This window comes from Hyperoodon ampullatus (assembly GCF_949752795.1).
Source record: "Hyperoodon ampullatus genome assembly, chromosome: X".
In the NCBI taxonomy this organism is placed as follows: Eukaryota; Metazoa; Chordata; class Mammalia; order Artiodactyla; family Ziphiidae; genus Hyperoodon; species Hyperoodon ampullatus.
In genome coordinates this window covers 5,346,259-5,418,347 of record NC_136913.1, presented here as the reverse complement: position 1 = coordinate 5,418,347, position 72,089 = coordinate 5,346,259, and the positions used below count along the sequence as shown (strand labels likewise).

The window sequence follows — 72,089 nt, the reverse complement described above, 5'->3', positions numbered from 1 at the left end:
GAGGGGGAAAGCTGTGCCCAAAGACAAGCAAGAGCACAGGAATATTTTTCAAAAACTATCACCTTCGGTGCAAACACAAATGACACCAGGGAGGGTACGGAAGGGCACACGCACCATAAGGCAATAAGGAGACGGGGACAATGGACGGACTGAATGAGACCCTGAGGGCCGGGGAGGATGGTGGGGAGTGCAGACAGGAGGGGAGGGCACAGCCCGAGAAAATAACACAGGCAAAGGCCTCAGAACCTGGGCGCTCGGGCCGTTCCTCCGGGAGCCTGGCAGTATTTGCAGACAAGGAGATACTGGAAACGAGGGAAACAGAGTGACCTCTTTTTTTTTTTTTTTTTTTTTTTTTTTTTTTGCGGTACGCGGGCCTCTCACTGCTGTGGCCTCTCCCATTGCGGAGCACAGGCTCCGGACGCGCAGGCTCAGCAGCCATGGCTCACGGGCCCAGCCGCTCCGCGGAATGTGGGATCTTCCCAGACCGGGGCACGAACCCGCATCCCCTGCATCGGCAGGCGGACTCCCAACCACTGCGCCACCAGGGAAGCCCCCAGAGTGACCTCTTAAAAGGCAAACGCTTACAATCGCTCATGTTCTGAGGCAGATGAACCAACGTTGCAATGACTCCAGATACATATTGTCAGTGTGCGAAAGGGGATGCAATACACCTCGCAGCAGAGATGCTCGGATTTAACTGCCTTCAGGCAGAACGTGGGAGAAACCAAGAGAACATATTCACATGAATTATACCCTATCTCGTGAACACAAAGAGAGACATAAATGAAAAGGACAATGAATACACAGCTCAGGGAGACGGGAATCCGAGCATTTTTTACAGCCTCTTCCTGTCTCACTTTCCCCACGTGCTTCATGGTCTGCTCTTTCCCAGTCAGATGCTCTGTGACCCCTTGTGTCTACCGTCTTGTTTATTTTGGCAGCCCCCTCTCATTCCCGCTTAGTAATATGAGGTATTCGATAAACATCACTGAAATGAACATTCCAAGATATGCAGTTCCCAACAAGAAATCTCAAAGGAATGAAAAACCAGTCCATAAATGGTCAGGACTGTCATGTGACCAAATAAAATAGGATATCATAGTGAGTCTAGTTTATCCTAATTTATAGAGCAGATGTGTTCCTGAGCTATTGAGTGAAAATAAGTTATGTAATGCCATCACAGAATTCCTTTTTTTTTTTTTTAATTTGCGGTGCACGGGCCTCTCACTGTTGTGGCCTCTCCCATTGCGGAGCACAGGCTCTGGACGCGCAGGCTCAGCGGCCATGGCTCACGGCCCGGCCGCTCCGCGGCATGTGGGATCTTCCCGGACCAGGGCACGAACCCGTGTCCCCTGCATCGGCAGGCGGACTCTCAACCACTGCGCCACCAGGGAAGCCCAGAATTCCTTTATAGAACTACATTGCATATTCTTGTAGAATACATTTGAGCACCATGACAGAAAGATGGGATTTAAGTTCAAGAAAATATCAGATGTTTTTCTTATTAAATGATCAAATACAAGATGTTGACTTTTCTCACTAACATGTTTCATGGCCAGGTCCAGTCATATGGGGGAATGGCACTGCACAGACTCAAGGGCACTGGATCGAGAGTACGAAATGGACTTAAATCACGTGATCTGTTTGGATTTCAGCTGATGGAGTTCAGGACACACTACTCCAAAATAGGGTACCTTGGTATAGGGAATATTTCCAGCTGAAGGAATCTGAGGAATGGCCCTCGCAGAAAACCCTCACTGGACGGTCAGCTCCCTATGACCAGAAGAAAGGAGCACCTTTACCTGGGACGACAAAGGCACATATAGAGGAATCCGCAGGCACAGGGCTTGCAAAGGTTCCCCCAGATCACTCCACTCAGCTCACCTCTCTTCTATCATCTCTTCTTCCACCATTTTCCAGTCTTCATCAAACCTGGCATAAAAACACTCAGGTTTAACCGTTTCTTCGGGTCTTCATTTCCTTATGAAGGCTCCCTTGTCAAGGAAACCTTACACTAAATAAATGTGTATGCTTTTCACTTGTTAGTCTCTCTCTTGTTACATGGATCCCAGTCGATAACTCAAAAGGAAAGAGGAAAAAGATGAGTTTCCTCCCCTACATGGCGCTTCGTCTGCCGAACCTGAAGAGGATGCTTGAAGAGGTTGACAGCTAAAATAGCTTCTAGTTTTAGAGCCCATGAGGTTATTCCATCGGATTCTTAAATGTGTAACCCAATTTGCTGAGTGGCCACTACGCAAAGCATCATGCCAAGCATGTGACTGGATTCAAGAAGAAATGGCGGAAAGAAAGGAAGAGTGGTCCCACCCAGCCTCAGGAAGCTTCCAGGCTCTTCGCCCTTGGGCAGCAATCCATGGGACGAGGAACTGCTGTTCAGTTCTCTAAACAATGTCCCTAGATCTGGATTTAAGTGAATTATGCCTTTTAATTGCTTTCTTCAGCTTTTGCCTAGATGACTCCATCCTTTCGAGTTGTAACACCCCTAGTAACTTGTGTTTTAATGAAGAGAGTCACAGAGAGGCATGCGATTTATTTGCAACGTTTTTTGTTTGCTTGTTTGGCTGCGTTGGGTCTTCGTTGCTGTGTGCGGGATTTCTCTAGTTGTGGCGAGCAGGGGCTGCTCTTCATTGTGGTGCGTGGGCTCTAGGCGCACGGGCTTCAGTAGTTGTGGCTCGAGGGCTCTAGAGCGCAGGCTCAGTAATTGTGGCTCACGGGCTTAGTTGCTCCACAGCATGTGGGATCTTCCCAGACCAGGGCTTGAACTCATGTCCCCTTCAGTAGCAGGCGGATTCTTAACCACTGTACCATCAGGGAAGTCCCCTGCAACGTTTTTATTTCCATAAACGTTATGTTTCCACCATCACGTGGCCTGCATTGGTACGGCTCTGTAGTCATCTCCATCAAAGCCACCTCTAGCAGGTGCAGTATCTGTCTCCCGACTGGCCTCCTTCACTTCACTCGGGTCACAAAGCTTCTAACTCAGAAACCATGTGAAGCTACACAGTGCTATGCTAACTGGCCTTCTTGATTTGCAGGCACTATAATTTCACTCTGTGGAACACGTGCCTTCTTGGATTGGCCATGGCCTCTTTCTTGCTTGTCACCGAGCAAAATCTCAAAGTCACATGTTCTTAGACTAGCTTGGCAAGTAATTCCAGTCCCACTTTCCTCTGACTCTAACTCGTACAGGATTTAGCAATGTTTTCTAGCTGGCAGGTTATTTGATGATGGAGTTATTAAATTTATACTTTCACCCCCTCCAGGAAATTCATTACATCCCACTGAACTTTGCTCCTTTTAGCTTTTATGATGCACCCAGGAAAGATAGTTCTAATTTATTACGCATTGCAAAATCAAAAAATTTTGGATCTAGAAATATAGTATACTGGAAGCACAAAATCCTCTATCTTCTTCTTAAAGACCTCCTTGTCTCATTTATCCAATTATCAATTGATAAAAGTTCCAGTGAATACAAGTATGACTAAAATTACATAAATGCATCACACAGGTGCTCTCATCACTATGCATTTATGTCATGCCTTGTATTCCACTTATTTATTTACCTATTTCTTCCTGAATACTAACAGTAAGAGCCGTTTCTACATTCCAAATTGGATCTGGGAAAACCTCCAGTGGGAGGAGATGTAAAGCGCTGGTGGCGTTGGTAGAGCTGAATTCTGAAATGTACCCCCGGGGGTGGTGGAGCTGTGGAGACGTTCAATGCATCTTCTTAGTTTCCACATTTACTCCTCGTGCACTTTGGATGCTCCTAAGATATTTCTTGTTATATTTGAAACAGAAGTTAGTTATCAGCTTTCAACGCAGCATCAGTGTAAGCAGCAAGTAATACTACAATTAGCGCGTATTACATTCTGATCATTAGAATGCTCTCACTATTCCGCATGCCTTAACCCTGGCCACCCAGAAATGTACCATCAGACATTCTAATCTTACCCTCCATCTACCTCATCTACCTTCACATGCACGTATGTGCACCATTTTGGACTGATAACCTTTTCAGAAGCTTATATTAGTTAAGCACCTCTAACAAGTTATTTATCCACTTGCAAAGTAAAGGGAGAGAAGTACAAGAGGAAGGGAAAGGATTGTATTCTGCGTGTCTACTACCCACCTAACCTGTTAGGTATTTTACACACGTTTTCTGTCATTAGCTCACATTTATGGCTGGACATTCAAGCGTTATGAAAAATAAAACACATAAATTCTGCATAATTAAATGAGATTCCTGAGTGAAACATGCTTTATCTTCTGAAACTGGCAGCCCAGCTTTGTTCCAGGGATGGACTCCAGTTGTGATCTGCAGGATATATGCTTTCTGGTTGATCGACAAGCTTGGAGATCAGCCGGGCAGCAAATCTGAAAACAAACCAAGAGTGGGTGTTTGCCAGTGACTTCTTGGAAGGCAAACATCACAGCCCTGAGCTTAATTTGGACACCACAGGCTTAAGTAAAAGCTCTGCCAAAACTAGAGTCAAGCAGAGAATCACAGTGTTGGAAGGAACACCCAAAGGAATCACTTCCAGGAAGAACGAATTCTAAGGTGGTCCAGGATGCCTGGCAATGTTTTTTATGGTTTTTGAGACAACGTCTTTATTTTTAATCTGATGGGTGTAAACTCCTGGCCAGGAGAATCTGTGATGTTAGAGCAATCCAGCCCTCTCACAGGATTTCTAATTCTCCCACCATGTCTCTGAGCACGTACCAGCAATACGACACGCTTTTCTTTCTCCCTCCCTCCCTCCCTCCCTCCCTCCCTCCCTTCCTTCCTTCCTCCCTCCCTCCCTCCTTCCTTCCTTCCTTCTTCTTTTTTGGCCGCATTGCAGCATGCGGGACTTCCCCGACCAGTGATCGAACCCACACCCCCTGCAGTGGGCGCGCGGAGTCTTAACCACTGGACCACCAGGGAAGTCCCACAACATGCTTTTCTTTTCCATCCTTTTTTGAGAAGCCATTGAGAATACTGGTTTAGGAAGAACATTCTCAACCAGATGATATTTCTACTTTATTTTCCCTTTAAGCTTTGTGGTTGAAGACACCAGGTCTACTCCTTGGCGTATGGTTCCCCAGTAACCTACAGCATGACTAGCATGGAGTGGATTCTCTCTGCATGGGCATCATTAATTAACCAAGGTGTGTGTTATGACAAGCTCTCCTCAAGGAATCAAGACTGCATCTAGAAATGGGGATCCAAGACAGCGTGAAGGCAGAGGCTGACCAGAGAGAAGGAAGCAGCAATGCTATCATTCCTCTCTCCTCCTCACCTCAGTCCCTCGTAAGATACAGGCAGCGGTGGAGAGAATACAGGCCAGGTACGTGCACATGATCCCTGTCATTTCTCCCTGGGTCTTCTAATAACCCACATTTTATCCAGGAAAAAAAAAGACATATCATGTGGGACGATTTCAGCTCTAAGTCAGGAAGTCTTAAGTCCAAAGTGCTTTTATAATGAGGGAAGTTATTATTTCATAGAACAGGAAATGGAACTGTGGCAGTTCCAAGACTCCCTTCGCCCCTCAGGGCACAGGGGAAGCTACTGCAGGTCTCCAGGCCCCACGAAGACTGGCTTACATCCAGGAGAAGACGGTGTAGTGCTTTCTAGTAGTCTTCTGCCTTCCCAGAAGTAGCTCTTTTATCACTTACTGAGTTCTGCTTCCGAGCACCCTCACAGGTCATCGGGACGGTGGAGGAACCTGGAACATGCCTGCCCTGCCAGCATTCTCACCGGGGTGCTGAAGGCTTCCTCCCTTTATTACGACCGAGTGTGACCTCAGTGGCCACGCCAGCCACTTTTGGGATCTGGCTCTTAAAGCTGTCTCAGTCCCTCCCTCCCCACCCTATCCCAACCCCACCCCCTGCGCACAGTCCACCAGACACTTATCTGTGTGTAGCAAATGTTGGCCCTGTTTTGAGGTTTCCTGTCCTGTCTCTGGTGTTCCTACCGCCCCAAATAAATCAGCTCATTCAAGTGAAATCGAGGTGGGTGGAGAAGGCAAAGCTTTACCAAGCTTCACCAGAAAGTTCCACTGTTTTCTCATTTTGAGCCCCATCAAAATTCCAGTTATATAATACTTTCTGGATATTCTGCACACTATAGACACTCATTCAATGTTGCTTACCTTGTGTCTTTCTAAAACAGAATCCTTCCCTAAATATCATTTTGTGAGTTTCAAAAGAGCTATTCAATGATTTTTTTAGGAAATAGCTCAGAAAGTTGGGATAAGAAAAGCCAACTGAAGGCTAAATTGACTGCAATGTCTTTTTATTATTCAAGGACAAATTTAATCATTTTTTAAAAGAGTTCTAATCTTCATTATCTATTAAACCCATGAAAGCCTTAAACATTATTGTCTTGCTATCAAATGGCATATGCAGGAAAAGAAATTACACTTAGTTTTACTACTCAAGGAATTAGAATTACTATTCCAGTAACAGAATTGCTAGTACTATTCATATTAATTTCTTATGAATAAAGTTCTAAAAGATAAATGTATACATATATATATATTGCTATTTAAAGCAAGGACAATATACTTTTATGACACCTCTAAATCCGCACTGAACTCTGCAGCTGGCTACATTCTTTTACACACACTAGTTCTCTGTGAGGCTCTTGCAGTAACACAATGGAAGCATTGCTATTAGCGGTACCTCTTTATGGATGATTTAGCTGAAAGTCCTGTGTGACAATGAACTGACTGAGGATGAAGAGTCTGAAGGTCAACCCAGAACCCAAGACGTCTAATTCAAAATCTCATGCCCTTTCACATAGTATTTTTAAATTAATCTTTAAAGAATTTCTCTTGTGCAAAATATGTGAAAGCAAATTATCTCTGTCTTTGGAAATACTGTTTTGTAACTTTCAGGCTCGTGAAAAGTCTATTTGGACGAACGATAAAGCATGATGGCTAGTTCACTTACATGCTAATGTTCAAAGTACAATGATGTAATGTAATCATTTTGCATTTGATTTTATTTCCAATCTACTTTACAACCAGTTACCAGTTTTTCCATCCTTGCTATCTGGGTCTTTAAAGTCTAAGCTGATATCACCATGTTTGCGTAACTAAAGACACACACATGATGCAAGAGAGAGAAAGGTGAGACAGGGAGGTTGTCAGGATAGTACTGTGTGTTCCCTGGGGATAAAACATCCAGCTGACAGAGACCAGCTATTCTGCTATTTCAGGATCCACGAGGTTTTCTGTGTTGCCCCAGGGGGACGGGTGGACATAGCATGCTCCCACATGACCCACGTGAGAAAGCGGATTGCAGATCCTATTTTGAAGTTCTGTCTCAATAGAATGGCCAGGGCCTAAAGGCAAAGGAATGAAACGAAGGAGCTTGTTTGAAATGCCATTCTAGCATCATGCTTGAGGATCTGTCACAATGTCATGGAATCCATAACCAGAGACGTGAAAGTCCCTGTGCACCAACACTGGAGATGACTGCGGAAGGTCCCCTGCAGCGTGCCCTCACTCACGCCATCTGTTACTCCTGAGCGCTGCTTCCGAAGCATCACGCACAGTGGATCTTCCTGTTGCATTTAGGCACGCTGATCTGTTCCTCTTGACGTTTCCTGGCTGGCTCTTGTAGTAGCTTTCAACCAGCCCATCTTTCTTGGACTGGAGTGTATCTGCAATGCCAAGTTCCACTGGTGAGCTGGAATACCCACTTCGGACTTTTGGACACTGCATTAAGAATCTGGACCCCGAGAAAAATGGCAAAGAATCTACAAAAAGTCATGAAAATACAGACTTTGTTCATTTATCAGAGCATGATTTTGACATGTGCCCTGGTCTTCTTTGGTCATAAAAATTATGAAGAAATGAAGCAGTGGTACCTGCATGGACAGGAGGAATTCAGGCTCCACGTTACCCTCCGTGAGGCCATTTCCAAAATGAAGCTAGCTCCTCAGCCTGGCCCAGTTCGTTCCCATCTCTCCGCCTTTGCCCTGAATGCCAGACACTAAGATCCATGACTGCCTTGCAGCTAAACCCATGAATAGTGTCACTGAAAGGGACACGGAACCTCACTTCTCTCAATGTCTGTCCTTCTAGTGTGGCCATCAAATGCCACGTTATGTGCATTCCACATCCTGAGAGCATGCAAATCTTTCTTTTCTTTTCATTTCCACCCAGATCATTCCATGAGCATTTTGAAAAGTGTTTTTCTCAGTGAATACACATTTTTTCTTTTTTTTTTTTTGGGATAAGAAGAAAGTTTAGAAACTGCTGAGCCACAGGCCCACTTATAGCTAAGCCTTCCTGTTGACCTGTGCTTTGATTTCTGCTTTCCAACACAGTTCCCTATTGGTAATAGGCTGTTCACCCAAATTCCAAGCTGGATGGTTTGGACAATGACCCACAGGGACTGTTCCTGCTAAGCGTCTCCCTCCGTCTCACAGGTGGACTCAGTTTCTGCTTTCTCTTGCCTGAATCTTTAGGGATTCCCCTAACCTTCAATGGCAACTACTGAAGCTGTCAAAAAGCCCTTGTTCCCCACAGCCCTACATCCTAGGTTTACACTCTGTCCTGTCCTAGAATCAGCTAGAAATGGGTGTGACGATGGGGACTCCTCTGGCCTTGTGCCCTTCAGCTCTTCCTCACCTCTACACAGATCCCACTGCCAGCTATATTAGTTATGCTGCAGCCTAACTATGCATTACCATTACTCGTGTATGTATGTATACACACACGTAGGTATGACGGATATGTATGTATGTGGGTGTGCACATGTGCAGACATATATAGCTATGTATATATTTGTGTGGGTGTGTATGTGGGTATGTATGTATATGTCCCACCTCCTTGCTGGGGAGCAAATAAATTTTTTAAGTTGTCTACTTTATTAAGTGCCCTTAGAGAAGGATTAGATAAGCAGATATGGTTTGAAATGAGAGAAAAAAATGTCATCAGTGAACTGCTAAACTCTAGAACCACGGCTCTTTCCCGTCAATGATCAATATTTCAAATGCCCCTATTTTTGCAATATCACTTTATTTTCCAAACAAACATCTACAAAGATCTGTTGATTTTATTTTCAAAACAAATGTTATGAAAGACCTAAACACAAGAAACTGACTCACAGGGACACACGTGTCCTGTCAAAAAGACACGAAAACCTTTTTAAGGAGAAAAATACAAATAGATGATGCTATACAGGATTGTTTTTTATGAGTTTTCAGAAACACTTAGGAAAAAAGTGGGAACCAATGCTGAGGTGTCAACCAACCTCACCAGTGTCAGACATTCCACAGAATTCCCATGTGGCTGTGCATGCGTGATGCAAGGGGCAGGTTTGGAATCAAATAACCATGAGATGCATGTGAAAATGTATTACAGCATGCTTGTTGCAGAGAAATTAAACAAAGGGGGGGAAAGCCATTTGCAGGAAAAACAAAGGTGGAAACATATGGCAAAGCAGTGATCTCATCAAAGAAGAGACCAGTAAATAAATTACAAAGCAGCGGCAAGGTGGAGGAACAGAAAAAAGGCCCCACAGAACACAGCCCTTCCTTGGAAAGAATTCATTATCTTGAAGGAAATTAAATAGAGGTCTTTTACTTTTAGACAGAAGAAGATTTCATATGGAAATGTCAGTTCCAACACAGATAGGAAAAAGGAAAGACGGTGAATTAGTGTGCCCGCTGTCAGCAACACTTGTCTCTCTGCAGAATTTTTTGTTATTTATATTAAGTACTAAGCTTGTCAACAGTAACCAGATAAGGAGCCAGAATAAATTACTTGGACCCAACAGTTCAGAACAGAGCCAAGGGCGCAGCTAGGTCATGTGTTGTATGAATCCCACATAAAGATTTGGGGAAGACGCCCACCCATGAAGACTGAGTTTGATTTTTATTTTTTTCCACCAGGGCCCCCGAACTACTCTCCAAATGCTGCTAAATGGTGAAATGCATCAAAGGCACGCATTAAATTCTCCTGCACAGGCTTTGGGTAGCACGCTGGCGATGTTCCTCCCTGCAAACGGAAGGCAGCTCTGTCCACCGGGAGGGCTGAGAGGACCAAGTGCATCACTGAGCAGACAGCAGCAGGAACACTTTCTGGGATGGGGAGGTGGCCTGTAAATGGGAGCTGCCTTTCCTTTTATCTTTCAGCTTTCTTCTGTAAAGGAAAATGTATTTGACTAAAATTCCTGAAGTCCCCTTTTGTAGGGAGCATCTTAGTGAACTATAGAGCAAAAACCTCACGTCCAGGGGAGCAAGAAGAAATAAGAATATAATAATAATAATAATAAGCAGCTGAAGTATATATATTGGAAAATGCAGTGAAGTAAGTTTGAGTAACTAGATATTATTAAACTCTTATGGGGTTTTTTGGGGGGTTTTTTGGGGATTTTTTTTGCGGTACGCAGGCCTCTCACTGCTGTGGCCTCTCCCGTCGTGGAGCACAGGCTGCGGACGCGCAGGCTCAGCGGCCATGGCTCACGGGCCCAGCCGCTCCGCGGCATGTGGGATCTTCCCGGACCGGGGCACGAACCTGTGTCCCCTGCATCGGCAGGTGGACTCTCAACCACTGCACCACCAGGGAAGCCCGATCCTTATGTTTTTATACCACTTCATGTTTATAAATCATCTTGTAAAATTATGAGATGAGATCAGAAATTATGATATATTTTACAAATGAGGGAACTGTTCCTTGGAGGGACACGCCCCGGTCATACACCAGATGGAAGGCAAAACTGAGATGTCCACTGCAGTCTCAGGAAAGCTAACCTAGTGTTTCCACAAAGTCATGTCCCTCAGGAATGGGTGAAAGCAGAACTCTCCACGGCCCTCTAAAATACCTGCTTTTTTAAGGAGCTATGTAACCCCATTCTAATGAAACTACCAACACACACCTAAAGAAAATTACCAGCTCTCTCATTACGGTTTGGGTGAAAGTCACTAATTCACTGACACATAAAAATGGGAAGGTTTTTCTAAAAATAAGTAATTCAATCCTTGAGGCAAAAATTATTGATGTTGATGTTTGTGCTTATTGTTCATGAAAGAAGGTCACTTCTTTTCCATCACAAAGTAGCCCAAGGCTGGAAAAGTAATCAAGTCTTTAAAGTGTATCTGCAGTTGGAAGGACCTTTCAGTAACTGCTTCCTGGCCAGGATGGACTAGGCAGCTCACATGGTATTTGAACACAAAGAGGGACAAGATAAAATCCAAACTCGGTTTGTAAATAAACAGTGATATACATAAATATGGTTCTATACATAAGCAGCGATGAGCCAGTCGGTAAATGTAATAATAGTGGATCAAGAAGACAGGAAGGAGGGAGCATCTCTGTCCGCCTCAACCAGGAAGGACACAATTTGAGATGCCAACCCAAAGGAAGGGAGTCTTAGCGGGTCCAAAGAACCGGTGGGGAGATTCCAAACAATCAAGACAGAGGAGGGAGGAGGACCTGCTCAGTGAAGTCAACAGTTTGTGCAAAGGCAGAAGCACAAAACTCACGATCCTTGAAAACTGAGCATGTAAGCTGATGAGGTACTTGACACGTGGGTGGGTGCCAGTGAAGAAAGACAGTGATACAGAATCATGGAGGGGGGCAAAAAGAGGGACCCTTCTTATACGTGTCCACCAATGGCTATCATGTATTACCGGTAGGTATTAGTTACTATTACCTTTTAATTATTTTTATTTAAATTAAAATTTTTATTTATTTTTAAATTTCTATTTCTAATCTGTAATTTGAAGAGATCAACACTTAAAAAGAGGAAGGAAGAAAGAGGGATGGAAGGGGGGGGAGAGATAGGGGGAGAGATAGAGATAGAGATAGAGATAGAGACAGAGACAGAGAGAGAGAGAGAGAGAGAGAGAGAGAGAGAGAGAGAGAGAAAATGAGAAGAACAGATCTTCTATTAACTCCAGATGCTGAATACACAGTTGCTGGAGCTTATCGATGGACTAACACAAGGCATATCATCATCACTGAAAAAAAAACTATACCAAGGGGCAAAATCAGGTGTTTCAAGGTTCTTCTATCCTGCTGGGAATACAGGAGACCACACACAATAAGGTCTCATGGCCAAGCCAGTAAAATCATGCCACAGGGTAAAAGCATCACCAAGAAGCATTCCCAAGAACGCACAGGGCAAAGACGGGTGCCAAGGCAGACACAGATGGAAAAGTAGGACACGTGGAATTTGATGAAGGGTGAGGTCGGAGGCCAGGGTCTGTACACTAGGAAGATAGTATCAACAAAAGCTCTGAAGGCAAGTCGCCTATAAGATGTGTGCCATCTATACCAGAAGTGATGAGATGCTGAGTTGATCACTTTTAAGGCAGTGGAGGGCTTCCCTGGTGGCGCAATGGCTGAGAGTCCACCTGCCGATGCATGGGACGCGGGTTCGTGTCCCGGTCCAGGAAGATCCCACATGCCGCGGAGCGGCTGGGCCCGTGAGCCATGGCCGCTGAGCCTGCGCGTCCGGAGCCTGTGCTCCGCAACCGGAGAGGCCACAGCAGTGAGAGGCCCACGTACCGCAAAAAAAAAAAAAAAAAAGACAGTGGAGAAGATGCAGTAGAGAGACACTCTTAGATGCCATGACATTTTGATGATGTGACATTAAGAACTAGTGTCAACCAGGGCTGGGGGAGCAAAGTGGCAGGAAATGTTCACATGGATAACTTGAGCGAGTATTTATTACACCAGTAAGTACCAAGGTCTCAGCACTGGGGGTGGTTTTGGAGATACACAGATGAAGGAAACATGATCTGGTCTATAAGGAACTCAGAGCGTCACAGAGCCACACCAGAAAGAAACCACAACTCGACGCATGAAGCCACAGAAGAGAACTCAGAGCGATGAAGCTAGCTTAGCAGGCGACGGCAGAGGAAGCGTTATGTGTGATGGGTGAGGTTGGTAGCAGGCGCCTAGGATGAGGGAACAAGACAGAGGGGGAAGCAGGCGGTACAACCGAGGGAACCATGCGTGCGAATAAGGCCTGAATGGAAGAACATGGATGGTGGAACAGGAGCAAACAGCTCTGAAACTGGGCGCACGCACACAGAAGCACAGGATGTTGCTGTAAACAGGGTCGGGGTCTGAGACGGCTTAGACCCCACTAGACATGGCAGAAAGCCAGTGACGGAGGCAAAGTGCTCAGCTCAGAGGCATCGTGGTGATTAAAAGTGCGGGCTTTGGGATCATACAGCTCTTTGGCTCAGGCTGGTCCAATTCTCAGCCGTATAACCTTGGGAAAGTTACCGAACACTGGTAAACTTTAGGTTCCTGATCTCAAAAGGGATAAAGTAACTGCCCACCTCTTGTCCAGGTTGTTGGGCAGAACACATGATACTGTGATGTCTAGTGTCGAGTGGAATATCCAGCTCGTAGTGGCTCCTTAGTAAACTGTTTCGAAAATTACTAAAACACCACACATTGGCACAGAAAGATGGAAATATGGGTTCCTGTGGATTCTGGAGTAGAAATTCACGTTGAGGTGCCTGGCAGGGTGTAGCATCCAGGGAGACGTGTGCCAGGACACAGAAAGGCACTGACTCAGATGGTTTCAAAGCAACCCCAGGGAAAGGCAAGGCATGCAGCCTGGAAGGTACCGGCAGGAAGCATGTTTCTGGATCTAGGACACACAGGTAGATTCATAAAATAACCCAAACACGGGCCTAGAGCCAGAATGTCCGCAAAGAAACTATGCAGTAAACCAAGAGAGAGGAACACAGGGTATTTTTAATTTTACAACAACCAGAGGATTAAACTGCATTTAAAGATAATCCATTAAGGCTCCAACCTCTTAAAATCACCTGACATTCTACACCAAATTGTGACTACTCTGCTAGTTTTGTTTTTGTTTTTATTGACTATTTTTTTGAGAGTTTTAGGTTTACAGTAAATTTGAGAGGAAGGTACAGGGATTTCATATGTACATTCGGCCCCTGCAGATGTATAGTCTCCTCCATTATCAACCAGAGAGGTGACTGATTTCAATCGATGAACCTACACTGACACGGCATTATCACCCAAATCCGTAGTATGTTAGGGTTCACTCTTGGTGTTGTATATTCTGTGGGTTTGGGCAAGTATCCATCATTATAGTATCATTAAGAGTATTTTCACTGCCCTGAATTTCCTCCGTGCTCTGTTTACTCATCCCTCCCGCTTCATCTCCCCAGCCCCAACCCTTGGCAACCAGTGATCTTTTTACTGTAGCCACAGTTTTTCCTTTTCCAGAATGTCCTCTAGGTGGAATCATACAGCATGTAGCCTTTTCAGAAGGGCTTCTTTCACTGAGTAACATGCATTTAAGGTTCTTCCATGTTTTTTCATAGTTTGATAGCTCATCTCTTTTTGGCATTAAATAACATTCCACGGCCTGGATACACCACAGTCTACGTATCCATTCACCTACTGAAGGACATCTTGGTTGCATCCGAGTTTTGGCAATTATGAATACAGCTGCTACAAAGACCCATGTGCAGGTTTCTGTGTGGATGTCTACCTTAGGATAGACACAAGGAGCACACCTGCTGGATTGTATGATGAGAGTATGTTGTTTTGTAAGAAACCACCAAACTGTCTTCTGAACTGGCTGCACCATTTTACATTCCCACCAGCAGCGGATGAGAGTTCCTGTTGCTCCACTTCCTCATCAACATTTGGTGCTGTCAGTGTTTTGGATTTCCACCATGTTAACGTTGTGTAGTGCGATCTCATTACTGTTTGAATTTGCATTTCCTTGATGACATATGCGTGTCTGCCATCTGTACAAGTTTCAACTGACAAGAGATTCCTTGAAGTGTAACAGAAATACCTGGATAGATATGAAAGAGAAGCTGTGTTTACAGTCACAACATTTTGCTCTCCTTATGACTTTGAGGTTAATGGGATTTGAAAGCAGGTGGATCTTCTGCCAAGAGAAGGACAGCAATAAACTCAGACACCAGGCCAGAGAGGGGCTGCAACACCTGCATGGAGTGTGGGCAGCAGCACCCTGATTTGAAGACGCTATGACTGCTTCTTGACAGTGTGGACAAGGACAAACGAATAGCCCTAGTGAATCACCAAATACCGCAACAACTTTTATTCAGCTCTATCTGAAATCCTGAACTTAGCAGAACACACAGGTCTACGAAACACAAAAGAATATTCACTGTGATTGTGAGGAACAAGTTGCCTAGGAATAGTAAGCCACATCTCTACTAGAATCTTATTAAAAGGCTGAAGAAACAAATTCTTGGGTCTTGCAGTCACTGTAGACTCCCTATCAAGCCACTTAAAAAATGGATTCTAACGAGTTCTCCACTGTAGAAAGGTATGCACTTTTGCTATCGCCAGAGCAGCAGGAAGCTCTAAAAGTAACGCTTCTTGAAATTAATTTAGTATACTTATTTCCTCATTACTTTGAAATCTGAAGTTGATCCTATCAGGGATATTAGAGTGTAAATTTTATTGAAACAAAGTTTTATTCCTGGGAAGTGTAACTCCATTGCTTGTGCAAAAGCCAAAATGTGACTTTTTAGAAAAATCATCTCAGAAATGTCTATTTGGAAAATTAGAACTGGATGTCAGAGCCACCTACTCCTAAAATACATCTTTTTTTTTTAGATGAAAAAATATGAAGAACCACCAAAATATAAAAATAGTGGAACAAACAATATTCAGATGAAATGTATTAGACAATTAAATATTCTTTCACTGTAGCTTATGCATAACATATTCTTTTTTTAATATTTATTTCATTTATTATTATTATTATTTGGGTTGCATCGGGTCTCAGTTGCGGCACGCAGGATCTTCGCCGCGGCATGCAGGATCTTTCATGATGGCGCCCGGGCTCTTCGTTATGGCGCGCAGGCTTCTCTCTAGTTGTGGCGTGCAGGTTTTCTCTCTCTAGTTGTGGCGCGCAGACTCCAGAGCGTGTGGGCTCAGTAGTTGTGATACGTGGGCTCAGCTGCCTTTCGGCATGCTGGATTTTAGTTCCCCGGCCAGGGATCGAACTCATGTCCCCTGCACTGGAAGGCGGATTCTTTACCACTGGACCACCAGGGAAGTCCCACACATAACATATTCTTCTTAAAAAATCACACTGCTTGTCCAAGGTTATCATATTTTAAAGTCTCTCCTGTTTTTCGAGAAACAGAAATATACAATCACCATTATGCAAGTCATATTAAAAATGCACTGCTCGTGGTAAATTGTGAAGTGGGTTATTTGAAAGATTTCCTTTCAAGGGGACAGTGGAGGATGGGAGATAATCAAGCCCCGCCCCTTCAAGCAGAAAGGCAGAGAAAAGACCTCTGAAGAAAGGCCAAGTGCGGTGGTCAACCCTGCCACCAAGCCCAGCGCTAACTTCAGGGAAATATTCCGCTACCATATGGTTTGGGGACAGCAACATAGTTCCAAATCCCTATTAGTTTTCTTAAAATGTTGATGGCTTGGATGTCCGAGAGCTAGCTGTGTGTGGGGTTCCCAGGAGTCGGAAGTTGCCACTTGGTTCTTACATCATATGCTGGTTTGAGATCCAAAGGAAGAACTTCATTAATCTTGTAAACAGGTAGAAGCACAGAGCAAAATACCTCAGTGATGTATAGATAGATAACAAGATTAAAGGCACTGATTTATCCTTGGAGAAAAATAACCAAAGTGGTCTGTAAACACTATGAATTGTAAAAGTGTAGAACCTGGCATGGTTATAAAACTTCCCTAGTCCCACGATAACTGCATAACTTTATCAATCTGTACATTAACCTGGTACATCAACAACATTGCTTTTGATTAGTAAGCAAAGCTGGTGTCTTGGGGCCATCTGATGCTTGATGCATAGGTGCAACTCAACTCAGCCAGGTGGTTTATGCTCCCTTGAATGCACCCAGGAAAATGAGTAGCTGCTTGGTATTATAAAAAGCACCTCTCTGTTAAGGGGTCCAACTCCATATACAGCTTTTTTTTTTTTTTTTTTTTTTTTTGCCATGTAGGTGATGCAATGCTCAGAAACCGATACCTTTAGGTAAGAAAAACACATTGAAAGCCTAATGGACTCAGGAAGGCTCAGAGTTCTCTCATTTTGGGGGTGACAACTGAGCTTTTGCAGATGAGCATTCTAAGCAGGTGACAAGGGACTTAGCAATTAACGTTCATTGTTATGTGTGTAGTGGTTTTCACCCAGGTAATGAGCCAGAATTTTCTAGGACTTCTTAAAATCGTTTCATCAGGTCATCCTTGGTTGGTCTCATAATCCCACTATTCCAGAAAGTGTTATCATGAAGCTTTGGACATTTCCGTGTTGTAAGACATTCCGCACTGATCAGATTAACTCAAAATGGACTCTGATGAGCATGACTGTTTCAGCATCTGTAGTAGAGAGGCGTCAAAACATACTGATTAATTTGAGCAAAACCAGACTTTGATAAGCTCTCCCTACCTCCCTCGTTCTTCCAAGCAGGTACAGTGGGGAGTCGATTCTCTCCAAATACTGAATGAGTTTAAGCTCCTTATTCAGAGGAAGTGTCTGGTTTCCATGATGTTTCATTCTGTATTTCCATTTCAGCATGAATATTGCAGCTTACTATGTGTCCTCTCCAAGGGAAACGGAGCAGGACCCTATGGCCCCTTCCCCACCATGTCCTCCCCCTGCCTTTTGTCTGTGGAAACACTTTAGCCAAAGAATAAGTTTAATCAGAGAAGTAAGAAAATGCAGAAGCGAAGGAAAACAGTCAAAGGAGACCCAATAATAATAGTTTAGTCATTAAGCAAAGTCAAGGACCTTTTAGTTCCTCCTCAAGGGCTATAGATCCTATTCTGAGCCACATCCTGTGAGCTGTCTTATAGATACGGAAAGCCCCAGCAGGTGGAAAAAGTTAACTGCGTGATGACCAGACCGTAGTCATTACATAAGCTGCCACAATTCCGAGAACTGGCCTCAAAGAAATGGAAACAAACCGACCCTGGAACTGGAGATTAACTGTACTTAAAACAATCAAGAGGATGCTGGTCAAACCACCGATGACCAATTTCAAGATGACGGTCAGAGCTTACTGTGCTGTTTCTACAATGCAGTCCCCTCCCTCCGCCTATAAAAGCTCTTGCCCACTGATCGTCCGGGGGGGTGGGGTGGGGGGGGCGGAGTCAGCTTCTGGACAGAAGTCCACCCTCCTCCCCAGTTGCCAGCACCCAAAATAAAGCAAACTTCCCTTTCCGTCAACCCTGCCTCTTTATTGGCTTTTCAGTGGCGAGCAGCCGGACCCCACTTTCGGTTACACAGGGACACAATTCCTGATTGATACTCAAGCTCCTTTTTGTTCTGTAGTCAGTTATTAATTCACTCAAGGTTCTTTGAATGTCCAGTACGTGTTCATTTCTTTGCTAAGTGCTGGGGATGCAAAGACAAGTACGGCATGGTTTCTGCTCTCCAGTCTAGCAAGAGAGAAAGACTTGCAAACAAGTAATTCCAGTACAATGTGCTATGAATCATGATAAAGGAATGTGTGTGGTGCACTAAGAATACAGAGTACGGACAGCCAGCATGTCTTGGGAGAATCTGGAAAGAGAACTGGAAGGCACTAAATGTCTCTTTTAATTGACCCGCTTCCTCAGACAATGTCTGGGGAAATTTGATAACCTTTCTTTTTCAAACTAGGTAATAGTAACAGTATGAACTTCTTGGACTCTAAATCCTAACAATAGGAGTTATACTTTTCTTTTTTGAGTAACAGGGGCCCACTGTTTGCCAAGGAGCCATTTGGGACAGCCAAACGCATTTCCAACATCAGGAGTGAGACCACTGCAATTCTGAAGTCAAGGAAAGTGTCAGTATATTTTGCAAAGAGTTTTTCTGAGACTTGTAAATGAAGGAATCTCTAATACATCAAAATCAATCTCTGGGGCTTCCCTCCTGGTGGCGTGGTGGTTGGGAGTCCGCCTGATGATACTAGGGGACGTGGGTTTGTGCCCCGGTCCGGGAGAATCCCGCATGCCACGGGGCGGCTGGGCCCGTGAGCCATGGCCGCTGAGCCTGCGCGTCTGGAGCCTGTGCTCTGCAACGGGAGAGGCCACAACAGTGAGAGAGAGGCCCGCATACAGAAAAAAAAAAAAAAAAAAAAAAGAAAAATCAATCTCTGACTTTCACCTACAATATACGACAAACAAAACTGAATACTCCAGTCTCCTGGATGACACACTGGATCTTCAGGGTACCGTACAATCCCTGGATTCCTCAAGGAGGTAAAGCCATCAATGCTGGGTAACAAGAACATCTACCACCCTTGGTTTCACTCTGATGGATGTCAATGGAAACATTCCACTTTCCGAGAGCTGCACTTCTGATGGAGGCATCCCAGAATAATAACTCCAATGATGAGGAGACGTGCTTACTATTATCACAGAAACACACCCACATCCATGAATTCATATGTGTACTGAACACAGACTTTCAGTAAAGCCAGACTACTGGCTGAGAAGTACCTTAGTCATTCTGGGGCATGTATATCCTAGGTTATGCGGACCTTAATGCCAAAATCAGATTTGACATTGGCTGAGAAAGTCTCAACCAAGAAGACAGCACCGAGGCCTGTCAGAGCAACTACAGGTCAGATTTCTTGGTCAATGTCAAATTTCCTTTTGGACAGAGGTCTCATAAAGGTCGTCATCAGGCATGTCATATCCAGCAGGGTCCATGTTGCCCTGCATGGTGTTAAGAGAACTAGTACTGAGACAGCTGATAAAGCTGTTGATCTGTTTTCTTTATTTTTTTATAAATTTATTTACTTTTGGCTGTGTTGGGTCTTCATTGCTGCACGCGGGCTTTCTCTAGTTGTGGCGAGCAGGGGCTACTCTTTGTTGTGGTGCACGCGCTTTCATTGCGGTGGCTTTCCTTGTTGCAGAGCACGGGCTCTAGGTGCGTGGGTTTCAGTAGTTGTGGCATGTGGGCTCAGTAGTTGTGGCTCACAGGCTCTAGAGCACAGGGTCAGTAGTTGTGGCGCACAGGCTTAGTTGCTCCACGTCATGTGGGATCTTCCCAGACCAGGGCTCAAACCCATGTCCCCTGCATTGGAAGGCGGATTCTTAACCACTGCGCCACCATGGAAGTCTCTCTGTTTTCTAAATTTAATTTCCTAAATAACAACTGCTAGCATTCACGAGAAGGTGCTTTCAGGAACCGAAACAGTGATGACACGTTGCCTGCATAAATGAATCAGATGAGATGATGAGACCTCGGTATTGCAAAACTTAGGTGGGTCACGGGGAAACACAGCACAGTTCTATTTTAAAGAGTTCTTATTATCATAGCAAAATTAAGAAATTCTCTCGGCTTAAGAATGTTAAGAAGCATCCTGCTTACTTACATGGTGTCCGACACGACTCCAAAGCAACCCCTGAAAGCCCAAGGTGGGCACTGTCCTCAATTCCCTCTAGAAGGAAAACAGCCTCCCAAAGCCTCAGTTCCTTATCAGCAGGAGATGGTATAATTTATCATCCAAACCAGGACACATGAGACGGAAAGCGGGGGGGGGGGGGGGGGTGGGCTTATCAGCTGGGTGAATGGGCAACAGGTGTCAGCTGCAACTGTCCTGGGTAAACAGAAAGTAACCCCAGTTGTCAGAAACAAGCTGGTTGGTTCCATTCAGTCATTTTTGCCCCTAACCACACATCAGAATCATCTTTGGAGAAAACACACATACACAAGCATACACCTATACCTACATATGCATACACGTGTTTACATGCACAAATACATATGCATATACATATACTGAGATGTCTAAGCCCTACTCAGGACCAATTAAACAAGATTTCTAAAAATGGAGTGAATCTTGGGCATCGACAATTTTTAAAAGCTCCCCCAAGTGATACAAATAAGCAGCTGGGCTGAGAACCACTGAACTGGACACTCTCTCTCCAAAGCTTTTCCAGATCTCAAATTCTGGGAGTATAATTCCTGAGAATGAAGTTCCCACCCTTGCTATGGTCAAACTTTTAGTCTCCTTTCTAGAACACAGAATACTGCATACCAGTACGATAATAACTAACACGTATTTATGAAGAGTTTATACTTTACAAGCCACTTTCTCAACATCATCTTTCTTTTTTCCTCACATTAACTCCATGAGAAAGTCAGGTTGGTTATTTTTATAATTGACTTTCTACAGGTGAGGAAATTGAGGTTTCAAAGACCAAATACACAGGTACCAGGCATCTTACACAAGAAGCACAGGGAATAATCACACCCACATCTTGATTAGCAACGGCAGCAGACAGGAGCAGGTGCCTGGGATTCCTGCCACACGGGTCTGAATTCCACTTCTATCATTTACTAGCTCGATAAGCTGGGGCAAGTTACTTAACCTCTGCAAATATCACCTGTAAAATTAAAACACCACCAATGCTCTTGTTCCCTAGCGCTGTGGTAAGTACTGCATAAGAGTTTACATGGCAGACCTTAGCCCCATGTCAAAGAAACAGTAACAACTGTATCATTGTTTTTGTTGTTGTTACTGTTCCTCCTCTTCCTCGTCACCCTCCTTTTACTGCTATAACTATTACTATTACTACTACTGCTGCTAGAACTAATAATCGTCATCCCTGCTATAGGCAGAGTCAATGGCCCTGCAAAGAGACAACCTTAATCACAGTAAAAACCCTTGGAGCTAATCTTTACCCCCTTCCCACATACTCTGCCCCCAAACCAAAAGGAAACATGAATACTCTTCAAATGAGACACTCTGTGAAATCAGACACGCCCAGCCATGTAACACTGTTGAACTCTGCAAGTCTTTGGTCGACACAGCAAACCCTCAGACTCTAGACAGGTGCTCAGCTGGATTTAGAAACCGGGGTGAGAGCAGCCGTGGAGATGTGCTACGCGAATGTGCCTTCGAGGAAGAACCTGTTGGGTTGGCCAAAAAGTTCGTTTGGGTTCTTCTGTAACATCTTACACAAGACACCTAACGAACTTTTTGGCCAACCCGATATTTATCAGCTGCAAGGAGCACACTTAGCTGGCAGCCTTCAGTGGCAGCCCCCAGTGGCAGCCCCCTGGGGTCCGCTCCCAGGTTTCAGTGGAAGCCCCACACTTCTGGGGGAAGCCCCCAGCTTCCCCATTGGTGGAGTGTGGTCATCAGTACGAGGGTCTGGCCATTTCTGCCCAGTGCCTTGCTACTCGAGGGCCATCTTTGCACTGGAGCTGCCGCTGGACCAGGAATGCAATCCGTGGTTCTTTGTCCTCCACCCCCCTTTCACAGTATCCAATTACACTGTGGTGTAGACTTTCTGGTGAAAAATAACACAAAGCACCCCCATACCTGTCAAACAACCCTGTCAAGGACGGTGGGGTGGTACCCTACACAACTGAGAAACACTGAAAACAATACAAAATGTTTTGTTCCAAAACTGTATTATTTCATGACTTTCTAAGAGTTTATTTGGAAAGCTCTATGGAGTTATAAAACATGTCTGACTTGTCTCTCTAACGAAGTGCCTACAACATGAGGCTTAAAAAAAAGTGATTATGGATCATGTTCCATTCATGTCACCTTTGTTTTGCAAATTAAATTTGTTATGCCACATGAGCTCAAAGACATGAATATTTTAATAATGCCAGATCTATAAATTGCAAGAAGAATGAACTAGAATTTTAAAATGCATTCAGTTCCAAGGAATTGGACTTCTTGAGGATATCTTTTTCACCTACAGAGAAAAGGTATTCTAAATTACTGTGTTTCCATTTTAACCATTTAATTTCATTCTCACTTTGGTAATTCATATTTTTCAACATAATGAAAACATTAAAAACAAGCAAAAGCTAAATGGTAAACTATTTTAAAATACTATTTGGACCTAGTAATCTAAATGTTCTTAATATTAATCTGGTTAAGGATAGTAACAATAAAATAGTTACCATGTGACAAAAGGTATTCTATACTCTTTGCATGTATTAATCCATTTGGCTTCAGAAACATTTTACATTTTAAGTATAATCATTATCTTCTTGTACATTTTGACAAACATTTTATAGGTTATTTGATCTGGTAAATTACATATTTTTAATGTTAATATTGTTATGGTTGAAGATAATAATTATGCAATAGTGAAACAGTTCTTACTATGTAACAAACAAAATTCTAGGCTCCTTATATATACTAACTCATTTAGCCTCATACACATTCTATAATTTAGGTGTAATCATTACCCATGATGTATGAATTAAGGAACTGAAAAACAGAGAGGTTAAGTAACCTCCCCAAGGTCACACAGCTATATGTGGTACACCCTGGCTTTGAACCAAACAGTCTGCATGAACCAGGAAAACAAAGGCCGACTTACCTTAAGCCACATCAATTAAACTTTCAGTCCGTGTGTCTGTATGTAAATGCACGTGCAAACTGAGTAATTTTAAATCAAACTGATTTTTCAACAAATGCATCTGAATTTTAAAATCCAAATGAGTATCGTCTCTGTCAAAGTACTCACCCTGAATATCCGAGGCATGTTCAGTATGCTTTGGCAGCCGCCTCTCTTGTTCAAATGAGTCTCACCTCGTGGAAGAGCTCCTGCAAGTGATGAAATCAATCAGCAAGCTCCACATGAAAAGCCAGCTCAGCACTTAGACCTGTCTGGTTCTAGGCCAGAACCAGAAGTTTCCAGTTGTGCATCAATCATTCTGTCAGACCTCTTGCATAGTCAATTATCAGTAAATAGTCATTAAGTACCTACTGTATGCCGTTCCCTCAGCTAAATCCCAGAGATTTTAAAAGGTAAGTATGCCTCTACTGAACTAGCAGTATTCACAGAAAAAGAATCCAACTTATATCAAATATTTATCATTTGCCCCTCTACGGGATAGTCAGTAAAATACCCTAAACTTTTGAAGACGATTCCAAAAAAAAAGAGCTCCCTGCCTTTTCTGCGACTATGCTGCAGTCCTGATAGTGTACTTTTTTCCCGTTTTATTGAGATAGACTTGACATACAGCACTGTGTACGTTTTAAGATGTAAAACATAATGATCTGACGTACACACATCATGAAATGAGGACAATATGTGTAGTGATGTAGTAATGTATCTCATAGAGATACATTAAAGAAACAGAAAAAATATGTATTTTTTTCTTGTGATGAGAACTCAGGATCTATTAACAGTTTCATATAAAATGTGCAGCAGTGTTAATTCTCTTTATTATGTTGTACGTTGCATGCCTATTACTTATTTATCTTAGAACTGCAAGTTTGTGCCTTTCCACTGCCTTCATCTCACTCTCCCTCTTGCCACCCCCCACCTCATAATCACAAATCTGATTTTTTTTTTTTTTTGCAAGTTAAGTTTTATTTGGGGCCAAATGAGGACGGCATCCCAGGAGACACTGTTTCAGAGAGCTCTGAGAAATGGCTCCGAAGAGGCACGGGGGGAGCCAGGCAGTTTTGCAACAGAAGGGCAGGTAGTCTGAATGTCATAAGATGATTGTTAATTAACGAAAACCAGATATCTCAAGTTAAGGAATTTAGCGCTTTTCTATGTATGGGAAGATGCAGGAGTCTGGGCTCACTGAAATCCTTCCTTTGATCTGCACCTCAGCTATCTGGGGCCAGTATCCTGTGTTTTCACATCCTGAGTTTCCTCAGGGCTCACTCTCTCACCTGGCTGCAATCACTGATGACTGTGACATCCTTTGTTTACTGCTATGGCAGGAAATATCCGATTTCTCAAATCATCCTCTTGGTCAGGAATTCGACCAATACTTGGGAGACATTTCATGACCAAATTTAGTCCCATGGCGCTGGGAGGCTCATCCCAGATCAGGAGAAAACTCTTGTTGATAGGCCATTCCGGGGGCTAATTTCCAGATTAGGCCCTGTTGATAATTAAAGATTCTCTGGATCCTCTGTCTGTTATGATCCAGGAAATGTTCTCCCTTATTGCTTCTTCCCATACCTAGAACCACATTATTACAATTATTTTATAAGAGTCATAAATGTGATCTATTTCCTCAAGATGTTTAGTCATCATCAATTTTGTTGGAGACTTGGTTATACACTGGGTACTGTAAGAGACAACAATCTTATAAAATAGACAGGATATAAGTAATGCAGCTAGTAACACTGACAAAGCCACAGTGTAGCAGGGAGACATAAAGCACAATTTGGAAACAAAGGACAAATTAAAACACTGATTAGTATAACTAGTTGTAATACAGTTGCAACAAACCATCAAGTCCACAGGAGAGCCAGCTGGAGAAGCCAAATTCTGGCAGGTCTGAACTCTTTTTCTATGAGTCTGTTTGTTCTTGAAGTATAACTGACCCTCAACACTATGCTAGTTCCTGTTACACAATGCAGTGATTTGATACTTCTATACATTTCAAAATGATCACCTTGATTAGTCTGGTTACCATCTGTCACCACACAAAGATATCATATAATATTGACTCTCTGATGAATGCACTTTTAAACTCTTTACCCATACTCTGAAATTCCATTGGCAGGGTACAGCTCAGGAGTCATGCTGTTTTAACATGTGACCTGACCCCAGGGACTGGGTATGGCAGGATTCCACACCACTGGTGCCACCTTAATTTAACGCTTACACGCCTGTCTTGCAATGGCTGATGTCTTTTCTCCCTCATTAGACTGTAGCCTACCTGCCTCATTCATTATTATATCCACGGGCCTGTGAAAATGCCAACACACAGAGCAATCACAGGTGATACTGTTGAAAAAATACATTCATAGATTAAGGAGACAGTTACTAACCTCTTAACAAGACTGTGTGGAATAAAACACTTACTTCAAAGTATGAGTTCTGATGGGTGTGTTAAAAAATCTATCATATTACTTTACAGACAGCCTTGCTCTTCGTGCATTTAATACTTCTAGCACTGACACCCATGGCATGTCGTAATTTATAAATTTAGTAAGATACAAGTTCAGACAGCATTGTTAAAGCTGTTGGGAAGACATCATTTAGGTGGTGAAAAAGCCTAGCAAATAATCAAACATCGATATCTAATATAATCTTTCTTCTCTTTGTATCATTCACGAGGGGACACTATTATGTGTTAAAATGATGTTCACAAGTCTAGGTTATTGATAAGATGTCTGGAAGCAAGATACGCAAACAGGAGTCTTACATACATTTAATATTAGGTCACTGACTGTATCATTAAGTTATTGGCAGTTACTGGGTTAGATTATCTCATATTGATGGCTTTTCATATAATGTTTCATACTAAGTTTGAGATAGAAATCTCTAGAAAGTAAATTATACATTATATTTACCTATATGTGTTGGGAATATACATCATACATATTAATTTTACATGCGTAGTCATTATTTTGTTTCTCTAAATTTGTATTTGTTTGTATTCTCTAAATTTTCTATGAAGAATATGTTTCTTTAGAAATAAGACAAATATTTTATTTCTTAAAAAACTAAACTTACAGGAGTAGAAATAACTCACACTTCTTTTGTGAGATAATGATTCCCCCTTGAGTGTGTGTGTATATATCCATATACATAGTTCAAAAGCCTATTTTCATGACCTAGAACTTACATTAGCAATAGCTCTAATTATGAGAGCTCATTAATAGAAAATTATACTAGTTAATATAGAAATTATACTTATTTTTAAAATTTAGTTTTCCTCACTAAAAAAATTGAGCTCATAAAGTGGACTCTAAGTAACGGCTATTTAGAACCTCAATGAACATTTTAGATACAAATAAACATAGAAACAGTCTAAACAAGTAACATACTCTATAGCCATATGACTTTTATTCAGGACAGACCTAACTCATCTACCTTTGAAATCAATCAGTACTCTATAAAGGTGAAGGAGGCAAGAGATGAGAGGGACAAAAATGACCATATTAATCTCAGCTTTCTTTTTTTTTTTAACATCTTTATTAGAGTATAATTGCTCTACAATGATGTGTTAGTTTCTGCTTTATAACAAAGTGAATCAGTTATACATATACACATGTCCCCATATCTCTTCCCTCTTGCATCTTCTTCTTTTGAATGTTTACATATTTGATTTTATATCGGGATTTCAGTCATGTCTCAAGGAAGGCACACAGAGCATGTGTGCCCTTTGATGCGTGTGTAGACTCAAGTGGATAATGATAACTGGGTCTGAAAGCTGACTGCCTTCTCTCTGGAGGTGATGTGGGGAACGATAAAGCACAGGCAGGGGAGAGTCCGCTGGTTTCTAACTGGACTAGGGCCGTGTTAAAGTGAGACCTCCCTGGCACTCCCAACCCTGGGAATTGGGGCTTCTCTCTGCCATTTACATGCTTCTGGGATCTGCGGTGTCCCACTCGCATCAGCCAGCAGGGGGCAGCCTGGAGACAGTTATAGAAAACAATGAACACGGACCATGTGAGGAAACCTATTTGCACATATGGGTCAGTTCCATCTGGCATTACGTTTGTGGGATTTTGCACGTCATCTTGCAGGATGCAGGCCCACTCTTGTGAAAGTCACTCAGTAACTAAAGGCAAACATTTCTGAGAATCTGCTGTGCTTAATTGCTACTATCCCTTTAATCGAGTTCCTTGGACAAAAGCAAGGATCAGAAGTTGCCTCAACACTTCGAGAGCAGCCAATGAATAACCAGGGGGGAAGGGAAACGATAAGATAGTGATAATAGTCTCTCAACAGTGTGCACTAAAACAACCCCCGTTTACTGCTTCGCAGTAAAACAGTTAAGGGTACAGCTTTGCCCTCTGACGAACCTGGGGTTTCTTTCCTTTGCTCCCTTCTGCTTGGCCAGGTGATCTGGGAAAAGTGCTTTAGCGTGTGTGAGGCCACTTTCTCTACCTGCTTCAGAGCATTTATTGTGGAGATGGAGACAAGGAACGTAACACAATTAGCAAAGGCTCTGGCACACGGTATGGGCTCAGTAACTATTACCTGATTACTATTAATTATGATTATTTTTCATGCACAGGACATTTAATCCAGTGCCAAGGTGCAGCAGAAAGTGTCAGGAGTATCTGTCCAGCCCACGAGCCTCCAGGCCTTGGCACCCATCCCTCGCCATTCCTCACTGCTTGGACCAGGGGTGGATCCTGATACACACTTGGCCAATCATATATTCTCTCTACTGGACACGCAGCCTAGAGGGAAAGGGAGGCTATTCTTTGTGACATTTGGCTAAACCGAAGGGCTCCCACGTTTGCTCACGTGCACCTTGAGAAGCAAGAGAGCAGATCTCCTGAGAGGAAGGGAAATAAAAGATGCTGCATTAGAATCCACGAGACCCTGGCAATCCACATTGGCAGCAACATGGATGGACCTGGAGATAATCATACTGAGTGAAGTAAGTCAGACAGAGAAAGACAAATATCCTATGATATCACTTATATGTGGAATCTAAAGAAACGGTACAAATGAACCTATTTACAAAACAAAACTTGAGTCACAGAAGTAGAAAACAAACTTATGGTTACCAGCGGGGAAGGGGGCAGCAGGGATAAACTGGAAGATTGTGATTGACATATACACACTGTTTTATATAAAATAGATAACTAATAAGAACTTACTGTATAATGCATGGAACTCTACTCAATACTCTGTAATGACCTAGATGGGAAAAGAACCTAAAAAAGAGTGTATATATGTATATGTATAACTGATTCATTTCGCTGTACACCTGAAACTAACACAACATTGTAAATCAACCAAACGCCAATAAAAATTAATTTTAATTAAAATGTTAAAAAAAACGACCCTGGCAATCCAAAGCAGAAGCATGGTTTCTGCAAGCTTTCCCCTTTTTAGTGCCCATCCCCTCTAGACTTCCACCGTTCCTTGGGTTCTGTATTCTAACAATAATTTTCTTTATCCACATATGATAATTTTTGGTTTTTTCTCTCAGCAACCAAGGGAGTCTTAAGGCAACAAATCTCAAAAACAGAGAATTTTTTTAAAGAGGTCATTATTTTATAAGTAGAACCCAATAATCCAGACAGACTCATTTCAGGCGTAGCAAAGAATTTCTTTTCTCCCCTTTTCCTCCAAGATAATATCTGGGTATACGGGAGAGTATTTCCGAGCAGGGCTAGCTAGATGGGCCCCATGCTCAGAAGGCTCTCACACCTGGTTTACTGCTCTGCTGTCACCATCTTGAAATTCTTAATAATTTTACCTCTGAGCTTGCATTTTACGAGTGAAGTCCGATGGGACAGTAGAGAGCGTACACACGAATGAGCAGAGCGGATGCATGCGATGTGCATTTCTGCTTTCCCTTGCCACCGCTCTCTTGCACAGGGCCTGCGGTGCCCATGAACAGGCGCAGAATCCCAGTGGACCTGCCACGTTGGGGAGACAGCCAGTCTCACAGCCAGCACAAGGTAAGCTTGCCACACCCGGAACTGAGCCGGCAGGGGTGCTGCCAGCCTCAAGAGGACACGTTACTCATTCCCATCAGAACGTCCTACAAATGCAGAAAGAAGGCACACGGGTACTAAGAAACACAAATGACCAAGAGAGAACCCTATTACTCCCTTTCTTCCTGAGGTCACTTCCCTGTATTGGCCAATCTCTTAATCTGGAAGTGATGACATAGAAGAAAAGTGAAGGAGTAACTCTAGTTGCTTTCCTTGCAATCCGTGCATATTGGTCAGGTGGAGAATGACCAATGTGGACTGGTCAACAGGCTGTGCAGAATCTTCTAGACCCCCTGATGACCAGGCTGAGGCTTATTTTAGCACTGGCTTTCTATGTGGGCACCTCCGTCGACCAAACCTGCAACAAGGCTCTGGTGTCATGGTGGCCAAATTGAGAACTTCTCAAGAACAGTGGTCCTCAGCCCTAGCTACACCTTAGATTCACCTGGGGGCTGTGTCTTCCTAATGATAATACTGAGGTCCAGGCTCCATCCTACATGCATCAAAAGGAGCAGAATTAAGACACTGTACTGGTGTACCACAGTTCCCAAGGCTATGTCTGCAGAAACAGGCAGGGCGATCTTTGTCTACAAACCCCATCCCAACACACAAACATGAGAAGTGGGGGATGGGCACACTGATTTTCTACCTCAACACCCCTCCTTCCCTCACTCAGCTGGGCCAGGGGCTGGGATGGGTTTTCCCCCTTTAGGGCAGGGACTTGCCCCAAGTCGTAACCTGAGGCCCCTTCATCCACAGGTAGCCAAACCAAATCAATAGTCCTCGTGCCATCACAGCACCTGACGTGGAGGCCCTAGGCAAAGACGCTGCACCAAAGGTTTGGGCATGAACAGTGCTGCCTCGTGTGAACAAATAGAGAAGGAAAGAGACCCCCAAGCCTAAGACGCGAGAACTTCCATGTTTAACGGTTTGCCGCAGGACGAGCCTCTAAAGATCCTGGGGTGACGGTGCAGCTGGACAGGATCACTGCTGCCTTCACTTATCAATGTCTTTATGACAACGATCGTTGTGAACACCCCGTGAGTGGACATCTGCTTTTGAACATCTGCCACTACGGGGACAGTAGAGCAAAACAGTCAAGGAATGAATCCTGGCTGAGCCAACGATCAAGCGTGCGATCTCGAGAAAGTTACTTTGTCTCTCTGTGCCTCATTCAGCCATCGTCGCCATGTGAGCGCCACTGTCGGTCGCCCCACAGGGTTCTTAGAGACGCTGAATGTGCATTGGCGCGGGCAAGGCCCCTGGAGGAGACAAACAGCAGAGACCACGCAAGTGCGCGTTCAACGAGCAGCAGCGAATGCAAATCTGGCGTTGCTCCACGCCTTTGAGCACAGAAATAGAAACCAAATAAAAAGCATGCCCAGAGAGCCTTTGCGCTGCAGAAAGTATCACAGTCACTTGCCACTCTAACATAGAAAGTACAGAAAAAAAAAAAAAGGCATGAGTCAAATGTCAAGAAAAATGTGTAACTAATAGAAATGCCTCTGATTTCAACAATTACACGTCAACACCTGATGAAAATACACCTCGGGTGGGTGGCCCATACGAGTGGGGTCACTGAAATGAAGTCTACGTGGTTAGGAGATCCTTCTCACACAATATTAAGCAAAAATGTTATTTTAGTTTCTTTGCTAACTGAAGGAAAATAACCTTTACACTCATCTGTGTTCACAGAATGCTGAAATGAAGCTAACTTATATTTTAAATATTATCTTGTGAATGCTTCTGTACCCTACAGAATCCAAATCTTTTCTATAATACAACTGGGAAAACGGGGTCATGTTGGTGATAAGCTGATTTTCTAAAATTTGGAGTATATGAAAAAAGTAAATGAAAAATAAAATTTGGAGTACATGTGCATGAAAAAACAGGAAAATTAAATTTCAGAATTACAGAGACCTTTTGGAGACCGCTGACCTTACAATTTTACTTTTACAGCTGTTTTCTAAGTGTCATGTGGCCATGCAGCTACTCCAAGGACTCTGTTAAGAAAAGTTTACTTTCTGCAAATGGCCCTTCAAAAGCATGCTAAGAGCGCAGTGCTGCTCCCTCAAGGGGAGAGAGTGAATGAAATATGAGAAGGAAAGTTTGGCGCTTAAAATGACAGCTTAAATAGGGCTCTCTGGCTTCCATGTGGGAATTTAGAAATACGAAACTAACGTTAGGCTGGAGGTAGACTTCGCCAAGCAAGGAATGCTGCTGAAATGACTCTGAACTTGCCATCTCTTTTATTCACAGAGAATGAATTCTGTGTGTTCATTATTTTAAATGTATCTGTCTACTGGGAAATAGCACAGTTCATCAGAACTTGGGATTCCTTTTTTCCCCCAGGAAAAACTGAATCAGTCCATATGATTCAACAAGTACGGCTCCATAATACTACCACATTCTAAGTCACTGCTCTGCTGCTAGTTTTCTGAGAATTCAAGCCCTAACAGAAGACTCTGAAATTACAGCTGTCTTTTCCATGTCAGCCTGGGTCCTTTCAAAATTCCACTTTGACCTCCACTTCAGACATCTCACCCATTTTACCCATTCATTTTGTAGCTTTGTGAATAGGGAATGTATCTGTGTATAGTTTGCTATAACACATCACTTTTGTCTTAGAAATTCTGTGAAGATGTTGTAAAGAATGATTTTGAAAGTTTATGTTAGTGGTATATTTCTTATGGCTTTAAAATCAAATATGAAATACATTAGTGGACACCCACTAACTGGTGACTCTAATCTTTTCCCAAACGCTCAGAACTAAGGGATGATGGGAGGACCTTTGAGATCACTTCCCACTCTACAAAATGCTTTTGGTAGAAGGGCACTGTCATTATTGTCACAGCTGTTAAAAACAAACATTGATTTAGCATCTACTTCTCTGACCCTATGTGTAGGGTAAGATCCTTGGTGGCACCTCCAAGAACCACAGCTCCCTACATGGAAACGTATCACAGGGAAACATTCGCATCCATTTACACCGATTTGGTGAGCAACAGTCTTGTACCATCTCTAATATCCAAAATAGCTCGTATAATTCAAAAAAGGCAAACAAAACTATTGATTAATTCAATGGTGAACACTTATGCCGAGCAGCATGTACTGTTCCTCTAAACATACCTAAAATCGCAACCAACTTTTCAACGCCCCAAACATCACAGTCGTGTTCGTATTTGTTTGGGGAAATACTCGCCAGATGAATACGTATCATGAAGTTTTAAATATCGAAAAGACTAAATTTCCCTGTCTTATATGGAGATTCTAGCTGCATGTCTGCTTGTTTAACTCTGTACTGCAGCGGATGTGTTGGCTTAGGCTTGCCCAGCTGACTCCATCTGCACTTGGCAATGCGTCCCTTCACTCTGTCCGTCGTCTGCAGTACTCGCTCCCCCGTTCACGGGCTCACATCACTGTATCCCCATTTGCCGTTCACGCTGACTCTTCCAGGGACACGCATGCGACAAAAATAGAACCAGCAGGAGTCTTTTTCTAAGTTTGAGAGGTGGGTAGTGAAAGAACTTTTCCACTGATATGCTGAGAGTCGGTGAGGCTGCCGGCAGCCTCCTGGGGATGTCCGGACTGCAGAAGGAAACTAAGATGAGAAAAACAGGAAATGGCACCATGGTGGCCTTCCAGCACCCACTGCATGCTTGTCCAGCCATCTCTACAGTCAGTCCTACCTCTACACCTCCCCCCATTTTTTTTTTTTTTGCGGTACGCGGGCCTCTCACTGCTGGGGCCTCTCCGGCCGCGGAGCACAGGCTCCGGACGCACAGGCCCAGCGGCCACGGTTCACGGGCCCAGCCGCTCCGCAGCATGCGGGATCCTCCCGGACCGGGGCATGAACCCGCGTCCCCCGCATCGGCAGGCAGACCCCTAACCACTGCGCAACCAGGGAAGCCCAACCTTCCCATATTTGATATTTATCCATTTTGGCTGTGCTGGGTCTTATCTGCGGCACTCGGGATCTTCGTTGCGGCATGTTTAGCTGCGGTATGTGCAGCATACGAACTCTTAGTTGCGGCATGCACGTGGGATCTAGTTCCCCGACCAGGGATTGAACCCAGTACCCCGGCATTGGAAGCACGGAGTCTTACCCACTGGACCACGAGGGAAGTCCCTAAACCTCCCGATATCTGAACTAGCACATCCTTTTTGCTTAAGCCAGTTAGATATCTGAAACATAAACTAAAGATTCCCAATTCATATAAACATTTAACTACCTTCTAGACGCCCGGCAAAAAACAAGAAGTAGAGACTTCCCTGGTGGCGCAGTGGTTAAGAATCCGCCTGCCAATGAAGGGGACACGGGTTCGAGCCCTGGTCTGGGAAGATCCCACATGCCGTGGAGCAACTAAGCCCGCACGCCACAACTACTGAGCCTGCTCTCTAGAGCCCGTGAGCCACAACTACTGAGCCCAAGTGCCACAACTACTGAAGCCCGCGCGCCTAGAGCCCGTGCTCCGCAACAAGAGAAATCACTCAACGAGAAGCCCGCGCATCACAACGAAGAGTAGTAGCCCCCACTCACCTCAACTAGAGAAAGCCCGTGTGCAGCAACGGAAGACCCAACGCAGCCATAAACAAACAAACAAACAAATAAATAAAATCCAAGAAGCACAAGACGGTCCCTGCTCCAAATCAACTCTGAACACAGAAGGTGGAGGCAACCGCATTTCTAACCAAAATGAAGGTGAAGAATACTACCGCAATGCCTCAAGTGTGGTAACAAAGAGAAGGGTGTGGTTAATATTGACAGAAGGTGTTTGAATTTAATCCAAAAGGACAAACTGAGACAAAAGAGTTTTTTAGGCCCAGAAGAATAAATAGAATTTAAGAGTAGAAAAATGTGAAAGCACATTCCAGTAAGAAAAAACAGTGAACTAAAAATGGACAGTTTATCCACTAAGATTTTTTTTTTTAATTTTCTAATGCCTACTCCAGTCCTTGTCATATATTAGACACTAAAGTATATTTAAAGAGTGAACATGCGCTTCCCTGGTGGCGCAGTGGTTGAGAGTCCGCCTGCCGATGCAGGGGATACAAGTTCGTGCCCCGGTCCGGGAGGATCCCACATGCCGCGGAGCGGCTGGGCCCGTGAGCCATGGCCGCTGAGCCTGCGTGTCCGGAGCCTGTGCTCCGCAACGGGAGAGGCCACAACAGTGAGAGGCTCGCGTACCGCAAAAAAAAAAAAAAAGAGTGAACAAAGGCATGAATACAATTGATTAGATACATGATTTATCTGGAGTTAAGACCCTGGTCAATGACATGACCCCCTTCTACAACACTGTTCCTAATGGAAATTATGTTCTCTTTACAATAACCTACTTTATGACACAGCTTCCAGGAAAAGGAGTAATCAGAGTGACTCAGTGCTGTAATTGATAAATGCAGAAAGGGTAGCCTGAGTTAATTGCTACACTTGCTTTTTTTCTTTTTTCTTTTCCAGATGCAAACAAGTTTCCTAAATGTTACCAATTCATACATCACATTTATGAAACACTTTTACCACTTTTTAGTAAAACTATAAATGCCTAAATGTGAAGACCAATTACAAATTCTGACCAAAGAAAGGACTGAAGGGATAACACGTTTCTGAGACCCATCAAGGGCCAAAGAGCACTATCCTGGGCACATAATAAGAACTTACTAGTAGGGCTTCCCGGGTGGCGCAGTGGTTGAGAGTCCGCCTGCCGATGCAGGGGACACGGGTTCGTGCCCCGGTCTGGGAGGATCCCACGTGCCGCGGAGCGGCTGGGCCCGTGAGCCATGGCCGCTGGGCCTGCGCGTCCGGAGCCTGTGCTCTGCAGCGGGAGAGGCCACAGCGGCGAGAGGCCCGCGTACCGCACAAAAAAAAAAAAAAAAAAAAAAAAAAAAAAAAAAAAAAAGAACTTACTAGCTCGTTAATTCAGTTCTGAACCCCTGTAGGGGAGGAAGGTCTGTCAGCACCGTTGTAAAAGTCATAGGAGATAATGGGTGCAAAGGACTGGCATGGAGTGGGCCCTCAACAGGTGTAATAATTATTAATAATAAGCTTCCAGCAAATAGGAGTAGATACAGAAACAAAATACACCAGAATTCTTATTTTCTCCCTTGGAAATGAGGTGATTAGATAATTGGATGTTTTGGCAGTTAGGCTGTTTCTTTTGACGACAGCATCGGTAATGATGAGATCCTGTACTCCACATTAAAACGGAGGAGTATTTTGATGAATCTGATGAAGCACACGGCACCAAAGCTGACATTCTGTTTGTCACTCAGTGCTATCACCTGTTTGACACTGATAGTATTTCCCCAATAATCCCCTCCACTGGAAGGTAATTATCCGAAGGGGAACGAGAAGGACTATTGCCAACCATCTGTACAAATGGTGGACCACAAGCAGCGAGGTCAAGGGCAGAGCTGTTTAGCAACAAAGAAAACAGGGCAGAGAGAATACAGATTTTCTTTTATTGGGCTTTTAAAACTATTTAGGACTCGGTCAGGCATCTGGTACCTCACTCCCACCATCACTTCAGAACACCAACACCTGGCTACCAAAGACCACAACACCAACCCCTGGCTACCAAAGATCTAAAACCCCCTTTGTATAAAAGATGTCTCTTAAGTATGAAAATTTTGAAAGCTTCTCTGTTCTATTTCACACTTATACAGAATATCAACTGCAAGCACTGTAATTCAGTAATTCTAATACAATAACAGAAACACTCAGAAAATCTATCTACCTTGACCTCTCAGTTCAGTGTACATTATATTTGGAACCTTTCACATATTAAATTAAAACAAAGCTTATACATAAAGGTTACATTTTTTAAATGTTTTTTCTAACAGAAATAGCTTGATATTTAGTTTCTATGCCATGTTAAGGTGATCTATAGTGTACACTTTCAGATGTCTCCAGTCCCAAGTAAATTACACTTCTTAAGGACGCCTAGTTTTGAATTGTTTTCAAATGTCACCAGTCTGGTTACATACAGACATTTGCATATATATGTACATATATAACAGAAAATATATTACATATATAATTCATATACTTTTTGAAAAAAGTATTCTTCCATTTAGAAAACAGTCACTCAAGGGACTTCCCTGGTGGTCCGGTGGTTAAGACTCTATGCTCCCAATCGGGGGGGCACAGGTTTGATCCCTGGTCTGGGAACTAAGATTCCTCATGCTGCACAGTGTGGCCAAAAAATAAAATGGAAAAATAAATAAATAACCATAATCACAAAAGTACCATCACAGCTCTATGCAAGAAAGGAGTCACCCAGTTTTACTTAAGTAGTTGCTTCTTCTAGTGTATTTCTAACAGAGAGAAAACAGGTGCAATGGAAAAGGCCCTTACATTAGTGAGATCTGTTTAGCTTGCAAGATTTAGCAACTCGGTTCTAACTCACTTAAGAAAACAAAGAGCAAAGGGTGGCTGCGGTGTGGGATGAGCCAGGGATGGTCGCGGTTGCATCCCCAGGCTCAGGAAATGCCATCACACCTACTAGGCCAGCTTCTCTCCCTTTCTCAGTCCAGACTCCCTCTAAACTGCCTCTATTCCCGGGCTCGCTGACGACCAACGCCTCCTTAGGGAAAACCACCAGCTGTGGGAAGGGATGGAGCCTTCTCTGTGGGCTCACGTGGGATGCTCTTGTCCAAGACTGCAGAACGGCCTTGCTCAGAATTCTACGGTGGTCTCAAAACAAGGGAATGCTTCAACAAGGCACAGAGGGCGTGGTGACCCGAGGTATCACCTTGAGGCCCCCGTGGCAAAGGGCGCTGCTGTGTGTGCCAACAGTGTGGCCACAATCCTCTGAAATTAAAGGCTGTGCATCTAATCTTTAAAGTGCATCAAGTTCAGTGTGCAGGGCTCTGGGAGGGGGTGACAGGGATGAGGAGTTCGTACACGGAGGGAGGGTACGGGTGTCGCGGGGAACGGTGGCATGTGCCCCACAGAGCTGTTCACCTGTGCTAAGATGCCAAGGTTGGAAAATAAATGCCACCGCGTGGACAGTAGACTGGAACACGAGATTACACTCAGACACTTTGTGATAAGGCTCAGTCCTTGGGGCAGAGGTGTGGCAAGCATCCCTTATCCCTCCCTTACCCCATACCTTTCTCTCTTTAGGAGAATACATGATCAAATCTTGCGGGAGGAAGCGGGGGATGTGGAAAGCCTTGGGCACTTTGTTTCTGTGCCAGCTGCTCTCGTAGGTACCTCCCAGAGCTAAGGGTTTGCGCCCCCCAGCTCACTGTGGACATGCACAGCACCTGTGTGTGGCTTTGTACGAGCACACGATCACGCCTCTGCAATTACACCTCGACTGTCTCCCTATCCTCTAGGCTCTAGATGAGGAAGAACTGAATTCCTGTCAACTTTGTGTGCCCTGAACCAGCACTGTATTTGTTAAACAATGGATACGTAAATGTTCGACAAATGGCTAGAAAATAAACCAGTTCAAAACTAAATTACGCGTTTTCCCTGGTGGCGCAGTGGTTAAGAATCCACCTGCCAGTGCAGGGCACAAGGGTTCGAGCCCTGGTCCGGGAAGATCCCACGTGCCGCGGGGCAACTAAGCCCGTGAGCCACAACTACCGAGCCCGCGAGCCACAACTACTGAAGCCCGCATGCCTAGAGCCCATGCTCCACAAGAGAAGCCACCGCAATGAGAAGCCCGTGCACTGCAACGAAGACCCAATGCGGCCAAAGATAAATACAAATAAATAAATTTATAAAAGAAAAAACAAAACTAAATTACTAAGGAAAATAGGCAAAACCAGGCAAAAGATTTACTGAAAAATGTTCTGAAAAGGCAATTAAATGACTATATATTCACATCACAAGAGTAATTTACTTAAATCCAACAATCACAACAAATATTTATTAATCACACACTATGTGCCAAGTGCCATGCAGGGCGCTGAGATTATAAAGACAAACGTGAATGAATCTGATATTCTTCCTTACCTTAGGAAATGGAACCTTTTAATTAGTTGCATGTGGGTATGACATGGGGTAGAAGGGAGAAAGAAGGAGAGAGTTTTTTTAAAAAAAGAGTTTAAATTGTTAAGAATTACATTATGGAGCTTTGTGGACATTTTTCCTGTGACCCTTAAATTTGGCGGCAGGGCTGGTAATAACCGCTGATCTCATCTTTCCTTGAAGCAAAGGATCCCAAAGCCGTGGTGTGCGTCCTGGCTGCCCCAGCGACAAATTTCTCACCTGTCTTCTGTGCCCCAAAGCAGGAAATAGGTGGCCCTGCCACCACTGGAAATTCTGGCTCTGTGGACCTTGTCTCTCCTTAAATTTTCCATGTCACCGCCTCACTTTAAACCAGACCACCCCAGGAGTTAGACCGGGGCTTTGCAAACTTTCGTGTGCAGAGTAATGCCTGGGGATCCTGTTAAAATGCAGACTCCGCTTCAGGAGATCTGAGGCCTGGGATTCTTCCTTTCTAGTAAGTTTCCTGGAGGATGTTCTCTTGGGAAGACCACACCCTACCAGAGACTTAGAAGGCAAAGGAAGGCTGCAAGAATGAACAGCTTGTCCTTCTGTATTTCCTGGATATACACACACTTGCCCTTCCTGTCACTCAATTCGAATGGTAGTAAAGAATTCAGAGTAATGCAGGTGTGCTATGCATAGGCATTAGGGTGCCTGCAGGATCAGCTGTCTCAGAAGTCTACTTACAAGAATAAACACGAGATCTCTTCCTTAGTCACGACATCCAAGGTTCTTGCTTACAGAAAGTGTTGTGGGCCAGAGCCCAGGTCACTAGCATCCCAAATGAGGGAGAAAAGGGAAAAAGTCCAAGGTAAAGGCCATCTGGGGAGCTCCCACCCACTCCCTCTCCTGCTTAAGGTAGAGACATTTGCGTTTTTCGGATTCTCTTCTGTACTTCAGTGAGAGTAAATCTGTCCTTAAACAAGGGGGCCTGGAGAACCTACAACCAGAAACTCTGCAATTCCTTAAGGCCTGCTTGTTAGGATTAGATAGGGAAGACACTGTTGAGGGAGAGAAGGAATCGTCAGTCCTTTGAATCCGGGCGGGAATGCAAGCCGAGTGGGCTGCCTTAGAAAGCTGCTTCTCAGATCTACCCAGAGCCAGTGGTGCTACCAGACGACACAGGCTGACCTGCTGAAGGCCTGCTATGCAGCATGAACATTACGACTTACCACCAGCTCGGATTTTACCATCCCATTTTGCAGAGAAGTCACCTGGGAAGCTCAGAGAGGTCATATAACCCACCCAAGGCCACACAGCTTAAGGCGGGCTAAGGATGTAAACGCTGCCCAAAGCCATAGTGAGGCCTTTCTAACAATGCTTAAGTAAACATATGAGGTAGACTTCCAAAAGCTGCGGGGCATTCAGTCCCAACGTAGCCCCTAGACCCCGCCCTTACAGGGACAGCTGGACCGCCCCGAGGCGGAGGGGGAGGGAAACCACTGCCGGGGAACAGCCGCCAAGAAGGCCAAGCACTTCCGGTACACAGCAAACGAGGGTCGTTCAGGGTCAGCAGACTTGCGAGTGAGGGCCGGCCCGCAGGTGGCGCATAGGGACTAAAATGCATCCCGAGGTATCCGAAGACAGTATGACTCGAGTCGAGAAAGTCTTATCCCTTACCCGCCCTAGCGGACACCAAGGTCAAGCGGCCGAACGCGCGCCGCCATGTCGAGTCCACAGGTTTAAGTGGAGCAGGCGGAGCCTAGCGGACGCCCGCGTCGGCGCGATGACGTCACAGACCCGCGCGGGTAGTCCGGCCTCAATCCCTTCCGCGGAAGCTTCCTGGGCGGGCGTGGTCCGGCCCTGATAGGCGGGGCCAGGTTGAGTGACGGCCCGGCCCCGCCTTCCGGATGAGGGACGCGGGGCTGGCGGCGGGAGGACGAAGTTCTACACGGAAGTGCCTCAGGCCTGCGTTGGTAGGGCGGAGCGCGGGGCGGGCGGGGTGCAGGTTCCGGCCCCCCGGAGGTGGCTCCCGGGCGAGTGGGTCCGCGTAGGCATCCCTGGGGGGTGTTGCAGCAGCGACCCTCGTCCCGCCATCCCCAGACCACAGGGTGGGGGGACACTGGGCCTGCGTACGCTGGGTCGGCCCCCCTGGAGACCCATCCCCTTCTCTCCTCTCCAATCTGAAGAAATTAAACCCAAACCGGGGCTCGGCTGCAGCCATTGAGCCTCCTTTCGCACAGGGCCTGGCTCTGCGCATCAGAACGAGGGTTTTCGGTTCCTAAATTCCAGGCCGGGGCCAAGTGCCTAATCTGAAAGTCCCGGGACCCCCGAGAAACCCCTGAGGGCATCCAGGGGGAGCAGTTTGGGGGGGGCACTGTTTTATACACGTGATGAAATCGTTTCCCCTGAAGTTTCATGAAATATAGTTTCATTGTTAGATTTGTTGCAAGTATCAGGTGATGCAGATGTCATTTCTTTGAGCCTCCAGTTGCCCTCACCAGTCATGACCTCAGTTTGTCTTGAGAAACTTGGCTATGAAATACACTGCATCGTTGAATAATTGAGTATTGCATTATTGAATAATTGAGAGCATCAGGTTAAAAAAACAAAACAACAGCAACAAAAAACGGATGCTCACGATGGAAACGGTGAGGAGCCAAGACATAGGTTTTAAACTCACTGATGCACTCGCAAAGAGCAAATGTGTCTTTCATTTGAAGTTTGCTACCGTCTCTAATGATTTTACCAGTACCCCACACCCCCAAAGGTATCAAAAGATCAAGAAAAAAGGACCAAATGCCTTGCCAATGGGAATTTAACCGTTTGGTTTTTGCCAAGTAATTAAAAAGTAGGTTGCATAGTCTATGTACTGAACAAATATAGACTGTTGTAATTTTTTTTTAATTAATATGATTGTAGTGGGTCAAGGTGAGAGAGGGAAAAGTTTCCTTGAAAGATTTGGGTGTTTAATTAGACTTTAATTGAAAAGATTATGCTTAGAACAGAGAATTCTGTATATAAAAGAAAGCCTTGGAATGATGACTAGCATAAGAGTACACAGCGTGTGGAACAAACTATACCAACTTAACGGGCATTTTTGGGTTTTGTGTCACCAATTTCACAGCTAGAATGAAGCACATCAACTTGTCGTTTGCAGCGTGTGGGTTTCTGGGCATTTACCACTTGGGGGCAGCATCCGCACTTTGCAAACACGGCAAAAAGCTCCTGAAGAATGTCAAGGCCTTTGCCGGGGCTTCTGCGGGATCCTTGGTTGCTTCTGTCCTGCTAACAGCGCCACAAAAAATAGAGGTAATTAAGTAGTAACTAGGCTGTGTTTCTCATCCAGAAATTACGCCCAAACAACGAAGATGATTGTTAACTATATACTAAGTTAACTGCAGAGAGATAATCCTTTGCCTGGGAAACAGAAAAGGTTGACTTCTTTTAAAATTTAATCATTCGGGATCTCTTCTCTCCATTTGGAAAAGATTATTATTTTGAGTGACAACAAGACAAGGAAATAAAATCCCTTCTTTTACTCTTGAGTGTTTATTTAGTCTTAAGATTCCAGCTTTGTTTCTTTCAAGCAAAGGATATTTCTCCATTAACTGATCATGAGAAGAGCACAGAGCCTGTTCTCAAGGCCTTGAACATGTGGCTGATAAGTCTTTGCTTGCTCCTATTTACAGACAGGCATATAAACTAAAATGTTGGCCTGTAATCTCTTTTTTTAAAATTTTTATTTATTTTTGGCTGCATTGGGTCTTCATTGCTGCACGCGGGCTTTCTCTAGTTGCGGCGAGCAGGGGCTACTCTTTGTTGTGGTGCAAGGGCTTCTCATTGCTGTGGCTTCTCTTGTTGCAGAGCACGGGCTCTAGGCACGCCGGCTTCAGTAGTTGCAGCACACGGGCTCAGTAGTTGTGGCGCACGAGCTTAGTTGCTCCGCAGCATGTGGGATCCTCCCAGACCAGGGATCGAACCTGTGTCCCCTGCATTGGCAGGCGGATTCTCAACCACTGTGCCACCAGGGAAGACCCTGTAATCTCTTTTAAGAGGAATGATATTGTAATTTAATTTGTTTTTCATTCCCACAGTAAGAAGAAACCCTGAATTCCAAGCAGTTTATCTAGAAGTAATAAAAATAAGCATTAAGTATTTCATTTAATGTAATCTGTTTTTAAAGCCTGTTTTCTGCTTCTACACAGCCATCAATGCATTCTCTGTGAGAACTAGCTTCTGCAGGTGGAGAATATTCTATTTGTTAATTACTTACATTCTCTAGCAGCTTGGAATAGTAATCAAATAATGATTAACATTTCCTTGCTCAAGGATGAATTTGTTACATTTAAATGTTGAAATCCACAACATTTTAAACATCAGAAATCTTGTTTTCAAATCTCTGATGAGCTGCTTATGGAAGAGAAACTGGACTTTAGACCAGTTATTCAGAAATCCACTGCTCTTTTTCTCTTTTATATACTAGAAAAGTGATGGAAAATTTTAGAGATTGTACAGGATGAGAACCTGAAATCAGGGAAAGTATACATAAAGTGTGCAAACTCCCCCCAAAGTAGCAGACTCATGTGCTTTGGATTGCAAGCTAGTCCCTCCCAGCTCTTTATTTCCTTTCTGAAGCAGGGGTCTACTAAGGGGTTGTTTACTCCTGTTCAGTGCAGTCTTTCCTTTAGGTGGGAGCAAATCCCGAGCTTTGGATTTGGGTGGATTTGGTTTCGAATCCTCAGCAGATTTTGAAATATATTAAGTGTGATTTAGAATTAGACTGATTTGGAAATACTGTGATCATATAGCCCCTTCATTGAAATTCTGTGATGTTCAGACATTGAATCCTTTACCTGAATTGGAGACTTTTGATATCAGTCCGATTACCTGTTCTTATTTACATTTTCGATAAATTGGAGATCCAGTCGTATTGTCTCATTGTGTTTGTCAGACCTTAGGGATAACTCTTTATCGGGCGCTCACGTTGGCAGGTGGAAAATGATTCTCTGGATTCACCTAGGGCATCCTCCTTTCTCCTTTCTCAAAATCAGTTTTCAGCCATTTGCCTTGAGGTTATTTTCTTTCTTTTCTCTTGAGCATTTGAAATCTACCCCTTGAAGGATGGCTTTGAGCTTTCTTAGGAAACTGTTTTCTACCTACTCAAGTCCCTGTTAGCTCAGTTCTCCCTGTTGGTATATAAGTTCTTCCAGCTTCGTGGTGTTGTGACAGAGATGTGAGTGATGAATCCAGTTCCGAGCTGGTGCACGTACAATTAAGAGCAGCACCTGACGCTGGTGTATTTTAGGTGGCAGGCAGATTTAGACTTTGATATGTTAAAAGCTCAGCGCAGCCAGCCTTTCCTCAGCCCTCAGAATTTGCCAGGCATGGCGTTAGACACAGCGGGGGGCTAACTCAAAGATAAGTGCATTCCTTAATAGGTTTCCAGTGGCGGTGTGTGTGTGTGTGTGTGTGTGTGTGTGTGTAACCAAAAATAACACAAGAAAATAAGCTGGGTGTGAAGTGTGGCTTAGTAGAAAGAGCATACACTGGGGGGGCACCCCCATTTCTCACTTAGAAGTCTACAGCGGCTTTTTTTTTTTTTTTTTTTTTGCTGCCTGTTAGCCCCGACTGGGGGGACTTTTATGAAAGACCCGTGCCCCAGGCTAATCTCCAAGGACTCTGATCCGGTAGAGTCATCGCAAGTCCTTTCTCTGTTGGTGGCGGTGGTGTGAATCTTCAGCACTGTTGTAGAGCTGCAGTCCGAACGTTCCCCGAGGCCACAGGATCGGGGTGGGTGAGGAATTTAATTATGTTGGAGAAGCCTGTAGAGAAATGTGCTCAGTTCCAATTAGAACCCAGCCGTCAAGGATTTTCCACAGGTGGGCAAAGAGCCATGTGAGGTGGTTTAAAAGGGAAAAAAAAAAAAGATTGCAAGTGGCAGACCATATAGCTTGCCTGGGGACCAGGAATGGTGGGTGAGACCAGGCCTCGTGGGGATGCGTGCCTGTGAAGCATCCGACATCTGGGATTGGCTGTATACGGTCCAGGTGCCTTGTGTGATAGGCACAGGGTTCTGGAACCAGAATCGTAATGTTTTTCACAAAACATAGGGTCACCTATTAATTTTCTTTTTCAGCAATGTAACGAGTTTACCTACAGTTTTGCCGAAGAAATCCGAAGGCAGACTTTCGGGGCCATGACACCCGGCTATGATTTCATGGCCCGATTGAGGTACCTATAGAGTACATTTCCCCTACCGTCCCCCCGCCCCCCGAAGCCTGTGAAGACAGAGGATGCTCTGGATACATTGTAGCAAGCTCAGTCGGCATTCTCTCTCCTGAAACATTTACAAGGCGGTCCGTAATGAAAGGTGAATCGTGCAGTGCGTGGCCAAGGCGCTCAAGATGGCTGTGCGCTTGCTCTCTGTACATCCCCTGCTCGACCAGTCCTTGCTTCATCTTCACCCACTACTCTCACAAACGTGCTTCCCTCCTGCCCCAGCTAATCCTGGGCCAGAGCGGCTCCACCTGGTAGTTTATTAAAGGGAGATACCTGCCCTCCACGGTGGGTGTTAAGCTGACGGGCTGTGAGCTGCTAGTTTCTATGGTAACGGACGAGCCCACCTGCCATCCATTCCCCATATAAATGGTGGCGTCCTTCGCCCCCGGCTAGCCAAGATGGCTGCTTGTCGTGGCTGCCGGCTGCCCAACGCGATGGGGGTGTCTCTCCAGGACTCTTTTGCTTTGGCCATGTAAGATTCCCCCATCCAGTAAGCCATAGGTGTCGCTGTCACTGTCTCCGGGCTCTTTCTCGGGTCTCCAGTCTGGGCAGCTACAAGGCTTGCAGGCCCGTGGGGCGCAGCCCGACACGCGGGTCCCTTTTTCTTCTTCAGGAGCGGAGTGGAGGCGATTCTCCCTCCCAACGCGCACGAGCTGGCTCACAACCGCCTGCACGTCTCCATCACCAACACCGAGACCAGAGAAAACTACTTAGTCTCCAGTTTTCCCTGCCGGGAGGACCTCGTTAAGGTAACATGGCCGCATTCCTTGTTGGGGGAAATGAGCAAGTGCTGATATACACACTTCCCCAAACAGTGAGCGCGCCCGCGTTCTTTAGATCCAGCATTGCATACCACGCCTGATAGATGGTACACGCTCCAGAAATCATGCGTCTGGCGGATGCATCCGCTAGTATCCCTCCGAGGCTCCCAGAGGCCTCCGGAGTAGCTCAGTGTTTTTTTGTTTTGTTTTGTTTTTGCTGTACGCGGGCCTCTCACTGTTGTAGCCTCTCCCGCTGCGGAGCACAGGCTCTGGACGCGCAGGCTCAGCGGCCATGGCTCACGGGCCCAGCCGCTCCGCGGCATGTGGGATCCTCCCGGACCGGGGCACGAACCCGCGCGTCCCCTGCATCGGCAGGCGGACTCTCAACCACTGCGCCACCAGGGAAGCCCAGCTCAGTGTTTTTTTCTTGTGATGTTCCGTGTGCTCACGTTTATCCTGGGATTAAACTCGAGTAGCAAGAACCTTTCCTTACGTTGATGTAGATAATACTTCTGCAGTTTGTGTAAGAGTTTGTCTCAGTACTACCGTATTCGGTCCTTCCACAGCCCTGTAAATCAGGCAGCACAGGTGAGATTACTGTCCTTTTGCCGCTTTTTTAAGAGAAGAAACGGGTGGAAAGGTTTTGCGTGACCCACCCCAGGGTGTACTGATTGCCAGTGGGAATCCAGGTCTCTTACCTTTTCACTCTAATGTTCCCTTTCCTTCCTTCCATTTTGCGTTGATGCTTTTCTATCCAAACACATGTGAAAGTTGGTTGGGAAATCATTGTCTCTGGGATAGGTCAGCTGATTTGCAAATACCAGTGCATTGCTAAGGTAATACATTAAATATTTTGAATTTGAAAGGGTGCACTTCTCTTAGAAAAGCCAGGCTATTTTCTTCTTTGTCCTCTTGTGGGAATCGTAGCAAGCTCCAGGTGATACAGAGGACGCGTGTTTGGATACAGCAGCAGGCAATAGATTGAGAGAACTACAAGTTCCACCTGAATTAGATGATAAATGCATTAATTTTTACTATCAAAACTCACTGTTCGAATTTTATGTTTGAATGATATGATTTGAAATACCTAATGAAATGTTGAGCTGACAAGTAAAATTACTTTGTGACTTAAGAGATTAGCATATTTTCACTCCCGTCTCTCACTTATACATTAATAGTCATTCCATCTTAGAAAAATATTTTTCTATAATATTATTATACTCTTGTGTAGACTTAAAAAATAGAAAGGGAGAAGCTGATAATCCGTGCCTGAATTGTCACCAATTGTCAATGCCAACGCAGATATATCAGGCTTGCAGTGGTTAGAATACCTCTTCTTTTTGGTAAGAGAACAAGGTTGGGAGCAAAAGACTATCATCCTATCATGAAACGAGAGGGGAATTCTACCCACAGTTACTACCTTCTCCTTGAGTCTGTCCGTGGCTACTGTATCTACAGTGGCCGAGCCCCTGATGTTTCCTATATCCCGCCCTGATTTACTTACCACTGTTCGCATACGAATTTTACTGCTGTTTACTTAGTTTTTGTCTATCTTCCTTCATGAGAGTGTAAGCTGGGGGTGGGTAGGTGGGTCCAGGGACTGCTGTGTTCTGTCCACTGCTGTATTCCCAGCGCCTGGCACCGTGTCATCTCCATCAACCTGTGCTCCGTGAGTGAATGGGAATGAATAAATCAATGAACTAAGATGGCATCTATTAAAAGAATGAAGAAGCTGGATCCTTCATGTTCAGTGATCTGGACAAAATGTAATTGAGCTCGTTAGTGGCCCAGCTGGGACCACAGTCCAGGCCTCTAACATTCTGCTTGGTAGCCATGCCCCCCTCTGCCAACGCGAGATAAAATCACCCTGTTAATTCCTTTCATGTGGGAGTGTCGTGAGCTGAATAACGTCCCCCAAAGATGTCCATGCTGTAATCCCCAGGACCTGTGAATACGGCGTCTCCCATGGCAAAAGGGATTGTATAAATGGGGTGAAGGTGAGGGTCTTGATGGGGAGGTAATCCTGGGTTATCTGGGCCGACCCAAACTAATTTAATCACACGTGTCCTTAAAAATGGAGACGTTTGCTGGTTCTGAGACGCAGGAGCCTTTGTATGAGGAGGGCACTAGGGGTGCTCCCCTTGACAGCCAGTGAGACAGAGGGACCTCCGTCCTACAGCCAATGGAACTGAATGCTACCAGTATCTGAATGAGCAGGAAACCAGGTTTCCCCTCAAGCCCGCAGGAAGGAATGCAGCCCTGCCAACACCTGGATTTTTTTTGCCCAGGTGGATCCGGGCCCGTGCTCATACATTTATTTGTGTGGTTTTAGCCTTTCAATTTGTGGTAACTTGTTATAGCAGCCATAGCAAATTACTGCAGTAAGCAAGCAGGACTTTTTTTTTTTTTTTTTTTTGCGGTACGCAGGCCTCTCACTGTTGTGGCCTCTCCCGTTGTGGAGCACAGGCTCCGGACGCGCAGGCTCAGCGGCCATGGCTCACGGGCCCAGCCACTCCGCGGCATGTGGGATCTTCCCAGACCGGGGCCCGAACCCGTGTCCCCTGCATCGGCAGGCGGACTCTCAACCACTGCGCCCCCAGGGAAGCCCGCAAACAGGACTTTTTTGATTTGCTTTGTTTTGGATAATAACTACCCAGAGAACTGGTGTCATTACTTGAGTTCACTGAACAGAAGAGAACTAGTTGGCACAAACGTATAACACCTTGTAGGGAGAATCATTGAATAATTAACATGTATCCTAGGTTATACGAGAAGCATTTTAAATGTTTAGTAGAATGCTCTAACCTTTTGCAGAAGCTCAAAGAAAGGAAGGAGAGATGGTTCCTTGACAGCAGATGGTGGCTATAAAAATGTATGAAATGTATGCCTGGAATACTCATGAGCATGTAGTTCAAAAAAGTAAGACTGGTGAAGACTGCAGGAGGGAGGGAGAAGAATACGAAGGGAAAATAAAATATCTCCCCCTCCCCCCAACGCGCACACACGCTGGGCAGTGACATGCTGTGTTCTGATGAAAGAGGCCAGTGGGAGACCGCTGTCTGGGGTGGTGGTTCTGACCGCCTCTTTCAGTGTCAGGGGAGAGAAGAAAGGCGCCGGCCACTCCCCCACGTCCTTAGCTAGAGACCGGAGGGCGCTGAGTTCCAGAAGCCAAGAGGAGAAGCAGCCCACAGTTTGTAACTGGCGTCTCCTGGGAGCTTTGCTTGCCTGGCTCTGATCCCTCAACCTTGGGTTTAATGTCTATGATCTGGGAAGTCTGTAGGTGACAGATGGGAGATTAAGATTGAAACCAGAGGTAGAGCATGTCAAGGATCAATTGCTAGCCAGGACAGGAATGTGGGAGACTACTAAATATTGGTGATTTTTAATCAATGCCTCGTTTATTCTCTTAATTACTAGATTTTTTTTTCTTTTTAATGCCAAGCTCTTCATTATCCACCAGCCGACTGCTGCCGTTTATTACAGATAGACTGTCTGTGTACCTGAAAATCAAACTAGAAACCTGTATCTCAAAGTGTATGCATGGGTGTCCGTGTGTCTGTGTCTTGTTACACTGTCTTGGATTATCACTTGTTTTTTGTGCATCTCCCAGTGTTCCTATTTAGGTCTGTCATTCCCTGATAGTGTCCTCTGAGGCTAATTACGTTTGAGCCTCAGTTTTCTCAACTGTGAAATGGAGATGGAAGCTAATCAGTGTTACCATGGCGAGTAAATTGAAAAAAATCATGTAAAAGTGTGCTTGAAATAGTCAAGTCCTATAAGCTTGTTAATTACAGTCAATATTTAGTAAATAATGAACAAATAAGATAATAAGCCACACACATCACGGGTCAGCATCCCTGTGTAAGTCTGTCATGAAATTTTAAGGTCCCAGCTTTCTTTTTGCAGACTGGGTAGGCTTCACCCTTTCTTAAACATTTTCTTCTTTTACCCCTTATCTTTGTTCATGAGCAACATGCTCACCTACATCTATAAAATCTCGGGAAATGGATTACGACCAAGTTTTTGCTGCCTTTAGGCGTCTGATTTTTACACCTCTTCAACCATTGACCTGGTGTACATTCACCAATGTGCTTGTGTGATGATTCATACTTAAATTATATTAACTTCACTTTTGGTGGCATGAAAAAACTATTCTTTCATCTGATAGTTGCAATGATAGTTGATTATTTTCTGAGAACCTCTTTGGACCAATTATGTGGTCCAAAGACTCATTTTATTTGGGATTGGATTTCCATAGTATTTGGGATCTTATGTCCATGGTGATTTCATTCAGTGCTATGGTCTGAATGTTTGTGTCCCCCCCCAAATTCCTGTGTTGAAATCCTAACCCCCAATATGATGGTATTTGGAGGCAGGGGTCTGTCGGTCATGAGGGTCATGACTGATTAGGTCATGATGAGGTCATGAGGCTGGAGCCCTCATGAATGGGATTAGTGCCCTTGTAAAAGAGACCCCGGAGAGCTCCCTCACCCCTTCTACCATGTGAGGACATAGAAGTGGGTTCTCAGTAGACACTGAATCTACCAGCCCCTTGATCTTGGACTTCTGAGATTCCAGAACTGTGAGAAAATAAACTTGTGTCCTTTCGAAGCCACCCAGTCTGTGGTATTTTGTTGTAGCAGCCTGAGCAGACTGAGACAGGAACTTGGCACTGACAGGTGAGGATGCTGCTGTAACAAATACCTAAAAGTGTGGAAGCGGCTTTGGAGCTGAGTAACGGGCCAGGGGCTCAATGAGTTGAGAGGTGCACGTTAGAAAAAGCCTGCGTTGCCGTCGGTGATTCTGGTGATGACTCGGAAAGAAAAAAAAAAAAAAAAAACTGTAGAGAGAGCCTCCGTCTTCTTAGAGAGACCTGGGTAGTAAAAGTCATAGTGATGAGGTCTCAGACGGAAGCGAGGAAATGCTATCAGACAATGGAGGAAGGGTCGCCCGTGTTATACATTGACCAAGAATAGCAGGATTATGTTCATGTCCTCGTGATCTGGGGATGGTAGAACTTGCAAGTGATGACACTGGATATTTGATGAGGTGATTTCTAAGCAAAGTGTTGAAGGAGCAGCCTGGTTTCTCTTGGCTACTTAGAGTAAAACGCAAGAAGAGAGAAATACTTAAAGATGGAATTGTTCCTCAGAAGCAAAGCAGAACTTAAAGATTTGGAACCTTCTCAGCCTATGCATACTGAAGAGAATAAGAGAGCCTGTTTAGGACACAACAGGAAGGGTGTGGCCATCTGGCCAGATAACCTTGTGATAAGGAGGTTGATGAGTTGGCCGTCTAGACAGAAGCCAGGACCTATATGTAGTCGAAGACCATGGACACAGGCCATTCAGAGATCATCAGGGCAGCTCCCTTCCACCAGAGGCCCCCGAGTGCCAGGACCCCCGCCGGCACAGGGCACTGCAGAGACATCCCACTAGGGCAGTGCCCTGCAGAGCCATGGGGGTGGGGCTAAGCCCCACATTGCCCCGTAACCCCATACTGTAGAGCGCTGATTCCAGCCCTGGGGAGCATCGGCCAGGAGGCCCAGGCACAGAGGCAAATACTCGTCATGGCTCCTTAGCAACTCCTTGATTTGTGGGCCCATTTACCTATTGTGCCCTGAATGTCCCAATGTATACATCTTGCACCTCAACTCACTCATTTTAAGCTCCAGATTTAATTCTGGGCTATCCTTCTTCAGAAGGAAACGTGCAATCAGGAAATCCAAACATATTTCAATATTAGCCTCCCGCAACGCATACTTAGGGAAGTAAACCCTTTATTTAAAAGAAAGTCGTACGCCACCGCCACAGCTCAGCAGGAATGACTTTGAAATCAACCGTGCCATGGAGGGGGAGGGCTAGTGTTCTGGCGCTTGTCTGAATTGGTACAAAGCATCAAATTTGTGTTTAAAACTGACGCCCCGCGTATGTGCTCTGAGAGGGTCTTTTGACATCCCTGAATGCTCTTTGGCACACATACACTCAGGAAGGCGTTCCTGCAGAATGGTGGCCCTCTTGGGAAGAGGAACCCTGTCTCTATTGCCAGGATGTCCTGAATTTCCTTGCACACCGTGAGCATATGCTCTTACAGCAAGACCTTCTCACGTTTAGCCCTGTGAAGGTGAAATAAGGACTGAATTTAAGATTGGTCATTATCTTGAAGACTGGGTGAGACAAATTTGAATCTGTCTTTGAATTTCAACTATACCAGCAGGTTCTGAATGCACAGCCAGATTCTCATTAAACTCCACAGTCAACTTTAGGCGTAAATGAAACTGGTTGACAATTTATTCTCTAAGGAAGCCAGGCCACGTAATTTTCTAAACACCCCTTTTCTATAACATGTAAAATGAAAAGAGCTAGTCTGAACGTGTATTGAATACACACTTGGCCATGCTTTATACAGTTGCTACAGGAAGTCACTGACTTTTATTTTTATCCTTGTGTATTTGGTGAGAAGGAAACAGAAACCAAATCAATGGTTTAACATACATGTAATTCTTAAAGTGCTGGGCTAAGTGACAGGGCAGGAACACTAACTAGGTCCCTGCCTTCTGTATCGGTGTCCTCAACCAAAACAGCCTGCAGACATGGCTAAATGTCCCCAGGGGGCTCAGACCCCCGGCCCCCCAGCTTGAGAACCACTGCCCTAGATGTATCGATATTTGTTGGTGAGAAAAATTTCACTGGAACACCAGTGAGGTAAGACAGTAAAAGCATGTTGAGGCCTAATAGTACATATTTCATGAACTGTCTCCTGCCTTAGAAAATCCTGTTTGCTTGCAGTAAAATGGCAGTAAGCTGACATCGAATTAAGACAAGCCGCTTAGTTCCTAACTATCAAAAGCTAATTTTTCCACTAACCATAGTTTGATATACAAATCACTAGCCCATATAAACTATGACAGAACAAATACACTGATTTTGGGGGGAATGATGGGTATTTTCCAGTTCACTGCACTTTTCCTATCAGTTCAGAGGATTCTTACTGTTACTATATGTATCAAAGTAATTGGATAGCATTTTTCATCTAAACAGCTCAAAAAGAGTTCTAAGCATTAACTTGTGAACTTCACATTATAATTTGACACACGGGAGGTAAAAAACCCACATAATTCTGTTTCTAAGGGTAGTGATTTTTTTTCTTTTTTCTTTTTTTTTTTTTTTGCAGGCCACATTTCTGCTTGTTATAGTGAAGTAAGTCATTACAGTTATAGAGTGTGTTTGGCTGTTTAAAGGCATCTAAGTACTGTAATTTCCCAATATGTGTGCTATCCACAAATTGTTTCAGTTATTGCTATGGTGCAGTGTTGCATTTTTGCCGAATAACTTCATTAAATAGCTGCATTGTGCTTGCAGAAGGTACCTAGGGTCTGTAATTAATTTTTTAAAGGAGTAGCCAACTGATGATAGGGCCAGATTAGTTAGGGTGAAGGCAGTGACCGTAACTGTGAACAGCCTTGCTCTGAAAAATGCTCAGCTGCCCAGGTCAGGGCTACCAGGGGGCTGACGAGGTTGGGCCTGAAGAGGCTTGGTTTCTATCCTGTCGGCCCCTCGGATGGATGTGATCTTGTGCAAATCACCGGAGGGGATGCTCACTCCTGCTTGGCGTCTTTGTGGAGAGGGTGTGGGTAACGTCATGGGGGCCCCACACTGAAAGCTGAGGTTTTGAAATGAATGCCTAAGTGGGGGGCTCGTTTGCATTGACCCTTCTTTGAAGGCTGAGAAATCTTGTGCAAGGGTGTCATCACGCCGTGGGTTAATGCTTTGCTCTCGACACCTTACAGTTCGGAATACTTGCATTATCACTCCACACGGGGCCCAGATGTTGTGTAGCTGATTCTGGCACCCAGCATCAGCCTGGCACAGCAGAGATGTGCAGTAGCACCTGGCATGATCCCTTCCTGTCTCCTGCTAGAGTCCCTTTGTTGTGCTTTGACACCATTGAGTTTGCTTCTACGCCAATCTGAAGCCCCACCACGCTTCTCGGGCCAGCTGTCAGGGGCCCGTGGCTGAGGCCGCGCTTGCACCCAGGACTGATGCTCTGGCGCTCACGTACACCAGCAGCATGGGAGGATGCTGTTTCCCCACTAGGGAGGGTCTTCATTCCTACTATGGAGAAGGGGGTGGTACCTGCAGGTATCAGTAGCATCCGGCTGTGAAGGAGATGCAGACCCTTTCCCGTCTGTGGGATCTTTGGTCACGAGGAGCCATCGCATAAGAAAGTCTGTGCCAAGTCCCAGCGGTGTCGCAATACAGTTGTGTCAGGTCGCCGCCCACAGAGGAGTGTCCTATAGGAATCACGTTATGCTGGTGACTGGGTCTCTCATTTACTTGCACTTCAGAATAAAGCAGCTATTTTAAAAAACTTTTATTGGAGTATAGTTGCTTTACAATGTTGTGATAGTTTCAGGTGTACAGCAAAGTGAGTCAGCTATACGTATACATGTATCCCTCTTTTTTGGATTTCCTTCCCGTTTAGGTCACCACAGAACACTGAGTAGAGTTCCCTGAGCTATACAGTAGGTTCTCATTAGTTATCTATTTTATACATAGTATCAATAGTGTATGTATGTCAACCCCAATCTCCCAATTCATCCCATCCCCCCTTCCCCCCTTGGTATCCATAGGTTTGTTCTCTACATCTGTGTCTCTGATTCTGTTTTGCAGATAAGATCACCTATACCATGTGCATTCTAGATTCCACATAGATGCATTAATATACAGTATTTGTCTTTCTCTTTCTGACTTACTTCACTCGGTACGACAGTCTCTAGGTCCATCCACGTCTCTACAAATGACCCAGTTTCATTCCTGTTTATGGCTGAGTAATATTCCATTGTATATATGTACCACATCTTCTTTATTCATTCCTCCGTTGATGCACATTTAGGTTGCTTCCATGTTCTAGCTCTTGTAAATAGTGCTGCAGTGAACACTGGGGTGCATGTGTCTTTTTAAATTATGGTTTTCTCTGGGTATATGCCCAGTAGTGGGATTGCTGGGTTTTGAGAGCGGACCTCACAAATCATACTTACAGCATTCTTTCTTTGGGGGAAATGCCCTCTGATCTCTAAAGAATTCTAAGTGGATGATGTACAAATCATTTTGGGGACCATAATCCAGTTCTGAATAATATCTACTTGCAAAAAAAATCTCGTGAACTCTCTGACAACAAACAGCCATGGAGTCTTCAATTATCAATTGAAGGATTGGAGCTTAAGTATTCCATATCTAATACTGTATCTTTCCAAATAGAACACTAGCGATTTGAAAACTGCATTGCAGAATAAAACTTGTACATGTCAGAAAAGCTCCCAGAGCTCAGCTTCTTCTGTGGGAAGAAATGGCAATATTTTAAATGGCAATCTTTTTCGACTTTTTAAATGGAAGAGAAAGTATAATTGGTACCCCTCCCTGCCAGTGTCTCATTACATATCCAGGCGATGTAACTAGCCCATGAAATGTGCTACATCCTGGCGACATAAATGAAAACATCCCCTGAGCTGTAATAACCAGAGGGGTTTGCTTCTCTGGAAGATAGAGTGAAACTTTCAAATAATTCTTACAGTGTAGGATAGAACGTCGTAAATAACTTACCTGCAACCTGTACACACTCAGGAATTTAGACTTATCTGGACTTTAATTATGTAATGACTTGGCTGTCTACAGTTTAAGTGCCAGTATTACTCGGGTGAAGTGGATGGAGTTGGAGAACAATGAATTGTGTATATCTCTTTAAGGTCTTTTCTGATATCAATAAATGTCATCTTCTATTTAAGGGTGTCCCACTGTGCACTTCAAATACACGGAACTTATTTTATTGTTGTAGTAAATTTTTGTACGTTTAAACAATTTTAATATCATAGTAGGTGACATGAAATGTATCGTAGGAATGTTAATGCCTCCTTTCACAAGCTGTTTCTTTATCCGTCTAGGTCCTGTTAGCCAGCAGCTTTCTGCCCATTTACGCAGGACTAAAACCAGTGGAATACAAAGGACAGGTAAGATGCTTACAACTGACAAATGATCAGTAAATCCCGTGTTCATACGTTTCCTTCGAAAGATCCAATTGTATTATTATTCTGGTGGCTCCAACTCCATTTGTATGACTTGTTTCCCCATAGTTTTGTTTCTATTTAGCAGAAAAAACAAAAAAAATCAAGTGCAGGTGCTGTGGTGCCCTATCACCTGCACACTTGCACACACACACCGATAACCAGACACAATATCTATTCAACACACACCAGAGTTAAAAGTTGTGTGATCAAACACAGTAGCTATTTAATACATAAACCGGAGATATGCATCTCAGCACCAAATACAGTATCTATTTAACCCACGCCAGAGATACATACTTTTTGTCATCAAATACACTGTCTCTTTAACACCTACTCAAGATCAGGCACATATTCATGGATGATTAATGCCATTTGTTTTATATATACATGATATGTACGTATTCATTCATAAATGTGCACAGGAAAAGTGTTTAATAGCTGTCATTCATTCTTTCACTTTGAAGGCCCAGCACAGGGCCTGTGCTCAGTGAATGCATGATCTTACAACCAAGGAACTGACTTTTGCAAATCTCTTAGCTAATGTGATTGGGCATCTGTCCGTGTTCTGACCTTGTCAGGCCTTGTGATTTTCTTTCTCTGAGTTTTCCTGGTCATTCCTGCCCTTTTCTGTGCTTCTCATAGGATCCTTGGCCCAAAGCAGTCTGCCCTGGGACGGTTGTCTCAAACGGGCAGATGAGGAGGGTGACGCTGAGTCACTGGATGAGGCCATGTAGATGGACAGCCTAAGAGTGGACCATCAGGTCCAACTTGGACTCTGTTTATTACCTATATGCATACAGTATGTTGTTTGCAGTGATGGGCTTACATGTTGTAGGCTAAAACCCTCTTTGTGACCAAGTAGAAACATAATATACATTGAATTTTTTAAAGCAGCATAAAATAAACATAAGCTCATGGAAACCCAGGTGTTTTGTTGTTGTTGTTGTTGTTTTGGGTTTTTTTTTTTTTTCCTATTTTGGATACTGCCTCTCAGAGCTAGCAGATACTCAGTTACCAAGGAGTATGATCTTTGCTGTCATTTGAAGATTTGAGAGGTACCCCCTTTACATAATGATTTTAAAGTAAGTTAAGTAGTATTTTCTCTTAGAGCCGTAAAAAAATCAACATTTATTTTTACATATAAATTTCGAATACAGATGCTATCAAAATCAACTTTACATTATGATTATGACCTTTAATTTTATGATCTGAAATGTAATGATTTTACTTCACGCTATTGCTTGATAATATATAATCATGACAGAAATGGCTAAATGGTAGAAAAAAATATGCAAAATGCTCAGGTGTTTCATGAGATTGTATATGATCATGAAAAGGGGATTCAGAATCCAAGAATCAACAGAACTTCTGTTGTGATAGATAAATTAAGAGGTGGTGACTGAGAACGTGGGATGTAGGTATAGTAAGGAAGTGATGGAAAGGAGATGGGGAGAAAAGGAGGGATGGAATCAAGGCTAGAAGAGAGCTGAGTCCCAGAAGCCTAGTATATTCTAAGACTATGCTAAACATTTCCCGTGTTTAATTAGTAATAACCGTATTATGAAGGAGATGCGGGTGGTAATGGCTCCTAGTTTCTTCCAACATACACTGTCCTCTTCTTCCTTAGTAACAGAAACCCAATTTTTTTCTGGGCCTGTTACCATGTAGATAAAAGACCACATTCTCCAGCTTCCCTTGCAGCTAGGTGTGGCCACCCCCTTATGTGCTGGCAGTGAGAGGTAGGCCGAATTACTGTGGGACTTACAGGAAGGGAGGTTGTGTACCTTTCTTTCCTTCCTGCTGCCTGGGACTTAGATGTGATGACCAGAGCTCTGGCAGCTGTTCTGGATCATGAGGTCACAGATCACACCCTAGACAGAGACAAATAATGAGATGCAAAGACCTGGGCCCTGAGTGACTTGAGGAGGGGGACCTTACCAGGCCACCTTCTGTATTTCTTTTACCAGGAAAAGTAAAACTTCTGTATTTATTGCTTTCTATTGGATGCATTAGAGTCCACTCCCATGTGCTGTAGGGATTATTACTCCCATATTTTACAGATGAGGAAATTGAGTTGTAGAAACATTTTCACTTCACTGAGGTCACCAGGCTTAGTAAGGGGGTCACTTTCCCAGGATGATGTCTAATGTTTGCATCTGTGCTGTGCCTCTTGCTTTACTTTGCCTTGGTCATTCCTTTAAAAAAAACATCTCCCTTATTTTATTTCTGTCCCTCCCCATCCCCACTGTTCCAGGTGTATGACAGGAAGCCTAGGAATAGTTAGAGGGTGAAATGTTCTCAGTTGAATTTCCTGCTATGTGATTGAATACTTAGATGGGAACATGAAAGGGCAGCCTCAATTAAACAGGGAATGCAGCACCTGGAGGTGTGAGAAAAAAGGGACCTTGGGAGGCAGGACAGGCCTTGCTGATGACTGACATCTGTGCACAGTTGGCACGTCATAATTACTTGTTGAATAGAACCTAATGTCTCCAGAAAGCGTTCGGTTTACCTTGGGTGTTTAATGAAGCCCAGGAAGAGGGGCCCCCGTGCACACAATGATTGACAGTGTGCTCCTCGGAGACCTGGCTTCGTGTTACAGCCACACAGCGGCGACTTGCCAGTGCCCTTGTGTGCTTGCTATGGACTCTGTCAGCCCCCTCCCTTCCCTCAGCTGAATACGCTTTCTAGACCAGGTTAGTCTGGAGAATCGCTCCATTTTCAGGGACATGCGAACTTTGCTTTAAATGCAGTGTTTTGCTGTGGGTGTGAGCTTTTCCCAATTCCATCAAACTTTGTGTCACACTTTCTCCCGTTCTGGGTTTTGATGCTTTTGTGGAGGTCAGGTTTTGATTTGCTGGTTGGCCTTGGTGGTTTTTCTGAAGCGATGGAGGTTGCAGCAGCAGGGAGGGCAGAGAGAGCTCAGCATCGCTTGGGTTTGAGGCAGACCAACAGGTGTCCTGAGCTGCTTCTGCATGCAGCTCCTGTTCAACCCGCTGACCACTCATCTCCACGTCCAGTGTCACTTAGCTATGGAACATACTGGGTTTCACTAATACTTATTTGTGGACCTGATATTTTTATTGAAACAAATCTTTTATTAATCACGTAGAAGTTTCATACCTTCATAAGACTTAAAATTGACTTAAGCCACAGTAAATAACAGCATGATTCCTTCCTAAACTGTCTGCCAGTTGTTCGAAGTGGTACAACATCTTGGAAAACGGCTTGGTTTTCCTAATTTTTTATTTTTTGAATTTTTAGAATTCATTCATTAATTAATTTAAAATGTTTATTTATTTATTTTTGGCTGCCTTGGGTCTTCGTTGCCGCGGGCGGGCTTTCTCTACTTGCCGAGAGGGGGGCTACTCTTCACTGCAGTGCGCAGGCTTCTCATTGTGGTGGCTTCTCTTGTTGTGGAGCACGGGGTCTAGGCAAGTGGGCTTCAGTAGCTGTGGTAGGCTGGCTCAGTAGTTGTGCCGCACGGACTTTGTTGCTCCGCGGCACGTGGGATCTTCCTGGACCAGGGCTCAAACCTGTGTCCCCTGCATTGGCAGGTGGATTCTTAACCACTGCACCACCAGGGAAGTCCCTGGTTTTCCTAATTTTTTAAAAAGTTTTTGTCGCTTTCTCTGGCTTTATCTTAGGAGACTGTTTTTAGCACCGTACTTATACTTGATATTCATTAACAATTGAATAAATGAATAAATGGAAATAAATTGAAGTTCAATCTTACCATTTTTACCAGTGGATTTTCCTTCAGTGTACATGGCCTCTTTCCAGTGAGTGAATAAGCTGTGGGAATGTGCCTACTTTCAGAGCACGTTTTCACAGGTTCTGGTCATCAGTGTGGAACAAGAATAAGGATTTTCAAGAGGAGCTCTTAACTGATCAGTTTTTGTTTTTGTTTTTTTAATATTTATTTATTTAGGCTTTGCTGGGTCTTAGTTGCAGCACGCGGGATCTTTTTAGTTGCAGCATGCAAACTCTTAGTTGCGGCATGTGGGATCTAGTTCCCCGACCAGGGATCAAACCCGGGCACCCTGCACTAGGAGCTCGGAGTCTTACCCGCTGGACCACCAGGGAGATCCCTGATCAGTGTTTTTTTGTTTGTTTTTTTGTTTCATTTTAAGACATGGCATTAGTGTTGGCAAGTGACTATTTTATTGTTATTTTGATATTTTAATCTGTGGAACTGTGATGCAGGTCACAAGAAGAGCTATAGGTTTGGTTTTTGCTCTGGGTTAGATTTCAAGTAATATTTTAACAGTGTATTGTATAGAGAATATTTATCACTGTATTCTAGTCATTGAGCCTTTTGCATGGGTTATGAATTATTAATCTTTTCATTATTGGCATATCTGTGGGAAGGAGAATTGTAGAATACTCTGTTACTATGTATTTATATACAATTATTATTACAGTCCTTTGGCTTCTATTTCTTCATGATTTAGACATGTCACGAGGATACATAGCTCAATCACTGTCATAGCGAACGGTGGTGGCTGGCTGGGCGACCAGCTAGCTTTGGCTTGATGGAACTCTGGTTATCAATTTACAGCTATGCTGAAATAGCAGCTCTTATTTTTCATCGGCTTTTTAAATTCTGCATGTCTATTTGATTTTTGTAAAAATAGGTTAGTTTTCCAGGGAACATCTTCTATTAATAAATAGCACTTGTAGAATTTCAACTGCTAGAGTTTCCTGAAAGTTGGGTATATGGAATCACCATTTTTGAGCAACCTTCAGAAATCCAAAAATTAAGTCGGCAATTTACCAAAAATCATTATTTAGCACAAGTCAGTACTGCAGGTGTTCTCAACCAGTTTTTAATTTTTTTAATTTTATTTATTTTCACCTGTCACCCTTTCATTAAAAACTCTCCTATGTCTCTTGTCCCCTCCTGTGTTTCTTCATCCCAAATGGTAGATTCTGACCTGTGTCCTGGGGGGTGGGTATCTATTTGACATAAACACACTCCCTCTCCCTTCTCCCCTCCCCCCTTCATCCCTCCCCCTTCCTCCCTCTCCCCTCACCCCTCCCCCTCCCTCCCTCTCCCCCTCCTCCTCTCCTCCCTCTTCCCCTCCCCCTCTTCCTCCCTCTTACCCTTCCCTCTCCCACCCACCCTCTCCCCCTCCCTCCTTCCTCCCTCTCCCCCCTCACGCTTCACCCTTCCTCTCTCCCCCTTCCTCCCTTTCACCCCTCCCTCCTTCCTCCCTCTTACCCCTCCCTCTCCCCTCCCCCTTCCTCCCTCTCCCCTCCCCCTTCCTCCCTCTCCCCTCCCCCTTCCTCCCTCTCACCCCTTCATCCCTCTCCCCCTCCCCCCTTCCTCCCTCTCCCCTCCCCCTTCCTCCCTCTCCCACTCACTCCTTCCTCCCTCTCCCCTCCCCCTTCCTCCCTCTCACCCCTTCCTCCCTCTCCCCCTCACCCCTTCCTCCCTCTCCCCTCCCCCTTCCTCCCTCTCCCCCTCCCTCCTTCCTCCCTCTCCCCTCCCCCTTCCTCCCTCTCCCCCTCCCCCTTCCTCCCTCTCCCCTCCCCCTTCCTCCCTCTCCCACTCACTCCTTCCTCCCTCTCCCCTCCCCCTTCCTCCCTCTCACCCCTTCATCCCTCTCCCCCTCACCCCTTCCTCCCTCTCCCCTCCCCCTTCCTCCCTCTCCCCCTCCCTCCTTCCTCCCTCTCCCCTCCCCCTTCCTCCCTCTCCCACTCCCTCCTTCCTCCCTCTCCCCCTCCCCCTTTCTCCCTCTCCCTTCTCCTCCTCCCCTTCTTCCCTCTGCCCCCTCCCCTTCATCCCTCCCCCTTGTCCCTCTCCCCCTCCCCCTTCCACCCTCTCACCCCTCCCCTTCCTCCCTCTCCCCTTCCCCCCTCCCCTTCCTCCCTCTTCCCCTCCCCCTTCCTCCCTCTCCCCCTTCCTCCTCTCCTCCCCCTTCCTCCTCTCCTCCCCCTTCCTCCTCTCCTCCCTCTTCCTCTTCCCCTCTTCCTCCCTCTCCCCCTCCCTCCTTCCTCCCTCTCCCCCCTTCTTTCCCCCCTCACCCTTCACCCTTCCTCTCTCCCCCTTCCTCCCTCTCGTCCCTCCCTCCTTCCTCTTCCCCCTCCCCTTCCTCTCTCCCTCTCACCCTCCTCCCTCTCCCCTCTCCCCCTCCCCTTCCTCCCTTTCCCTCCTCTCCCCACTCTGTTCTGAGTCATGCCCAAGAACCTTGTGTAGGCGTGACTGTTTGTTCTCTATATCATGACAGCAAACAAGGCATGTTTGTAACTAAAATTTTTTTTTTCAAACCTCCTTCACTTCCCCTGATCCGCTTCCCCTCAGCCCTGCAGAAACAGTTCTGGTCTTCCCCGCCTCCACTATGTCTTACAGTGTGTGAGGAAGAACAGTGAGTGTGGAGTGAATGGACCAGCTCCACCCCTTTTGCCAGCGTGCTTTCCAGCAGGGCTGGCAAATATTTTCTTTTTTTTTTTAATTGAAGTAAAGTTGATTTACAGTCTTGTGCCAATCTCTTCTGTACAGCAAAGTGACTCAGTTATACACAGAGACATTCTTTTTTCATATTCTTTTCCATTCTGTTTTATCCCAGGAGGTTGGATATAGTTCCCTGTGCTGTACAGTAGGACCTTGTTCATCCATCCTATACATAATAGTTTGCATCTGCTAACCCCGAACTCCCAGCCCATCCCTCTGCCTCCTGCGCTCCCCCTTGACAACCACAAGTCTGTTCTCTGTGTCTGGGAGTCTGTTTCTGTTTCGTAGATAAGTTCATTTGTGTCAGATTTTAGATTCCACATATAAATGGTGTCATATGGTATTTATCTTTCTTTTTCTGACTTACTTCACGCAAATATTTTCTGAAAGTATCAGATACTAACTGCTCTCTGCCTTGTGGGACATACTGTCTGTATCACCACAACTCCTCAACTTTGCTGTTTTGTGGGGAAGCTCTTTGAAGTGGGAAATGTCATGGCTGGGTGCCAATAAAACTTCATTTCCCGAAGCAGGTGGTTGCCCAACCCCTGACCTAGAACAAGTAACCCTGCCAGCATCAATTTCCTTTTCTGTAAAATGAGGAAACTGAACATACTGCTAGCATGACCCTCCTACCCAGTAGGGTCATAGTAAAGATCAAATTAAATGATAACATGAGAGGCTGTTTAATAAACCATTAGGCCCTGTGCCATGGTATTCATAATAATTATAGATATAAATGTCTCATTCAGTCTTCCAAAAAAAGTACTTTAAAAATTTATTTTATTGAAGTATAGTTGATTTACAATGTTGTGTTTAATTTCTGCTGCACAGCACAGTGACTCAGTTATACACATAGATACATACTTTTTCATATTGTTTTCCATTACTCTTTATCACAGGATATTGAATATAGTTCCCTGTGCTCTGCAGTAGGACCTTGTTGTTTATCCATTCTATATATACTAGTTTGCATCTGCTAACCCCAAACTCCGAATTCCTCCCTCCCCCACCCTCCTTCCCCCTGGTAACCACAAGTCTGTTCTCTAGGTCTGTGAGTCTGTTTCTGTTTTGTAGGTAAGTTCATTTGTGTCACACTTTAGGTTCCACATGTAAGTGATATCATATGGTATTTGTCTTTCTGGCAAAAGTATTTTTTGTTGACTTGGTTTTTGAGCAAAATACACTTAAAGCAAATTCAGCCCTGCATCGCGGTTCCATCGTGAGCATATCACAGTGTGGAATGCACATCCAGGCGCACACTGGGTGTTGTGGAAACACTTGCTAGATGAACAAATAAGCCCTTTCAGCTGAAGTGACCACCTCGGGTTTTAAAGTTTCCTCTTTAATTATGTAACAAGAGTTGCTGGAATTCGTGAGCCTCGCATGTACCCATAACATGTCATGTGTAAGGCAGAGGTTGACACGTACTGACAGATGAATACCCTGCCGGGCTTGGGTGTGACAGGTGCCATTACCCTTTAGAATAAGTGCATTAGCTCTGGTTTCCAGTGCTGTCACCCTCAGAGGACAGTCACGCTACACCCCCTACCCCACCATGGGACACGAGGTTTTCTTCTCTACTGAGTAGTTGTGCCTTCACAACTCTCTGGGCTTAGGCAGTGGACCTTACCATGGAGCACGTTTAGAATATGGTCAGAGATGGGAATCAAGGGTATTAGGACAAGTGACAGCAACTGCGGGGACAGAAGCTAGTTTGATTTTTGAAACACATTTTGCCCGGGAATTTTTTTTTTTTTTTTTTTTAACGTATTTGGGCCTTCCCTTTCCTTTGAGGATGACGGTGCTAGGTACTGAAACTAACCAACACAGGGCAAAACTACCCTGGGAAGACCCATGAGGAAAATTTTGGAATCCTAGGACTCATGGCAGTAGTTCCCAGCTTATGGAGTGCTGTCCACGAGGTGGGAATAGGGGACTGACCCGGAGGAATGTGTTGCAAACAGTCAGAATCATGGCCAGGAGTATATAAAGTGCAGAATTTTAAACCGTCTGTACCACACGCAGTATATTTGCAAGGAGGAATGTTGGCTGCTGTTGGCGTCGTTTCCAGAAGTTTTGCTAGAATCTGAGTGCCCGAGTGTGTGTGTGTGTGTGGTTGTTGGGAGTGATACAGCTCTGGAGAGCATGAACCAGGAGTAAGATGCACACTGCATTGAGAACATCGGAGCTGGTGGGCTTATGGTGACACAGGAGTCAGTAACGCTGAAAATCGAATCAAGTCATTTGATAAGCTATGTGTTTTCCCTAGTCATTTATCCAATCAGAATAAGCTAACAAGAGCGAACAAAACTTGGAAAAAAAGATCTTCAGTTCCCTGGAACCTCAGTCATTAGCCCTATGGTAGATTAGAACACTTAGCAATTTAATGAGCCAGACTGACCTTCTCTTCCTTAAGTTGAATAAATCAGGTGAGTTCTCAGTTAAGTTATATGACCCTTGGTACATAGTTTTAATTTCCCTTGATGAAACCTGTATGAATTTTTACATCATTGGTGAGATATTCTACTGAGGATAAGAAAGGTAATTTTGGAAGGTGTCTTTTTTGTTCTCTCTCTAGGTACTATCCTATTCCAGAAATTGGTATCTACACCCAAAGCAATCAGGGAAGAAAAAAAAAAGCTCCAGGTCAATAAGGCACAGAACCAGATATCTGGGGGCCTTCTCACTACAAACCTCCCTTTTGTAGACTGTGTTTGTATAGTTGTGTGCGTGTGTATATATGTATGCGTATTTCCACATACACATATTATACACAAACATATGTGTGCTCTATAATAAACATAATTATATGTGTTTTGTTCTTTTAAAAATAATGACAATAAGCGAAATAATCTAGGTCAGGTTCATTTTAATCTAATCTATTTATGTTTTCTCCTCCACCAAAATGCAATTCCCTCAACAGAAATTTTCAACACATTTTCACCTTTTATTACTTTCTTTTATTCCCTTTGGGGGGAGTTGGTGGCTGGCTGAGGCCTTTGTAAACAGTGCAGTACTGATCATTTAGTAACCAGCTCTAGAAGTCAAAACAAGAAAGACATTTAAAAAAAGATGTTAGAAAAGAGGAATGAACAGTTTTAACTGAGTTAAGGATGCTTTACTTTATTTTTTTATTTTTTAAATCTTTGGCTGTGTTGGATCTTCGTTGCTGGGCATGGGCTTTCACTAGTTCCGCAGAGCAGGGGCTACTCTTCGTTGTGGTGCACGGGCTCAGTAGTTGTGGCTCGCGGGCTTCAGTAGTTGCAGCACGTGGGCTTCAGTAGTTGCGGCACATGGGCTCAGTAGTTGTGGCGCACGGGCTTAGTTGCTCCGCGGCATGTGGGATCTTCCTGGACTGGGGATCAAACCCATGTCCCCTGCATTGGCAGGTGGATTCTTAACCACTGCGCCACCAGGGAAGTCCCAGGATGCTTTATTCTAACTGGTTTCTTGCTCCTCAGCCCACCTTCTTGCTGTCTCCACAAAAGATTCTTTTGTGCAGCATTCTCCACAATTTCCAGCCCCCCGCCTTTTTCTTTTCACATCCCCTGCAGGGTATTTCCAATTCAGATACAGCTGGGAGCATTTGAACTTCAGCGTTGCATGTGTGCTTATTTATTTATCGTTAAAGCTGATTCTGTTAACATGTGGGCTCAAGGACCGATGGAGACTCTTTTGCCTTGAAACAGTGTAAGGAGTATTATCATCTTTGTGTTTCTTCAATCCTTTCCCAGTGTACCATTCTGCACAAGCCTCTAGAAGCTTCTCTGACCTGCTCTGTCCACGCCTTTCCTTTGAGCTTGGGTCTGAAAGCACAGAATCTCTACTGAGTAATGTTCCTGTTTAACACAGCGCCCCTCCTCCCCAATTCTTCAAGGCTTGAAGACCTTACATACTCAGGAACCGCTTTGGCAATGGAAGGGTTTCTGGCGGTTCTATTTATTTTTAAGTTTGCTACAGAAAATACCAATTTCCAGTTCTTAGGATAAAAGTAGAACCTTCTGGGACTTCCCTGGCAGTCCAACGGTGAAGACTCCGCGCTTCCACTGCAGGGGGGCACAGGTTCCATCCCTAGTCGGGGAACTAAGATCCCACAAGCCACGCAGCACAAACTCCCGTTTTGGGGACGGCTTGCTCAGTGTCACAGTAAACCTGGCTTTGCATTCTGATTAGATCATGAATCCCAGCCTAATTCCCCATGGCTTCTTATGCAAGCACCGTCATCAGTAAAAATTTAGGTACTTCTTATGTGAAATGATCCACTTAAAGCTTTTAAACAATTGGAGAGACTTCCTGATTCCGTTCAGGGTTCTTATTATATGGGTTAATGATATGCATACAAAGATTTGCTTTGCTTCCAAAACAAACCTAATCTGACGGGTCCTGATAAATCGTAAGTTAAGGGCGTTCCCAAGGCATGCACTGTTAGAGGAAAGGGTCCTTTTGGGGAAATGCATGCTCATTTTCTTCACATGGGAGGGATGCTGTCGACAGGTGCTGATGAGCGGTGTGCTTTCCACAGAAGTGGATAGACGGAGGCTTTACCGACAGCCTACCTCTCCTGCCTGTAGGCCGGACAGTGACCATCTCACCATTCAGCGGGCGAATGGACATCTCCCCGCAGGACAAAGGGCAGCTGGATTTCTATGTGACCATCACCAAGCAGGACATACTGGTGAGTAATGATGTTCACTGGTAAGTGAAGCCTCTTCATCTCCGAGAACTTTCCACGTGCTTCCAGAACTTTGGCAACTCAGTTTTATGTACAAATCGCATAAATATCTTAAATAATCTACACGTGTCACGCATATGGACATGACTGTTACTATCAACAGTCTATTTGTGAAACATTTTCCATGTCTTCACTTATTTTTCAGGGCAGTCTACTGGGCAGGATTTCAGTGCACTTTTAAATTAGATCATTTAGTTGTTTTAAAAGCTGGCAGGAATTAAGTAGGTAAACACATCAGAGAAAAACTTAGGACCTAACAGAATAACTTACATAAAAATGTGGATTCCCTTCATCTCGTCGCATAGTTCTCAGCAGGAGGTGATATTGTACGCAGGAGACACTGACAGGGTCTGGAGACAGTTTTGGTCATCACGTCTGGGGTGTGTGCTGGCGTCTAGTGGGTGGAGCCCGGGGACGCTGCTCAGCATCCTGCAGTGCACAGGACGGTCCCACCACAAAGAAGCATCTGGCTCAAAACGTCAGTGGTCCCCAGGCTGAAAAACCCTCATGCAGCGTATGGGTGGGGGTGAATTTTTAAATTTAATTTTCTTCCTCCTGATTTTTTTTTAATTGCTAGTAGCACCTATGATAAGAAAGCTTAGGTTACAGAGATGATGTCCATTTACCTGTACTGTGATATCCTCCAGCTTCCGTTTGTCTTTCTGTCCTAGTTGTCCATGGCAAACTTGGTGAGGCTTCACCAAGCCCTTTTCCCACCAAGCGAGACGATAATGGAATCACTATATCATCGTGGCTTTGATGACACCATCAAGTTTTTACTTAAAGAAAGTTGGTTTGAATACAACGCTTAAAACTTTACAATGCAAAACACATTTCAGACCTTTTTTTTTTTTTTTTTTTTTGCAGTACGCGGGCCTCTCTCTGTTGTGGCCTCTCCCGTTGCGGAGCACAGGCTCCGGACGCGCAGGCCCAGCGGCCACGGCTCACGGGCCCAGCCGCTCCGCGGCACGTGGGATCCTCCCGGACTGGGGCACGAACCCATGTCCTCTGCATTGGCAGGCGGACTCCCAACCACTGCGCCACCAGGGAAGTCCCAGACCGTTCTTGATGGGGGTTTCTAATTAAATCCTTTTTAAAAAGCCTATCATAACTCTCTATCTGTTTTGTTATTAGTTTTTGTAATATTTGTAATTTTTAATATTTAAATCATTACTTGGTGCAAGGAAATGAGGCATTTTGGTTGAATTTGGCAACGTCATTAAGAAGGTTCCACTCAGGTGATAAGGAATCGTTTTAAGAGAACCATCACATCCTTTGAAAGCCCGTTGGAAAGGTAAGGAGTTCTCTGGGGAAACCATGGAATGTTGAACATGAGGGTCGTGGTGTGCACATTCTCTGCACGGATAATGTGGCAGCACCCTTTAGACGTGAAGCACGGGTGTTTCCAGGAGACAATGGTGTCCTGTCGTTCCAGAACGGAAGGAAGTATGTTCTCAGGTTGCACCCCACTCCCTCTCAGGTGGGCCAGGAAGGATGTGAGAAATAGTCAGCATCATGAAAGGCCTTTAACAAGGGGTGGAGCAACAAAGGCTTGCTTTTCCTGGGTGTGTACAGTTGTTTCTGGTGTGGAGGTAGAAAGGTGAATAGCAGAGAGTAACCGGAAGCCCAGAGTTTGCAATTAGCTGTGTCTTCCTGAGTCCTCGTCCTCCGTAAAGCTGCTCGCCAGCTAACGTGATTGTCAGGCTCTTCTGACGCCTCCCTGTTAATATTCTCTGTCCTTACCTCCCCAGCTCTTTCTCTGTCCTGGTTTCTCTTTCTCTCCCTGTTCCTTCAAGGCCATACTTCACCAAGTGTTCAGCCATTACTGTGTGTACCAGACATAGGTACTCTAAGAACTTAAATGGATAAAATACTACTAGACACAAAGAACCAAGTCAACCAAGTAGCCTAGCAAATAATAATTCAATCCAGAATCATCGTTCCTTCATTATTTTTAAATCATGCTATACTGACCCCAGGTCTTCCATGTTTTGAGTAGTTGTCCTGTCACTTGACTCGTGTGTAGGTTTACACTGACTCATGTACACCCGTTTTAAATCTTAACTCGTTTTTATGGTGCTTTTCTAAGCATGAGCTCTTAATTACTATGAAGCAGTGAGACACAAACCAGTTTAATTGCACGTCTTTAATTGTTTTGCATTTCTCTTTTTACCGTTTGAAACCGTTCTTTAAGTCAATTTTATGGTTCTTAGAAGCCCAAAATACACAACTTTTAGCACAGAAACACCAACGACTGCTTGTTTTCTTACGAGTCATGCCAGGACTCGGAGAGTAGTGATGTTTCTTGGGGGTCTGTGTTTTTCCTACTCTAGCAAACGTAGTTAACTCTTACTATGTTGTTCTCATGAGTGACTTGAAGTGGATGGATTCTCCATTCTTCCACCTGTTTATTCACTAGATTTTCCCCTTACCCATTATTTTATGTGAATAATCTCTGTGTATACTATTTCAATAAATTACTCATCGATTCCTCCCCCTGAGCAAAAACAAACCTTCATATGTTAGACTTTTAAAAACTGTATCGTACCTTCTACGTATGTCTTTGACCATGTGAGTGGATGGTACTTGCCTTGAAAAATCCTGTAAGATGGTCGAAAGATGGGTCTGCAGGGCAACAACTTTCTAACACTTGGGGGACGTGGCACCGTAATACAGTACCTCATCTGTAGCATCAGTGTTCTCCAGGTGTGCTGTGCCAGCTCCTCAGCTGAGGCCCGTCACACACAGCCCATGCTGCGTGGTGGTTACAGTGCGTCCTCATGCAGCTATAGTGACAGAAAACGGCGCTAACGACAGGGTGCCCATGTTATTGGGACCAGCCCTTCAGAGCGCTGTAGCACTGGTGTATGGAACGTCTGAAGAGACTTTCTGACCCAGATCCTGATAGGTTTGCTCGGTAATTACTGTGACTGGCAGCTTGATAAGTGCCCATTTCCCTGTTGGGGTAATTTCCTAATATCTTTGAATCTGTCACTTAAAATTTCATTAGTCTTCTTTTCAGTAACACTCTTTACTTTGTAACTATGGTAACCCACTGCTTCCACTGACAATTAGAGAAAATAGATTTGGTTTTGAAGTTAAGTAATGTGTGAAAGGACCAAGCAGTATATTTAAAAAAAAAAAAAACCCACGCAACTCTCTTACATTCTGGTTTCCCAATATGGGGCATTGTGTATGCATATGAGAAGCTTGCAAAGAAAGAGCTTTGAGGCTCTGAGCATCGAATTATGATTCTAAACAGACATGGGCAGTTAACATGGACACATTTCATTTATGCTGCTTTTTTTCCTGATGACTAAAACACATACATATAATTACATATATATATATATATATATGTCATAGAAGTGTTTCTGGATCTAGGGCATTACTTTTACAGTTGAGGAACCAATAATTAGGGAAATTCAGAGTTTTGAGGGTTTTTCTGGCCTGAGTTATGTCTACACTATAGCAAAATAAAACTGAAATTTGAAGTAATTATCCACATAACTTGAAGTGGGAGGAAAAGCAATAACTGCAGATGAGGAAAAGTGGATAAACTTCAGTAATAATAATAATAATTGCTATTATATAAGAGTAACAGTATTATTATTTCATTATAACTTTATATTATAGTACTATTAAAAGTAGTTATTATCATTGTTCACAGATTGACAGCTTAGGTGGGCTGAATTCACATAATTGCTCACCTCTGCACTTAATTTTGCCCCTATTGACACAACTCAAAGCTTTGCTGACTAAATGCTAATACATATAGTTATGTATCCTCACATATGTCCCCTTGGGATAATTCTCCTGCTCTCTCTTTTTTTTTTTTAATATCCCTTTCTCTTGACGGACTTCAAGAAGGGCAAGAATAGGATTCAATCTTTTCCTTGTTATATATAGAAAGCATCTCTGAATATGCAGTCTTGCCCAACTCATAATAGCATATCCAACTTGATCTTGAAATAAGGTAAAGGTAGTTTGTTGGAAGCACAGATGAGGGAAGGGATGCATTTCACTGCCACTTTTCATGGCTCCTTGTACGGGATGCACAGAAGCAATGGTAGTAGACGGAGGATGTCATCATCCCTAGCAAGGCATCTTAGTCCATTCAGGCTGCTGTAACAGAAAACCACAGACATTGCTCCCTGTTCTAAAGACTAGGAAGTCCAAGATCAAGGCACTGGCCGATTCAGTGTCTTCACAGGGTGGAAGGGGTGAGTAAGCTTTCCAGGTCGTTTCTGAAGGACGCTAATCCCATTCATAAGGACTCCACCCTTATGATCTAACCATCTCCCAAAGGCCCCACTTCCTGTTACCATCGCCTTAGGGGTTAGGATTTCAACCTATGGTTTTTTTGTCGGGGGGACACAGACATGCCATCTGTAGCTCAAAGTGAGATAGATTTGCTGCTGTACAATGAGGGGAGGGAGGAATGTCCATGAAACCCAGGTAATTCCCTTGGGTATCCCCTCTACTACCATCTAGCGGACTAGTTAGTGGAAAACTACTTCGACTGTCTATGGCAGAAGCAGGAATACAGATCAGTCAGGACTGAGCATTTGGGTCATTGCGCTGGAGGACGGGCTCTGATCACCAGAGGTGTGGGTGGAAGCAGAGAGAGTGCGTGATGCAGAATGAGTGAGCGGAGTGAGACTTAGCTGAGGAGCAGTGACACAGCCACAGGCGGATGTCCTGCAGCACAAGGCAGAAGCAGTGCTCTGGGACAGCCAACCTGATGCAAGACAGTCAAGCCTTGGCACTGTTCAGAACCCCGGACCTCCATCACTGCTGACTGTGGGAGCCGCCTGGTCATGTCCCTTGAGGGCACTCTGTGTGTGACTGTATTTCTTTGGCTGCAACCACCTGGCTTGTAGGAACTCAGTTCCCTGACCAGGGATCGATCCAGTGAAAGTGAAAGGGCAGAATCCTCATCACTGGACCTCCAGGGAATTCCCTCTCTCTGACTTTAACATAGCCAGAGCCACTGTCTTCTACTTGCTGCCCAAGTATAGTTGATAGAGTTAAAATGCATCAATTCCTCCTCGACAACTAGGGAAAAAGTAGATGAAGCCTTGCAAATTATCTTTCTCTTAATGTCTTGTGTTTAAAAATCCCTGTGAAGGGAGGCACTGTTTTACGGTAGGATATCTGTCTTTCTAAAGCATTAAAAGGTTGGTAAACACAAAAGGATTTCAATTAGGTTGTCAGTTACAGAGACAGAGACTCACCATTTGTCTCCGAATGAGGGGTTTGATGCTTGGAATTTACTTGCAGTATGAGGAGGAGAACCATCATTTGAATATGATAGTTTTAACACACTAAAGCTGAAGGAGATTGTATGGGCTGCTCTACTATCATTCCTCATGTTTCACTATCAAGTGTGTTGTTAGATTAGCAGCTTTGTAAATCCCTGCCTAGCACACTGAGAACTGAATACATGATTGAATTTGAGCGG

General features: G+C 44.4%; 1 protein-coding gene and 1 long non-coding RNA gene across 2 annotated transcripts; one reads left to right on the top strand and one right to left on the bottom strand.

Annotated features, from left to right (window-relative positions):
- Positions 1–16,495: 16,495 nt before the first annotated feature.
- On the bottom strand, positions 16,496–40,058 carry LOC307069161. Its single transcript, XR_013811479.1, has 3 exons — positions 40,008–40,058; positions 23,472–23,551; positions 16,496–17,357 (listed from the first exon to the last, which is right to left on the bottom strand). It is a non-coding gene; the product is annotated as an uncharacterized lncRNA (long non-coding RNA).
- A 1,401-nt stretch (positions 40,059–41,459) lies between these two features.
- On the top strand, positions 41,460–67,622 carry PNPLA4 (patatin like domain 4, phospholipase and triacylglycerol lipase; the record flags this gene model as incomplete). Its single annotated transcript, XM_079728202.1, has 6 exons — positions 41,460–41,639; positions 44,467–44,561; positions 45,223–45,358; positions 55,311–55,376; positions 66,416–66,568; positions 67,297–67,622. The coding sequence occupies 6 exons, from the start codon at positions 41,460–41,462 to the stop codon at positions 67,435–67,437; spliced, it is 771 nt and encodes a 256-aa protein (XP_079584328.1). The 3' UTR covers positions 67,438–67,622.
- Between the last annotated feature and the right edge of the window lie 4,467 nt (positions 67,623–72,089).